Here is a 72,089-nt window from a genome sequence, read left to right on the forward strand (position 1 = left end):
AGTATCTATGTATTGTGGAAGGTATTTCCATGTGTATATTTTTTTGATACATTGATTCCACCACCTTTGTGTATTATGAGAGTATCATAGAATAGAAATTCATTGTAATGATATTGCTATTTCAATGTCTTGAATATGAGTGCATTGATGAGAAGAGTTAAGCACCATTGTAGAATATGCATTCTAAGATAATGGAATTGTATTTGGCTTATAGTCATGATATGAATATTAATCAGAAATTTAAAATACTTGAATGTTCTTGAGATGTATGCATAAGTTTTTCTAGGTTAAAATTGATATCATAAAAGAGTTTGTAATGATAGGGAGATTATCTCGTTTGTATTATCCTACTATTCAGCTCCATTGTATACTAGATATGCATGCATGTTAAATTTAATCCTCTCAAGAGAATGAATTATTAGAGCTTGAGAAAATGGTTTCTAATATCCTAAATTCATAGATAAGAATTTTGTCATGCTTTTCTATATGTGTTTTTTTATTGAGATTATTGTCCAAATGAATCGATAAGTTTATTAATTTAGACTATCATAACATATTTAGTAACCCCTAATGTATCATTCCAATAAATATCACGAATGCCTTAGACAATAGAAGTAGAAAAACAAATAGATGACACATAATATATATAAGTTTTAAAACATAAACTTGCTATTGGAACACATTTTACTCTTTGGATTTTGTATGGAGGAAGTGGAACTAATATCTACGAATATAGGCCAATATAATAATCAAAGAATATGCCAAGGTACCTTCGAAATGGAAAAATAAATAAATATAATTAATAGAATATCTAGGTAACAAGGATGTCATAACATAATAGAATAACCCAAGGAAATCACCCTAAGTATAAATCACTATCATTTCAAATAAGTAGTTAGAAAGGATTAAAGAGGCAATCCCCAAGTAAGGGTTGACTAGGTAGTTGGAGGATACATATAACAATAAAATAATAAAATAATAAATAATTAAATCAAGAAGTTTCTAACTTATTAAAACTAGGTGACGATTACTTGTCTAAACACAATAAGATTGTATGGGGAAGAGGGAGGGAAAGGGTCCCACCTTCCCATCTCCCCCTTCCATTCCTCCCAAAGATCATAAACACTTTAAGCGCTACCCCAAAAACCTAACATAAGTCAGTAATCTCCACTCATTGCATCATAAAAGCCATCCACCTTAGGAAAGGAGCCTTGGTCAGCTGGGGAAAAATGAGCATGGGGGGGAGGGGGGAGGGTGGGGTGGGGGCATATCTTGGGGTAGGTACATAAGGTAAGAAAAGAGTTTTTTTTTTTAAAGGTCATGTCAAGGATTGTACACTTGGTAAAGGGATTTTAAATAAAGGTGAAGACATGTATTTTAATGTATGCTAAGGGGTAGGGGCTAAGGGAGTTAAGTATAGGTTAGTAGATATTAATTAGTTGGATGTTAGCAATGTAGATTTTTATAGGATGTAAAAAGGTAGGTAAGATTGTTAAAAAATAGGGTAGTATAAGTTAGAATGTTAATAAGATCAAGTATGTGATGTTTTCAGGAAATAAGAGACATGGGAAATAACACACTATGGAATTTAGATTGGAATTTATGTATTGGCATGTTATATTAGTTGGTGAGATGATTAGTAGTAACTTAGGTTTAAGATTTGGAATTAAGGGAGATTGGTTGATAAAATTGGAATGTAAGTAAGAATAGGAGATAGGATTAGGAAACTATGGTTAGAAATTAGAAGTAATATTAAGGTAGATAATGTTGTTGATTTGAATGTATTAGGGATTGGGTTAGCAAGTGAACTGATAACTAAATTCGAGTTAGAAATTGAGTATTAACAAATGTGTTTCATTTAATTAGATGTTTAGTAGCTACCTTAGGAATGTGAAAATTAATAAGCTTCTTAGGGATAATTGTTTAGGAGTGGGGCAGGCTAAGAGATAGCTTGGGTAAGAGATAGTAATAGCTAGTAAGTTGCTAGTTAGGAGTCAATGAAATTATCAAAAAAAAAAAACTAGGAGTAGTGTGTTGCAATAAATAAAGTAACTAACTAGGCTAAGGATACTTTAATAAGATATGAGTTAGTTAATAAGTTGGAATAAAAGAAGTATGTTAGGTATAGTGGTTTAAGTAATGATATATGATGGGATTAGAGGATTCATTGAATGGTGTGAAGGTTGGAATAGTAGATGGTTATGATGATAATTACATATGTAAATCTCACATCATAATTGGATTGTACATAGATATATTTGAACAGAGTTCTAGGTGTGTTTCTAATAGAGCCTTAAAAGTATGTCTGAACATTATATGTTTACTTGTAATTTGGGTAAACTAGGTATATCTTCTTCTTAAGTCATTGGGTCTATGTCATTTACATTGGTCTACAATCTAGGACTATAATGTATAATTATAATAGAATAAGGATACAAACTTTATCTGATGAATAATGGAGAATAGAGAAAACAATCAACCATTACCAAGTTATAGATATGGTGAAATTAGTAAGTAGTGACATTATTAACAAATGAATGAACTTATCCTCATTAGGATAGATTCAGAAAGTACCATACAAAATTTACCCTACCATCATAGTCACATTCAAGGAAAGCATTCAATTCTCTAGTGATGTATTGGTAAAGGTTCTTACCACCTTGATTGATATATTACATAATTGTGGTTCTTAGAAGACAGTCGATCATGATTGGTGAGTCTTCGAGAAACTTGATACTTGCATGGTTAGTCATAAAAATCATACCTTTAACATAACCTTAACTTAATGCTAGTATGAACTTCTTAGTTGATTATTATTGTCATTGAAAATCTCTATTGTATAACTTAAATGTTGTCAAAAAAAAATTGTAGTTGTGTTTTTTCCCTGTAAGTTTGGGCATTAAAATTCTCATATAGCTTTATAAATTCCTTCCTACTAGAGGTATGGTTGCTAGCTTCTTGTTTTGAGAGCAATAGCATTTAATCCTTCTAGTTAGAAGGCAATAAATCAATTTGCTAGATTATTTCAGGTGAATGACTCAATGTTCATTTCATAATGGTCTCACATGCAAAGATCATGTTGAAGTGTGGTTGATTAGTAGGCCATAATTAATGCATACATTTTTGGTGCCCACCATGGGGCTACGAAATCAAATTTATGGCCTCATTTTGTTCTATTTTTCTACATTTTTATTATCTTGCCACTATTGTCCATATAGATTTCCAAATTCTCGCATGAGAAACCTCATTTTTACGTGAAGAAACTAATATTTCACCCATTTCATTGCACTTCCTCGCACAAAAAAGTATATAATTATGTGGTTCCTTAGTGGTATACACCATTTTCTCATGTGGGCATGTGTAGGATTTCATGTGAAATTTTGATCAGAAAATGCAAATGCAGTTTTTAGAATTCAGTTTTATCATCATGTTTTAAATAATGAGTTGTTTATGAAGCATTTCATTTTTTATTTTTAATAGCAATAACAGTGGTCTGCATGATGCTCATCAAAGACACCTTATCACAAACACTTGAAACAATACTGACCATCTAATTACACGACATTTGCCAAAGACATGGATTTCAAAAAAATCATTTCAAACCCACTTAGACATTGTGTTTTCTTTTATCGCTTTCTTATACATATTATAAATAGGCCTTTTACACTTCATAGGGTACAAGACAAAGGAATATGGGAGTATGCTTTTTCCTACTTGGAAGTGATGCCCAAGAGAAAATTAGAAACCTAGATGCCTTTGAAAGATGGTACCCAAGGGAGGCAAGCAAGTTAGTGGTTTTTCTATGAGGGCATGCACAGGATCATGGACAACCAAACTATGCTCTTAAGTGTTAATAAAAAATCAGAAAATTAGGGTTATATCAACTTGAGATGCAATTTTCTACTTGTTATTAACTTTATATCAAAAAGTTGAGAGAAAAGAATCTCTAAAAAATTGAGTTGAGCTTCTAAAGTAGTAGGACTTATCTCAAAAAAATAAAAATTGATTGGTCAAAATTTTGAAATTTAAAACAATATTACAAAAATTTTAGAACAAAAATAAGTAGTCATATATCTAACAAACTTAATCAAAATCAAATGATAATAGTTTTTAATAATATTCTAGATATAAATAGTAAATAATTAAATATTAAATAAATAATAAATATTTTAAGTAAATAATAAATAATTAATTTTTGACTTTAGTATTTTTTGAATAAAAAAACTCTCATGTTTGACCACCTTAACTAATTCAAAACTCTACAAAATTTTGTTAGCTTAAAGAATAAATTTGACAACCGAGTGTCAATACACTTAACTATTTTTCCACTAAATAATGCCGAACAAAGAGTAGGTGCCAAGTAATATGAAGTACCGAGCTATATCAAGTGCCGAGTAACAGTAAGTCCCGAGTGCCAACAAGTGCCGAGTGTTAACAGGTGTCGAGTGCCAACAGGTGCCGAGTGTCAACAAGTGTCGAGTGTTAACAGGTGTCGAGTGTTAACAAGTGTCGAGTAATAGTAGGTGCCATGTGATATAGTTTTGTTTAGCTGCCGAGCTATCCAGTACTGAGCATCAGCAATGCTTTAGGAGCTGAGTAACATAGAATATTAGCATAAAAGTTTGAAATTGCACAAACTATGATGCAAACAATTTTTGCAACTGACATAAGCAAAATCTTGAAGGATTTAAAGATGAGATTGAATCTTTTATCTTTCCTATGCAATCTACATGCAACCAATAAGAAAAATGATAAAGGCATGCAACCAATCAGTAAAAGACTAAGTATTGAGCGAGAAATTGTGATTCAATATGGATTGTAGATCCATATCTAACCCTAAGTCTTTGAAGTCTTTATAAGGAAGACAAATTTTCATTGTAAATATATATGAGTGGACATATAGGGGTGCAAAAGGAAAAACTATTTTCAGAAGCAAAGTTTATCAGATCACAAAAGGATCAAGATCAGAGAAAGCAAAAAAGGTGCCTACATTCAGCCATCAAGGATTGTAATCTATCAGGTTCATTATACCTAATACTTTCTAGCAATTATATTAGAATGAAAATCCTATGGTGATAGGTTAGCTTAATAGCTATTTCGTAGATCCTTTAATTAGGTGATTAAAATTCCTTAACAGGGTGACACTTCGTGTTAAGTGTTTGAAATCCTTTAACCAGGTCACTATTGACACAGTGTAAAGCCTTTAATAGGGCAGGCCATTAACAGGGCAGGCCATCAGAAGTGGTTAAAAAATATTGCTGTAGTAATTTTTGTGGGTACCATCCCTACCCCAATTTTACCTTCTTATTCCTGGAGGGTTTCTGGGTTACCAATTTCTAGTGTTATGAGTTGTTGATGCATGTGTTTTGTTTCATATTTTTTTGATGTATTTACATGCATGCAATTTACTCACTTTTAAAAGTTTTATTGGCTAAAGTATGGTACTTATGATTCACCCCCATCTCATAAGTACTCTTTCCATATTTGAATATTCCAACAATTGGTATCAAAGCTAATCCAGGTTCTCACAAGGAAAAGCCTAACAACTTGGAGGAAAAGATCTAAAGATGGAAGCTTTCAAACTTGGAAAGATCATTGAAAATCAGGTGATAGATGTGCAACTTTCTTTGCATAGCTTGGAGGAATTTAGAAACAAGTTGAGACATTCATTAAAAAAAAGGAAGGATCCAGCCATAGCCAAAAATGAGATAAACTACAAAGAGATTGATACCACCAACATATTTTCCAATGGAGACACTAAAGAGTTTGATGTAGCAATAGCAGAACTGATGGAGAAAAACAAAGCTCAAATAGAGGAGATAAGATCTCTCAAGATGGAACATGAATCATAGGCCATAATGATATGTGAAATTATTGAACAAAAGAAAAGAGCAGTTGATGATAAGGTTATGATGGAAAATGACAAAAGAAATCTTGCAAACAAACTTGAAGAAAAATGTGCAGAACTAACAAGGATCTCAAACATGCAGATGGATACACTTGCTCAAATGATGAACCTTCATCATGAACTCAATGTGAAAGATATTGAGATCTCTACTTTGAAGATGCAAAATGAACAAATGTAGAATGAATTGAATAGAGAAAGAGAGGTGATAGAGAATCTCAACAAGTCAAGTGAAGCCATCAAATATTTTGAGCAATTACTGAAATCCCCAAGATCAACCTATGATACATCAGGACTTGGATACAACAACGCTGAAGTTGGAGAATCATCAAAGAGTGCAGAAGAAAGAAGTGATAAAGGTAAAGATGCTAAACCTACATGTCATTTTTATGGAAAGAAAGGACATACATCTAATGTATGTAGAAGCAAGAATGCCCATCAACATGACAAACCTAAAAGTACAAACCATTTTCATAGATGTAAGAAGCAAGGTCATCAAGCATATGAATGTAGAACTAAAACTTCTAAGACATCAAGATTCGATGGACATTGTTATAATTGCAAAAAGTATGGGCATAGAGCTTTTGAATGTAGATCAAAGCCTATGTGGACATTAAATCAACCAACAAAGACATCAAACCATGAATTTTTGGATTATAACACCAAGTACAATTGTCACTATTGTCAAGAATATGGACACATACTACAGAATTCCATAAGAAAATTTTTTAAAGGGAACTACAAAGGATGGTTGAGTCAAACTACATGTTTCAGTTGCTTAAAAATTGGTCATGTCAGCAGGAATCACCCAACAAGGTCAAAGGCATCAAGTTCTGAGTTCAGCAATGGAAAGGCAAAGATAGATGTTGGACATATCAGAAGTGAAATGAATAAGACATGGAGGAAGAAAGATGAGTATAGCACATCAAGTGCAGAGATCACTTCACCTAATAGGTCAAGTGATCACACTTCATCAAATTAAGCAAGAATAAGTGTATGGGATTGATAAACCAAGTCATATTATAAATCAGTCCCAAGACATAGAAGAACTGCAAAGAAGAAATCAGCATAAGCAAAGATGCCAAGTCAAAATTGAGAACTTTGCAAGATCTATCAAAGTTGTCTTCAGGTGCCAAGTTGCTAACAACGATCAAGTTGATAGATGATGTCGAGCTGTGAAATATCAATAGGATCCGAGCAAAGTGAAACACAATGGGTGCCGAGTAAATAGTTGGCAGTGTACTAAGCATTAATTACTCTATTTTGAAGGGTGCATAAATCTAATTTTTGATCATTTTCCCACCATTCAAATGAGAAGCAAAGTCGAGAAGAGTAGAGAAGATCAAGATCAGCTCAGAAGCCATTTGTGAAAATTTCAACAGTGATTCAGGTCAAGTTTTCATCGATTTGAGGTATTGTACTTAAGTGTCGAGCTATGTAGAATTTATAAACTTGTTTAAATCGTAAACTCTAGTTTGGCAAACAATGGCATCTGGGTCAAGAACCACTAAGGGTAGAGAGAGTCATGAGATACAATTGGTTAGCAATGAACTTAAATAACCTAATTTTTAGCCCATTCCAGAAGTAGCATACAAAAGTGATCCCACAGGCGCACTATCAGTTATTCTGGATAAATTTGTTATGGTCCAAGATGTTCACAAATGTTATAACTACAAAATTGGAGCCATAGGAGATTTAGAAATCTATAATGCATATGAAAAACTATGTGAGAACAAAAGACTGAAAGATGAGTTCTCAATAATAGAAAGAAAAGGATTAACCAAAACCCTAGCATTTTTTATTGTTTTCAAAACTGAATGGGTACGGATAATTTTGAGCAGAATATAGGATGGAGCTTTTTGGTTAGAGTCAGGGCTAGTAAAATTCACCAAGAAAACTATTCATAGGGTTACTGGTATTCCAACCCTAGATCGGCCAAAGACCCTGCGAAGTGACAAAAGGGAAGTAATAGAGAAAAATACAGGTGCTAAATGGAACAATAGAGGAATGACTATTGACACAGTCATAGATCCCCTACTATATTTTTCTGTGAGAATCATTTCACACAAATTTTATCAATCAAGTAGGTTAAACAATGTACCTTGTATAGCAGTTGATGTTGCATACAAGATAATAAAAAAGGATCACACTTATGATCTAGCAGAGCTCATGTTTCAAAATATTAATGAAAATCTAGGAGCTATAAGGAAGAGAAAGGGAGCTCAGTGAAAATTTGGATCAATTTTGATGTGCATGTTTTTCTATCTGATGAAAGAATTCCCTTCTATGGGTAAGGTAAGATGGAGTCCAAACAAAACAATTGTTGAACAAATCAATGGATACATTGAACAGATGGGTGAAAATTTTGATGCCCAAATGACTAGTTACTTTGAGGACTTCAAAAAGTCCATGAAACAAAGAATGAGGATTCCAGTCTCATTGACTGAGAAATATGAAAAGGACATTTGTTTTCTTGTAGATATAGATTATACCTACATACAAGCAGTTATACCTAGAGTAAGATGGCTTAGGCCACTAGGTTATGAACTTGATATTGATCAAGATTCTACAACAATAACAACCCTACTTGTAGAAGAAGCTGATAAAAATGTAAAAACTTTTGGAACCTATGATGTTGTTAAATCAAGGGTGATAACAGATTTGAAGACTGCTTCTACAGTAAAGAAGAAAGAAAAAATGGTGAGACAAATCACGAGAAAATTTGGTGTGGAAGAAGAAGGAACAACAGGAGAGGAAGGAGAAGACATTGAAGAAGAGGGAGATAAACCTCAAGGTGTGACTCAAGGATTAGGTGAAGATAAAGAAGAAAGTGTCAAGGAAGAAGAAGTTGAGGAAGCACCAGTTAAAAGAAAAGCCACAACTCCTCCTACTCCTCAATCCAAAGGGAAGAAAGTAGCTACTCCTACACCAAAGAGACCGACCATAAGGGTTACAACACAAAAAGCCCAAGAGGAGGCAAAAGGAAAGAAGAAAGACTCAAAGAAGACTACTGCCGAGTCAAAGAAAAGAAAATTTATTCCCTAGCCTGAAACAGATGAGGAGAAGCTAGAATTAGAGGACACCAGTCAATTTCAAGTGGTAAGACACAAACCTTAGACTGCTTTTGATAAATTTTGTTCAAAAATTAGGAATGATGATTTGAAAGGTTTAAAGAACCTAAATTTTTCTAAGCTCACCAAAGAAGAGAAAAATAAATTAGAGGAATCTGTGTATGCTATGATGGCTGAATATAAGCACACACGTCTAGAATTAGATGAATCTATGCCAAAAGAATTGTATAAAATTGTAGAGGATAAATGACATTTTTGTTTACAAATGGAAAAGGAGCTAAGGGAGTCAACATTAGCCAGATTGTTGCCTAATTTGACTAAAGATTAAGTAATAAATGCAGTAAAAAGGCATAATAATAGATTCACTCCCAAGCATAGAGCATTCAACATATTGTAGAATAAAATTGAAGAGGTAGTTACTAAGTCCACAAGATTGTGGAAAATAGTTTACAAGAAAATAGAAGATGTATATAATGAAGAATATAAGGTTGAGGCAAGTTCCAAGAAAAGGGAAAAGAAGATGTTAGGAACCAAATAAAAAGAGAAGGAACAAGTGGAGAAGAAAAGTGAAGAAGAAAAGGAAGAAAAGGCATATACAGAGGAGAAAGAGGAAGAGAAAGATACAGCTGAGCCACAAGATCAAAGTATGCAAGACACACATGTATCTCCTCCTAGTCCTCCTCGTGGCACCATAACACATGTAGATATTATAAAAATAAAAGATGTTATAGAAACTTCAAATCCAAACATCAATCCATTAATTGTAGAGGATTTAGAAATCCTTGGCCAATCATCACTAGTAGAAAAATTAAGTTCAAATCCTGTATTGGTCAGTGTTGATGAATCACAGAATCCAAAAGTTAAAACAGAGATAGTCAAGGTAAAAGTACAAGTGCCACCCTCAACCATACAAACTACTAGTATTCTATTTCTTCCACCACCACCTCCACCAAGTGTAGTCACTTATACACTTCAAATGCCAAGTACAACAGTAGGGGAAATAAAAGAAACATCTGAACAACCAACAAGTTCAACCCCACCTAGCAGTCATAAAAGGGATACTCAAGCTGAAGAAAAAGATGAGACAAAGAAGAAGGAGGAGAATACAATATGAAAACTGGTTGCATTACCAAAATTTGGTACTCCAACATAGACTCTTCAGTAGCCAAGCACAGATGGGTTACAACTACAAATCAGGACACCAGGCTTGAGCTCATCAAAGGCAGTCAGGAAACTTCACTATGGAGTTCCTGAGCTTGATGAAGAAATAAAGATCCCATATTATGAAACTAGCCCTCTTACTAAAGAAAAGATCAATGAAATTCAGAGTGCATTGGACAGAAGAAGGAGACAAGAAGCACTAAGAAAAGAACACAAGCATAAGCTTACATTGAATGAAATCAAAGACATATTCACAGAAGCTTTTTGCTTACAATCTCCAAATGAGTCAAGACCAATTATAGAGCAACTATCTGATATAGTTAACTAGGTGACCAATGAAGACCAGGAAACAAATGCTAGATTGCTTGAATGGTCAGAAAGGAAGTTCCAAGGCAAGGTAAATAGTAAAATATCTGGTGATATAGCACTGTCACAAGAAGAACTGGCAAAGAAAATCAAAACAGTTAAAACTGTACTAGGAAACATCTTTTCCTTGTACAACAAGTTGTGTGATTTTTCCACATTCACATAGGACACTAGCCAGAAAATACTGAGCTTGGAAAACAATTTGAAAATTTCTAGCATGCAACTCCCCACAAATCTAGCTCAGAGTGAGAAGCATTTTGCTCAATCGCTTCACACACAAAGAGAGTTAGCTGTCTTAGCAGTAGAGGAGGCAACCACAAAAGTAAAATTGATGCAAATTAAATCATCAATAACTCCTCATTTAGAACTACTTGACAAGGAACATATAAATGCAGAGACAGTCCTTAAGAAAGACCCCAATATTTCTTCACCTGATGGACTTGTACACCTAGTATCAGAGATTGCCATTTAGCATAAGACATTGGATGTCATACTAGCAAATTGGGATGTAGCTCTGAAGGTACTCCTTGAAGTAAATAGTACATTTTTGGCCAAGTATGGCATTTCATTGTAAGACCCTTGACATAAGTGTCAAAAAGGGGGAGAATAAGTATGGGGAGTGATAAGAAGAGATTAAGTATGGGGGAGTTAAGTACAGGAATGAAATGATATGAAATGATAAGTATGATAAACAGGGGAGATAGTAGGGTGATAGCAAATTTTGGGCAAAAATTTTGAGATAGCAAATTTTGATCAGTCAGAATGCAGAAATAGGACAGAACTCACTGAGTGTACATACAAGAACAACTAATAAGGAGTCACAAGGATCTTAGTTAAGTGTTTTTGCCACTCATGTCAAAGGGGAAGATTGTTAGCTTAAAGAATAAATTTGACAACTGAGTGTCAATACACTTAACTATTTTTCCACTAAACCATGCCGAACAAAGACTAGGTGCTGAGTAATATGAAGTGTCGAGCTATATCAAGTGCCAAGTAACAGTAAGTGCTGAGTGTTAATAGGTTCCAAGTGCCAACAAGTGTCGAGTGTTAACAGGTGCTGAGTGCCAACAAGTGCCGAGTGTTAACAGGTGCCGAGTGTTAACAAGTGCCGAGTAACAGTAGGTGCCGAGTGATAAAATTTTGTTTAGCTACTGAGCTATCCAAGAAAATACATGTTCTGAGCATCAACAATGCTTTAGGAGCCGAGTAACACAAAATATCAGCATAAAAGTTTGAAATTGCACAAACTATGATGCAAACAATTTTTTTAGCCAACATAAGGAAAATCTTGAAGGATTTAAAGATGAGATTGAATATTTTATCTTTCCTATGCAATCTACATGCAGCAAATAAGAAAAATTGGTTAAAGACTAAGTATTGAGCAAGAAATTGTGATTCAATGTGGATCGTAGATCCATATCTAACCCTAAGTCTTTGAAGTCTTTATAAGGAAGATGAAATTTCATTGTAAATATATATGAGTGGACATACAGGGGTGCAAAAGGAAAAACTATTTTTAGAAGCAAAGGTTATCAGATCACAAAAGGATCAAGATCAGAGAAAGCGGAAAAGGTGCCTACATTCAACAATGAAGGATTGTAATCTATCAGGTTCATTATACCTAATACTTTCTAGCAATTGTATTAGAATGAAAATCCTATGGTGATAGGTTAGCTTAACAGCTATTTTGTAGATCCTTTAATTAGGTGATTAAAATCCCTTAACAGGGTGACACTTCATGTTAAGTGTTTGAAATCCTTTAACCAGGTCACTATTGACATAGTGTAAAGCCTTTAACAGGGTAGGCCTTTAATAGGGTAGACCATTAGAAGTGGTTAAACAATATTGCTGCAGTAATTTTTGTGGGTACCATCCCCACCCCAGTTTTACCTTCTTATTCTTGCAGGGTTTTTGGGTTACCAATTTCCAGTGTTATGAGTTGTTGATGCATGTGTTTTGTTTCATATTTGTTTGATGTATTTACATGCATGCAATTTACTCACTGTTAAAAGTTTTATTGGCTAAAGTATGGTACTTATGATTCACCCCCCCCCCCCCCCCCCCCCCCCCCCCCCCCCCCCGCCCCCCTCTCATAAGTACTCTTTCCATATTTGAATATTCCAACAAATTCAATTTTTCATTTTTTTCCTTATAGTAGAAGAAACATAGAATGTGATGCATCTTTTGGATTTAAAAAATGTTGTACCGTTTGAAAGTTATAGTTGTTTTTCAAGTAGTGTGTCAGTCAACACTTTACACATAACTCCATTAGAAAATAAGTAATAATTACTAACTAAACTCATAATTTGACAAACCTTACATTTATGGAAAGATAAGAACATTCTTAAGAAGCCCTTTTGATTTCATCAAATTTTGGTGAAAAAAAGTTGCCAGCTATATGTTTGAAGTAAAAATCACATAAAAACATGCCAAAAGCACATTTTTAGGATGTTTATAAAGTTGACCATATAGGTTTGGTATCAAAAGATATAGTAGACCTTATAAAGATATTAATTGTTTTGTTTAGTATCAGGATGGGTGGGAAAAAATTTGGAATAGATTTTGAAATGGTTTGAGATATTTTAAAACTATAGATTTTTCAGATCGCCACTTTTTGGAACACCATGATCCTACACATACCCATGAAGGGATGATGATTTCCTTTTAGGGAATCAAAATCATGAGAAAGGACAAGTTTGGATTGATAAGCTAACTTGGTGCTACACATGTCTTGCGTGTTTGGGCAAGGTGACAAGGTAGAGGAGTATTGTCCTTCCCTTTGAGGGTGTAGCAACTAGAAAATGGGTTAAATACATAACATACTATGAGAAATAAAAAAACTCAATCAACATACATTAGCACCCACTAGTCTACCATGAAAGAAAAACTAATAAAGAAAGCAATAAAAACCCCCTCTTTCATTTGTAGCTCCCATGTCCTTCTTTCTTCTCCAAATGATGTAGCTCCAAACTTGCCTATAGTGCACACAAAATTGAAGCAAAATTATATGATGTGGATAATGCCATGAGAATACTAGAAGTTTGCTTTTAGTGTGAGAGCAAGAATGCAAAATGTAAAGAAGCTAGGGACTCAAGAATCAAGACCTAAGGATTTTCAAAACTCAAGCATTAAGATTCGAAATGAGAGAAAGAGTGTCCATTTTATAATCAACACTCAAGGTGAGAGCATTTGATTTGTCACCCATAGATATGCGATGTGGCGAGAGATTCCTTTGATAATCCATGACGCATATGACAAAATATGCCAATTGTGAGATTCTATGATGCATCATAAGACACCTCAACCCACTTAAAGCCAAGAATCTATGACAAATAAGCCAAATAGGAACATGTGTAAGAGAATAGGAATATATGATTATGACATATCTTATCCAGGTATCAAAGAAGAATCCACGAGGTGTCATATCCAAGTGTCACTATGATGCAATATTTTATGGAACATCTAAATTAAAAATCCTTTTATTCCACAAAATAAGAATTAGTAGAAAATGGAATTAATGATGGAAAGTTGAACTTAGGAAATTAAGAATTTCTATAGTTTGCAAAATTAATTGAGGTTGATAATTAGGAAGAATAATTAGAAAGAATAATAGGATTAAATTATGGGTTATTTAATCCTATAGGGAAAATTAGTAGATGATTGGCTAGAAATGATTAAATAAATGTGACAATATCCTTTGATGAAAATGTAATGATAATGGATATCAAATAAGATGATGATAGATAGACCAAAGCCATGGTCAAATTTATTGCTAGATCGAAATTGATAACATGCCAAGGACACATGACATGAATTGGTTGATATGTAACATTTAACCAACATTGTAAATGTTACAGGATTGAAATTGATTGATAAGGTTTGATCATAATAACATCGACAAACACTATCAATATTATTAAAATGGTTGATAATGTCATGATCTAACATTGAAAGCCTCAACAATGTCAAAGATTGGATGACATGAATGATAGTTTGACCTAGCACTGAGAGCCATGATAGTACTAAGGTCATATTGATAAGATTGATAGGTTGATAGGTTTCCAAGGCACTAAAAGCCACAACAATACCTAGGATTGGATAGATGATGATTGATTTGGGATGTTTGATATGCTTTCTGCTAATTAGGACTGATTCTAAGTGATTCTAAGTTGATTTGGGGTGATTTCGAGTGATATGAAATGGTTTTGAAATGATATGAAATTTATGTGAAAAAGGATACAAATGACAAAGTATGATCAATTTTGGCCAAAATATTGAAGTTAGTAGAATGAGAAAATGGGAAAAATTAGTATGAATAAGTGATGAAAGCGTCAATGCGAACCATTTTTGAGCATCTATAGAGGCAAATAAAAAACATGGACCTTTAGATGTGAACCACCAGTACAAATCAACCTTTAGAGGACCTGCTAGACCAATCCAACCTCTAGGAATGAGTTAAGTGAGCACACTCCTTCACTAGAGATTCCAACTCACTATAATAAAGAAGCTTTGTAGAGAAAAAGACTCTAAAGCCATATCAATTTCCTCTTCTTCATTCTAATATTGCATATCAAGAAGAGGCTTTGCAAATTGCACTGGCCAGTGCTGACCCTAGTCTTGCTAGTCAAGTGTGTGTACTTATAGATGCTGGTGCGGGGTGCTAGACTAAAATTCACTTGCAAAGCCATTGGGGATTAAAATTAATGGAAGCCAAGTAAAAAATTCTTAGTTAGTTGCTACATGGTTCACCTCCGAAAGGGGGCATAATCTTTGTGCAAGGTAGGGGAAGAATCTCTCTTATAGATACTCACCATAGGCATGCACCTAGACATTGGAATGTGGTATATGTGCTTGACCCCTGCCACAAGGGTGTTCATTTAGCATATATATTATTGTTTCCTTGGAATAAACCAAAAACATAGGCACCCTCTAGTGGGGTGACATAGCTATGTGAGGTGAATGCATGCACATAAGTTGTGAGACAAAGATTTTTCTTCTTCTACCATTTTTGGTTTTAGGGATAAAGTGTGTTTGTTTTGAGTTGTTAAACTTGTACAAATCTATAAAACAAACAAAAGGTAAAGATTTCCCCATCCCTCCAAGTTTCCTTGTCCTCAATTGGAATGTGTGCGACTAATTCTTGCTTCTCATGTCTATTGGAAAACAACTATCTTTTTAAAAACCAAAATGCTATCCAAAACTTGAAAACTATCTTACTATCTATCTGAAATCTATAAACACAACCAAACATCTATTCAAAACTATCAAAAACCATTAAAAATCTCTCCAAAATCTAGTCAAAGTTGTCAATCTGTCAAGATTCTCATGGCTAGTTGTATGAATTTTTGTGTGAGAAAATACCTTGCTAGCGCTTTTTTGTGTGACTCTATGCAAATCCCCACACAACCCTCCACAAATCTCCATGTGAGATTTCACAAAAAAATGTCTTTTATGCCAAAATCCTAGCTTTTTTTCAACCTAGCACATCCTCATGCAAAGTTTTACAAGTCCTCACATTAGAAAGCTATCCAAAATTTCCTATTCTAAATCTTTGCCTAGTTATCTTAGCTTTCTCACATGGTTCCCTTGGAATCTTATTGTGAAATGTTGTCCTCAACATTGTCAAATTGTTTATCAGAGCTATCTATTCTCTAATACTAATCTATATTTGTGACATTTTACCACTTCTCTCTCTACAATAGTATCAAACAATGACCTCTTTCTTAGTCAACAACTTGTGATCTACACATGAACTAGTCTCTTCTCTCCATTATCTTGTCCTTGTCCTTTCATGTTTTTCATAATTTGTGTCATGATAGTCATAATCTTTGGCTATTCTAGCCATCACTCAGATGACTCTTTGAGGCTATGTTCTAGTGTGGTCCTAGTTTAGGCTTTTTCCTTTTTGCATTGTCTATGACTGTGGCAACAAGTTTTATCCCTACAGACTTAGACAAGGTAGAGTTAGGGGTTTTAATTGTTGCAGAGGTTGCTTCTCATCTTATACATAATCTGTTTCCAATTCATCTAGTGGGGAGTCTTCACAATCTCCTTCACCTATTAGAACAACTCATGTTTAGAGAATGCTTTCCATAAACTTACAACAAGCTAGGAGCCCCTTGTATCAAGAGCAACTTGGAACTATCAAAGGTCATATGTCTCCAAAAAACATAGCTAAATTCTTATTCAAGGGACCTTTTGAAACAACATACACTAAAACTTATCACATTCCTAAAATGGATGATCAAGAACCAGAACATGAAGAACATAGTAGAGAACAAGATCACCCAAAGAAATGAAAGAGATGAGGAACCTTTTACTGATGAGAATGAGGAAGTAGAAATACTTCCTAAACATATCAAAAAATTTTGTAAAGAAAAAAATTCAAAAAATCATGGAAATCTTTCTTAATGAAGAGAAAGAGAAATACTTTCTCAAACTTGCTCAAGAGGGAGCCAAGCTACCTCATCATTTTAATGTTGTAGCTACCATTACACATGAAGAGGAAACTAAAATATTTAAATTGCAAAAACTAATTGAATATCATGCAAGAATAATTATCCCAAATGATGCATTGCAAGGACAAACCTACACAATCATACACCTTAGACACTCTTTGTCCATTTCCTTTTGACAAGAGTATAAACATGCCTCCTTTTCCAAGAGGAGTTGAGTTACCTAAGTAATATAAATACTTTTTTCAATATCAAAGATCATTTGTATGAATTGGGTACCTTGTGTATGGAATTTATGCATAATCAAATATATCTCATGTGTCTATTCCCAAGAGTTCTAGGTGGTTAGGCTATGGAGTGGTTTTCACGCTTGCCTATTGGTATCAAAACATTTGATAATATTTTGAACTTGTTTGTCCAATAGTACTCAAACAACATACAACACCCAGTTAACATACAAGACTTATGCAACCATAAAAAAAAAGTTGGGGAACCTTTCCTCATATTCCTTTAAACATGGACACACCTTTACATCAAATATTCATGAATGATTCCTGAAATGGAAAAGCTTGACATCTTCAATGATAATATTTTACCTGATTTTGGGTATAAAGTTCACACACAAGGCATCCAGATAGAGGAATTCATGGTAAAAAAGGGTTAACTAACCCTTGAAAAGGATACTAAAAAAAGATTCACTTCTAATAAGGACAAATCCAAGTATGTGAAAAAAAACCAAGAGGTTGTGCATGATGGAGTTGTTAACAACATTACTCCTAAAATTACTAAGGTAGCTTTAAATCTTATAGACAATCTCAAAGCATTGAAGAATGCTGAGAAACCTCCTTCTAAAAAAAAGATGTTTGGAAACAAACTGAAGAGCTCATCTTGGGTCACATGCCCAAAATGAGAATATACACCTCTTGGTGAACTTTTGGATGTGGTCTACAAGACCTTACTACAAAAAATGAACATTTCTCCATTGGAAAACTCTCATCCTTATGATGCACAACTACAACCACCATGGTGGAATGAAACCACATTTTTCAAATATCACTAGAACAAAGGTCACAAAACTAGTAATTGCATCAACTTGCATCACAAAGTCCAAGACCTAATCGATGATGGTGACATTGTTGTGGATGGACATAACAAGAACACAAATCATAAGGATTTCAAGGAGCCATTCCATTCTTATGAAAAAGGAGAAAGGTCAAAAAAAAATTCTCATAACAAGATCAACTATACATATATTTAATGATGATGATGAGATAGTCCACATGGTTGAACCGATGGATGTTCAGTATTGTGAAGTTATCACCATCAAGGACAAACAAGATAAAACTAAACCTAAGACACAATTTGTCTTAAGAGGTCCTACATCTAATACATTTGACAAAAAACTCTCACAATCTTGTTTCAATGCTATTACATGTTCCTGGGCCAAGTTAGTACTCAAAGGGCCTACGCCTTCTACTCTTGAGTCACAAAAACATAGAGACAAACTTCTTGTTGGTCTATCTAGTGAAGGAAGTAAAATTGCAACATCTTCTATAACTGCTAGCTATAGTATCCTTGATCAATTACAAAAAAAAAATTCTCAAATCATGATCTTTGAACTACTCAAAATATCACCTACCCATAGGAAAATTCTAAACAAAGCCCTCACTAAGGAAAATGTACCTCAAGATCTTGATCTTGAGGTGTTCCAATCTATGGTAGGTCATCTGAGGTTATGATACACTAGAAACATGGATGTCATGTGGTAATTGATAATGGAGCTAGTTTAAACATTGTCTCTACTACTCTACTCAAAAAATTGGACTATTCAGAAGAGGCCATTGATCCCTATCACAATATAAGTATCAAAGCATATGAAAAAGTTGAGAAAAAATCTTTAGGTCTTGTGGTGTCACCTCTCTACATTGGTCTTATAGAATGGGCTACAACTTATCAAGTCCTCAATAGTCCCTTAGGTTAAAAAATATTACTAGGAAGACCATGGATACATGAGATGCGAGTTGTAGCTTCTACTTACCATCAATGCATAAAGTTCCCATTTCATGGCTTTGAAGTCACCATAATTGCAAGTACTAGCTATACCTGTAACATAATAAAATATAATAAAATATTTATACCTAATAATAGGGAATTTTTAGACCATCATGATAACAAGCTAAAGAAAATGGAGTAGTCACCAAAGCTAAAAGAAACTAGAATGGGTGAATATCACATAGAACTAGTTCTATCTTTAACATCTCTTTCTGACTTGCCACATCATTATGGGAGACCATCTTAAGGAAAGAGAACTTGTGTGTTGACATCTCAAACTAATTATAATGGTACCTTTCTCAAAGCCACTATACCTCTCAAGGATGAAAATGAAAATAGAGCCATTGCTAAATATATACATAAAGAGGAAACTCTAGGTGACCTCGTAGAATAGTCTCATGAAATTAGTCTTGAAAAATATGGTCAAATTCTTAAACTCATGAAATAATTTGGTAACAAGGGGAATGGTCCTATTAGATGCAACAAAAATGGCTTGGTTGATCTTGTCAAAGAGATAGCTAGGAGGAATCAAGATACATCCTGTTTAGGCTTCAAGAAGGTTCCCTTCCATCTAGGGATTAACAAATTTATACAATAACCTAAGAATTCATCTAAAAGTGAGTCACAAGATTAGTCCAATGAACATGAAGACAATACTAATGATGAGGATCCTTCCCCTTATCTAATTCGTGATGATCTTGCTAAATTCTTTGTAGAATGAAATGACTTTGTACTACATGTCACCACTATGGTGGTGATAGTGATTCTTCTAATGAAACTACTAATTCTGCCTATATCCAACAAGAGCAAGTGGAGTCTAGTCATGCTTTACTCATTGAGTACCATTGTAAAAATCTAGATGATGATTTAGAAATTGTTCCTATCACTAATGGGGAATTCTACAGACTGTCTCCATGCAATAAATATTCTTGAGAGTATGAATTTGACTATCTCTTAGATGCAACTACAAACAAAGATATATATCAAGTTCATGTCTATGAAAATCAACTAAAATTAGGTGAATCATCTAGGGTTAGGTTGGATGAGTCCCATCCAGCTAGTATCCTTGAATCTTCTATTAATGACATTAGTACTTAAAGGTATTCGAACACACCTGTTGATGAAGTCTCTCTAGGTATCAATTTGCTTGTCCATGCATTTGATGATTATATTATGAATGTTATTGAACCCACCACATCTCTTTAACTCACCTATCCCAAGCTCATAGAATTGAATTCCAATGCATCTAGTGAAGTCCCTACATTCTAGAATGACTATGCTCTTGCCTGCTACTTAAATGTTGTTGAACCTATAACATCTTCCACTAGCCAAAAAAGTGTGAACATGACTAAAGATGATATCAAATATCTCAGTCATACAATCAAAAGGAAAAGAAACAAAAGGTTTGATGGTGAAAACCACATTGTGGTAGTATCAAAACCTAAAATAGTAAAAATAAAAGATGTATCCAAGGGTGAAAACCTCTCCAAGGCACCTACGAATGAGATATTTGATACACTTCCTAGTCATTTTTTAGGAAAGATTAGCAGTTTTGACAGAACAAACATAGCCAATAAACTTGGGAATATAAGAACATCCTCACATGATACATCTTGCACAGTCATTATTTCCAAAAGAAAACGAGAAATTTATTGCCTTCTTCCAAGAAAAAAAGATAAATTTTGCATGGACATACTTAGACATGCCAGGCTTGGATCCTAATCTCATAATGCATCATCTATCTATTATGCTAGGATTTAAACCAGTCAAACATAAACTTAGGAGAATGCATCCTCAAGTTGTATTACTTGTCAAAGCTGAATTGGAAAAGCTTCTAAAAGTTGGTTTCATTCGTGCTATTGATTATGCTCAATGGATTTCCAACATTGTTCTAGTCTCCAAGCATGACAAATCTATTATAGTCTATATAGATTTCCAAGATCTGAACTTACCATGTTAGAAGGATGATTTTCTACTCCTTAACATTGATCTAATAATGGAAATGGCAATAGGATATGAGATGTACTCACTCATGGATGGATTTTTTGGTCATAATTAGATCAAAATTGCAATAGAAGATCATGAAAAGACTACTTTCACTTGTGCAAGGGGAACTTTTAGTTGGAACATGATGTCATTTGGTCTTAAAAATGTTGGTGCCATGTATTAGAAGGAAGTCACTACAATGTTTTATGACATGATGCATAAAACAATGGAAGACTATGTGGATGATACTTTGGTTAAGAGAACAAAATGCAACACACACCTTCAAGATTTGGAACCTATCCTAGATCGCATGGAGAAATTTAGTTTGAGACTCAACCCCAAGAAATGTGCATTAGGCATAACATCTGGAAAACTACTTGGCTACATTATGTCTACAAAAGGAATTGAGGTTGATCTAGAGAAAGTTCAATCAATCATGGACATGTCTTGACCCTGTAATATCAATCAAATCAGGGGCTTAGAAGGAAGACTTCAATCCATTTGTAGATTCATCTCACAACTAGTGGATAGGTGAAAAATGGTGTGAAATACAACTAGAGCCAAGATTATATCAAAGTCTAACATAGATAAAACAATACATTGCTAATCCACCAATCTTGATGCCTCCTATCTATAAGAAACCTCTTATTTTTTAAATTTTAGCAACAGAGACATCTTTGGGTATCTTGTTAGCTCAAGAAGAAAATGATAAAAAGAGAAGATCTATTTACTATTTGAGTCACACCTTGATCTCCTATGAAATAAATTATAGCATCATTGAGAAGGATTTTTGGTAGTCATCTTTATTTCCAAAAATTTGAGACACTACATGTTCACCCATACTGCATGATTGGTTGCTAAAATTGATTGAATGAAATACTTGCTCATCAAGGTAGCTCTAGTAGGAGGGTTAGCTAAGTGAGTTTGAAATTCAGTATGACGAAGGGAAGGCTATCAAAGGACAAGTGATTACTGATCAATTAGAAAAAAAACCAATGCAAAGTCTTCTTCTACTAAATATTGACTTTCTTGATGAATCAATTCTAATGCTTACACAGAAAACTTGGGTAATGTTCTTTGATAGATCCTTCACACAAAAAGGATTCGTTACTGGGCTACTATTCATAGCACCATAGAGGTATTCACTACCTAATGCATACAAGATTCTATTTTCTTGTACAAACAATAATGTAGAATATGAAGCTCTAATTAATGCCATGAAGATTACAGTTGAATGGAGAGTGGATCAATTGAACATCTTTGGTTATTCCTAGCTCATAATCAACTAGGTCAATGATGTATATCAAAAAGGGGATGAGAAATTGATCCCTTATGAATGCATTGTGGGTGACCTAAAGAAATACTTTTATCATATAATTTTCCAACAAGTTCCTTGGGTAAACAACATAGCAGCTAATGCCATGGCTACACTTGCTTCCTTGTTACATATGCCATAGAATGATCTTTAACATGAGTTCTTGGTGGAAATGTTACTCTACACTACCTATAATTCGCTTGAATTTTGGATGATCTATTATATTATAGAACATGATTCATTGTATTACCACCATATATACTCCTATCTGCATGACCAAACAATTATGGGTAGTGTAACCTAAAATGAAAAACATCACCTTATTCACAAAGCTTCATGGTATGTTATTATTATTGATGACTTGTTTGGGAGAGGTCTTGATGCAAGACTCCTTAGGTGTCTAGAACCTAATGAGTCCAAATGTGTATTAATCAATGTACAAAAGGGAATTTGTGGATCTCACTCTAATAGATTGACACTAGCTCATAAACTTATTAGAGTTGGTTACTATTGGCTGAATATAGGGAAAGACACAATCAAATATGTCGAGTCATACAAACAATGCCAGCTCCATAGGAATCTAATTGATGCTCTAGCTAGGCAGATATATCCATGTCTCACACTATGTCCATTTCAATAATAGGCCTTTGATCTTGCGGGTCAGATTCACCCATCCTCTTCAAATGGACACAAGTTCATCATTACAACTATAGACTACTTCACTAGGTAGGTTGAGACTGTCCCTCTCTCTATAGAAAATTATAAAACTGTAGCTATGTTCATCATGAATTAAATCATATGTAGGTATGGTGTACCTTCCTTTTTTATTACTGATAATGGAAAAAAATTTTAAAAAACAAATCTTAAGGAGTTATGCAAAAAGTTCAAAATCACGCAACATTGGTCTTCTATTTATTACCCTAGGGTAATGGTCAATCAAAGGCATACAACAAGGAGATCCTTAAGATCTTGCATCACATAATTAAAAAATCTAGAAGGGACTAGCACCTTTAGATTAATCCAGCTTTATGGGCTTATATAACAATTATCAAAACTCCAACAGGTACATTGCCCTTTGCTTTAGTATATGGAGCAGATGTTATGCTTCCCATTGAGGTTGACATTCCTACTTTGAGAATATCCATGAATTGCCTCATTACTAATGATGACTACAAACTATCTTTTCTTCAAGAGCTAGACTTATTAGATGAATGTTAGTAAGTGGTGTGTGATCATCTTCAAGCTTAGTAGCAGTGTATGTCTAGAAGCTACAATAAGAAAGTTAAGACATGTGACTTCCAACTGGGTGATCTTAATCTAAGAGAAAATCCTAAGAATCAGCAACAATAGGTAAAAAAGGGAAGTTCAGACCCAACTATCTTGGTCCATATATAGTCACTACAGTGTTCGAATCTAATTCTTACCAACTTTCTATAGTTGAGGGAGAGGCACTCAAGGAGCCCACCAACACTCTGCATCTGAAGCAATTTGACAACTGATTTGATTTCAAGAGTTCTCTTTATATACTTAAATATCTTAAAAAAAAGTTCTAAAAATTGCAAAAATTCCTAAAAATAATCATTATCTTGGTGAAAACCTAGCAATAGGTGCCTTGGTAATACCAAAAAAATGAAAAAAGAGAAAAATACAAAAACAATGAACAATAAAAATGTGTCATTGATGAGAACCTAACAAATAGGCATCATGGTAGCAAAAAAAAAGAATCTCTACCAAGAAGGTGAAAACTTGGTAAACAAGCACCTCTTGTTTCAAATGCTATATCTTGTAGTGCATCTTATGGCTTCCTCTACAGTTGCTTTCCTACTTAAGTTTGCTACTTTTTCTCATGTATCCATGGATTGAATCTCATCATAACAAAGGGGCAACACCCTACAATATAATAGGAGTATATCTCATGATAGTCACCAGTTGTTCTATGTCTACCTACTATCACTCATGTCACTTTAAAGATTCCTTTCAAAGAGTATCTCTTGCAATAGTTGCTAGTTTCTCTAATGATGTCTATCTACTATTGCTTATTTCACTTTAGAGATTCCTTTCATAGAAAATCTCTCGCAATAGTCACAAGTTGTTCTAACTACATTTTCCTACAATTGCTCGTGTCACTTTAGAGATTCCTTTCATGGAACATCTCTCGCAATAGTCACTATTTGTTCTAACTATGTCTACCTACTATTTCTCATGTCACTTTAGAGATTCCTTTCATGGAGCATCTCTCATGATAGTCACCAATTTTTCTAACCCTATCTACCTACTATTGTTCATGTCACTTTAAAGATTCCTTTCATAGAACATCTCCTGCAATAGTCACTAGTTGTTCTAACTATGTCTGCGTACTATCTCTCATGTCACTTTAGAGATTCCTTTCATGGAACATCTCTCGCAATAGTCACTAGTTATTCTAATTGTATCTACATACTATCACTCATGTCACTTTATAGATTCCTTTCATGGAACATCTCTTGTGATAGTTAGCAATTGATCTAACTGCATCTACCTACTATCGCTTGTGTCACTTTAGAGATACCTTTCACAAAACATATCATGTGAAAATCAATAGTTTTTCTAACTACATCTGCCTATTGTCACTTGTGTCATTTCAAAGATTCCTTTCATGGAACATCTCTCACAATAGTCACCAGTTATTCTAACTGCCTATTGTTACTTGTGTCACTTTAGAGATTTCTTTCACAGAACATCTCTCATGATAGTTTCTAGTTGTTCTAACTACATCTGCCTACTGTTGCTTGTGTCACTTTAGAGATTCATTTCATAGAACATCTCTCATAATAGTCTACAGTTGTTCCAACTACATCTGCCTACTATCATTTGTGTCACTTAAGAGATTCCTTTCACAAAACATCTCTCACGACAGTCACTAGTTATTCTAATTGTGTATGGCTATTATCACTCATGTCACTTTGGAGATTTTTTTATGGAGCATCTCTCACGATAGTCACTTGTTGTTCTAATTACATCTTCCTATTGTTTCTTGTGTCACTTTAGAGATTCCTTTCACACAACATCTCTCACATCAATCACCATTTGTTCTAATTGCATCTGCCTACTATCACTCATGTCACTTTAAAGATTCATTTCATGGAACATCTCTCACATTAGTCACTAGTTGTTCTGACTATGTCTCTCTACTATTGCTTAGTTTCCTACCAAGGTTCTTCTTACTAAATACTTCTTTTGGCTAAATAGTCACTAGTTGTCCTAACTATATCTATCTACTATTGTCACCCTACTAAAGAGATTTTTTTCATGCATTTTCTAAACATTGACACTTGACATCAAACTTAGAACACAAAAGTTGAACTCAAAATGATGAACATGTTTGGATATGTTGTGCTTTTCTTTTCTTTTTTCTTTTTCTTTATCATGTCTCTTTGAGTGACTCAATGATTTCATTTTCAACTAGAGAAGTGAGGATTGGGGGCACAATCTTTTCTTTTCTTTCTATTTGTGGGTTTAGTTCCAATAATTTGAAGCTTGCACATAAAAGAGGTGTCTACTATAAGAACCTCTATCTCGTATTGGATGCTTGTGTGTACCTCAATTCCTTTTATATGGACCCTTCCTTAAGGTTGGTTCTTTTCCTTGCTTGTGTAAGTGAATTCTATATGCTATAGTAAATACTGATACTCATCCTGCTAAGTGAACATATAGGTCACTATAAGTATGCCTAGCACACTTCTATCCCAGGTTATGAATGCAAGGGTCATAATAGATAGAATACTTATTGATTACTTGGCATAAGGAGGACCTCTCATGTGTTTGGTGTGTTTGCACATAAGAAACATTCTATTCATGCTAGCATTTATGCTATGATGCTTATGTTTGCTTGCTACACTAAAAGGGATCAATGTTCTTGTCATTCTAGCTTCTTTTGGATTGAATGCTTACGATTAATCCTTACAAAACTAGAACATGTGTCATATTCATATTTTTATGATTTTAATGTCAATGGGATTTGTATGACATGTGGGATTTAGCTAAATGCTCAATGATGGTAATTATCGAAGCTTGGTAGCCTAAGGTTGCATCTAGCCTAGGATTGCATCTAGCATAGGATTGTATTGCATAAGAAAATGGTTTGATCATTGATCTACTTACATCCATTGTAATGAGGGATTGTTGGCTTCTTCAAAGTATCATGCTTTTTCATGGTTGCACAAGTGTTTGGTTCTTTGGTTCATGCTCTCGATCTTCATGGAATACCTGTTACTATTAACAAAAATGGAACACTACATGAGATGTTAGTTCATTCACATTTTGTATTTCATACATAATTTCTTTGTCCATCTCATCTATACTACATTCATACATCACATCAAATTTGAGTTCATAATCATAAGCATAAACATCTCCTATCTAACAAACTAAAATGATAGAAAGATGACACATGTAAATGGTACTCAAACCAAAAAATATCACATATATATCAAATGAAAAGTGTACACCAATGAAAAAATGGATGCTACTCAAGCACTGTCGATCTCAAAACTGGTAAAAAATAGTTTCTGCACACCAATTGATACATAGAATGACCAAAATTAGAACAAATAAAGCTAACTCTCTCCTTCCCCCTCACCTCCTATTGGTAGTAGAGGAGGAGGAGGAGGCATGTTTGGTCTCACTAGAGGCTACACTCCCCCTGACTCTCATACATACTCGGAAAATTGAGGCAACTACTCTACCTCATATGGCACTACCACTACATATATTACAAAATAGTATGCTACTCTAGCTAACTACAGCCAGATCTCATTCTATTATTGCTTTGATCTCCATGCCTCTCACTCTAGTTGCTCTCATAAATCATAGATCTCATGATCATGCTTTGCAATCTACGTATCCCTCACCACAACCTATATATGAAGCTCACCTAATTTCCACTATGTTACTTGCACTCTATCTCTCAATCTCCTAAGGGCCTCCTAGGTCTATGCCATGATATTGCTGCCCTATGGTCCTATGGGCTGATCTTGCATCTCCTCATTTCCCTCACCCTACTTGGCTAACTACTCTACCTCTATCCATGGCCTTTGGGTGTCTCCTCCAATGGCTCCTAGGGAACCCATCTCACCTCAAGGATGTCTTTATCGTATACCATTCCCACTAGCACTTGTGTCTACTCCCATCTATTAAGGAGGAATAGCTACCTAGTGAATCTTATGCCTAACTCTCTCCTGATGTTTCTATTGTGGTGGTGCCCATACTAGCTAAATAAGTACAACCATTCCCACTAGATCTTTGAACTAAGGGAGTAGATAACTCACAATATATGCTTGATGTGTAGGAGTAATCCCCAATCTACTACTATTGTTAGGTAATCCCACTCTGTCACAACTAAGTTATGCACATCAATCATCAACCAATCCAGGTCTAACCTTGAGGACCATGCATGGTCTAGATCTATAGCCACCCACCTATATGAACAATACTCTTATGATATATCCTATGGTCGACCATACTATAACCACATGCAAGTCATTAGGAATCTCTCTACACTCTATAGAGAGTGACCTATCAGTGGTCAAGAGGTGAAAATGTATCCTAGCTCTTGGGGTCCATCATTCAAGGCCTTTGTCTCCCTCCATAGTTGCCATACTATTGCTACCAGGTCATCTAGTTGACCTCTTCATTGCTCAGTCTTCCCTAGAGCTTCCTAGATCAACTAGCCTCTATACCTACATATGTGGGGCTCCATGTGATTGCCTCTCATCTACAAAAATGGGTCTCGTCACTAGCAAGTCCTCCCATGCCCATATCTAAAGAACATAGACCCTAGCAAGCATGCTCTTGCTTTCATAATAGATGATCTTATGCATCTTGTAAAACATGTGGGCAAGCATGAAGTGACCCCTTTTTTATCTCTCAGGTGTCTCTAGCATCATCTATAGCATCTGGCCCCATCCATAGTCTAACCCATGCTATTTGGCATTAAGGAGCAACTGATAAATATAACAAACACTTTTGGAAATCTATGTGTTTCTCTATATGTGTGAACTAACTCATTCCATGTGATGGCTCTACCCATGATCAACTCCTAAAAAATGGCTCTTAGTACCTCTATACCTATTTATGACATTGTGTCATACAACACATGGCCCATGGAATATGATGTGCAGTATCTTATAGATACCCATGGGTGTGATAGTCATCTCTCCTTGAGGCAGATGGGAGGTGCTTATCTCTAAATGGAAGTACTCCACTAGTGCAGTCAAAAGGCTATGATTCACTAGCAATAATGGGATCCAACAAAGATATGATAGTCAAAAAGCATTGATATGTTCCATGTCAACATCATTTATCTTTCATAGAAAATCTCCATAAGGCAGATAATGGGACCTAAATCTAACATCAGGAAAGGTAACCTGCATGAACAAAAACAATAGGCAAATAGTCAATCTTAAATAGGAAAAATGATGAAAGAAACTACAAAATACAATGAAAAAAATCCAATTCCAAATATTTATACTATCATTATACATTAGAATTTCACATGACACTTCTTCATGTTCTAGTGCAAGATTGTACACCTTTGCCGAAGTACACACTTCATCGTGTGAAAAGAGATCAAACAATAAGCAATAAAATCAACATTTTAAGGGTTTCTCGCATGAAACATGGGCATCTTTTGTGTGAGGAAACCCATAGGAACTAGGCAAAGAAGTACTAGCCTGGTACTTCTTCACACAAAGGGAAATTAGGCTTGAATAAGAAGAGACATCCTCGAACAAAGACTGACACAAAATAATTCAAAAATACCCTTAAAATGACCTAAAAAATGTCAAAATGTGAAGTAAGATTGTTGATGACTCATCAGATGTCCATACTCCATGGGCTGATTATGTCATCTAGAAAGCTCCAATCAATGCCTATGTATGAGGACCACCATCTTTCTCCTCCATGCACTATTCTCCACAAAAGAGATTGATTGGCATGAAAATGACCCCCTGGCTGATTTTCTGAACCCATTTTTAGGACCAAATTCAAAATCTAACACACTTAACAACTCAAAATTGCATTTGAAAATTTTTGGACCAATCTGATCAAACATTTGTAGAGTTCATCTTTCTAATACTTGGTGGATTTTTGAATCTTTTTAAAATCAGAGTTTCTTAAAAAAAAAATTCAAAATTTCTAGAAGAAGTCAATTTTGGTCAAATTTGGTCAACTTCGATCAAACTTGGTCTTCTAAACCTCAAAATTTCTCTAAATTGACACCAAAATTTCTTCAGATTCTTCTTATCTCTTCTATATTCTTTTGAATCCCGTATTTCTTTAGTATCTTTTGATATAGTACTCTACATCACTATTCTAGTGTGTCATCTTTTGATTTTGCTCCTGAGGGGGTTAGATGATTACATCATTGAATCTTTCAAAATTGGCTTCAACTCAAATCCAAATCTTATGTCCTCATCACTTGGGGCATCTTGTTCCTCTCTATTTGGTATCTATGTCATCTATCTTGCCTTCTAATTAGATGATTAATCTTATAACAATTCTTGTTAAAGTTTGATGGATAGGGATCAAGATAGTCTAACACTTACTCCTATGGATCAAGCCTCATACTGGTGATGGTTCTATGACTCATGATAGGTCTTGTTACCTCTTTTTCTTGGACTAGTATTTAGGTGTTCTATCTATACTCTAGGGGATTAAGTTCTTTTCTATAGATAATTCCAAATTCTTGCTAAGTATTAAGCTTCATTCTAGAGATAATCCTAAGTCTTCTTACAAATTAACCCTCATTTTGGGGACAATTCTAAGCTCTTTCTTTCAATCACTATTGAATGGACAAGTATCAGGATAGTCTAAACCTAGCTCTTGAGGATTAAGCCTTGTTCTGGGGATAATTCTATGGATCATGATTAATCTTGTCATCTTCTAATGGATAGGTATTGGGATAGTCTAAACCTTGACTCCTGAGAGTTGAAGTCTCATTTTGGGAAAAATTATGTGAAGCTTGAAATATTTTTCTTATCAATGTCGACATCTAGGTGTTCTATATAAATTCCTCAAGGTTAAGCTTCATTCCAGAGATACTCTTAAAAGGATTATTAATCTCAATATCTAGGTGTTCTACCTAGATCCCCTAAGGTTAAGCTTTGTTTTGGAGATAACCTTTAAAATCTTATCAATTCTCATATCTAGGTGTTCTATTTGGATTCCCTAAGGTCAAGCTTCATTCTAGAGATAACCTTTAAAAGTTTATCAATTGGTCTCTATATCATCAATTTTAGAACCAATCTCATTTCTTGATTTATGCTTCATACTTTTGATTTCTTTGAGTTGAACGTGTTGCTAGCACATTCATTCAAAAAGGGGCAAACATAATACCCCAAAATTGGCACATTGGCATGATAAACCAATTCTGGTCTAGTTAATCAATTCAAGTCCTATTTTATTAGGCAATTATAATTCTAATACTCGCTACTTGACCTAAGAGTCAAATGCAAAAAACCCTAATCTACATTAATTATACTCTTTATCTAATTCCTAAGTATTGTCTCAAATTAGTTATATTAAATATATTAATTAAGTTCAATTTAATTATAAGTCTTTATACTTTCATTAAATTAAAATTACCTCTTTAGCTAATGTACAAAGCAATTAAATGTATTTAATTTAATAAGACAATATCCTTATTTTAATTTATTGAATTTAATTATTTAATTAATTAAGATTATGCATTTATGAGGTCATATTCTATTTTATTAAATTAAATATCCTCTCCAAATTCTTCTCTTCAATTAGAAATAGAAATTCTGAGTGAACTAGAGGTCAAAATGGATTTAATTCAATTAACTCTTTCTCACACTCATAAGAGACTCAGTTAACTCTCCATCACACTCAGATCTGAAACAATTAACATTATCTGCACAAGGAAGTTTCCACTCTAATTGAATCTTATTTCCAATCTTGACTGTTGATTGATTCTAGAATCCTATTTAAGAAGCCTTCAATTTCTCGTTACAAAGGTTGAATTGATTTGATATCAAATTTATGCTAAAATATTCACTTGCTCATACCTCCATAACTTTTAAAATTTCTTGCATGATAATATCATCTTAGCTTAATATGCATACATATAGTATGATTTGCTTTCTTTCATTCTTAAATTAATTGCATCTCATCTAGTATAATGTTTCATTCTCATATAGCTTTATAAAATCCTTCTTACTAGAGGTTTGGTTGTAGCTTGTTGTTCTAAGAGCAATAGCATAATCCTTCTAGTTTGAAAGCAACAAATCAATTTTCGATATTATTTCTGGTGAATGACTCAATGTTCATTCCATGATGGTTTTGCATGTAAAGATCATGCTGAATTATGGTTGATTAATAGGCCATAATTAATGCATACTATATATATTAGAAACCTTGTTTAATTTGATGATAATGTGCCAATGGTTTCTAAAGATTTCTGTGTTCTACTTCATGAGATCTCTTCCTTGCATATTTTCTTTATCTTCTTTTCTTTTTTCCTATAAAAAATTATTAAAATAAAAAAATTTCCATTGCCTTCAAAAATTCATAGTAACTTTATAAAATTCAGTTTCACTTTCAAAATTTTGTCCTCACTATGTAGATGACCTCAACATTTGTTTTTTTTAACATGTTTGGAAAAACATAAGCTTTTTTATATGTTCACAGAAACCCATTAAATTAATTTTTAGGCTACCATAATTTTTTGGTTTGTGTTCGTGTGAACACATGTTCTCATGAACACATTAAATATGTTTGCACAAACATAGTGTTCACATGAACACATGATTTTCAAAATTTTGGGTTATTTTTTTAAAAAATAAATTGAAATTGGTTGTTTTGACCCTTGAATTTGAGATCAAATGATCTCCTACTATTAAATAAAAGCCAATTTATTCTACTTGGAGCAAGCTTTCCAATCACTATAATTGTAATATATATTATAATCAAAATATGAGTTTAACTCATTGTAGGTTGATTAATCATTTATCATAAACTAACATCAGCACTTTGGGAAAAATTGTAAATTAGGTCAAAGTTTTTTGAAAAATAACTAGGAAATAGGTTACTAAGATACTTTCTATTGGAAAAATAAATTTGTATTTATGATAAATTATGTTCAAGTTATCATTGTCAAAATGAAAATATATCTAAATTATGATTGATGTCACTTCAAAACTTCATATACTATATCATATTCAACTAGATTGAATCAAACCAAATGTGTCCTCTAGATATTGATGTTACAAATCCAACATCAAATGAATTACTTCATTATCATTTCTAGATAAAAGTTTATGCTTGTCAAGTGCACTATCACTCTTTAAAGTTTGTGATTTTTTATATGTACCAATTTTCAAAGTAGAAGAAAAAATTGAGTTAAATAAATTTATTTTTAAAGTTTAAAAATATGGTTAGAAAGTAGGAATAGAGTACTCAAAATCACTATTTTAAGTGATCTTTAAATTATTCATAGTTTTAGATATATAGTCACTTAAATGTGAGGTTTGTTTTAAAGATATTGATTTCAGTGTCAAAATTGGTCAAAAGGTGGCACCAACTATTGTGGGATCACCCATCACTAACTTAGGATCAACATCTAGGATATTGTCCCCAATTTGTTAAGTAATTATTTTAACCAAAAATAATTCCTTTACCCAAAAGATCCATTTCTCTATTATAATCTATTCTAGCTGTATATTGCCATAGTTGGTAAATTGCTCATAACTCTGTCTTTACTTACTTGTGCTCTAGCATATTCTATGATAGTAGTCTTCTATACCTTCCCTTAGGTACACATTCCAATATAGATTTTGTAAAGTTTTGCAAATGAAACTCGATCTATCCTATTAGATAACCTATATGATACTTAGACAATTTTCTATGTATGAGGGTCATAACTTAATCAACAAAGTCTTCCATATTCATAATAAATATATGTTTCCATAAATAAATAACATAAAATGCCTTCCTTACCCAAATTTCCAACATATCAATGATGTAGAAGATGTTGTAAAGAACAATATTTTTTTATACAAAAGGTTGTGTGATGCTGAATTCTTTACAAAGGAGAGTCATGATTATATTGATAGGAAAAAAAGTAGATTTAAGAGCACCAACACATTCATTAAACATGGACCAAGATTCTAGTTTAAATTATATCAATAAATTAACAAGTAGAGTAATTGAGCTATTGGTTAATGATGGAAGAATAAGGGACAAACTTTTCTTTCTTTAGACAATTTTATTACCTGATTTAAAGGTTGTATTGAGATATCCTATATTAGCCAGGGAGTTAGCACAAAGAGAGCCGAGTCTCTTAATATATGGAAATTTAAATGATATAGCTTCTACATTAGTGATAAATATTGAATTATTAGAATTGGCAATATGGTCAATTAGATCTCTAGAGTTTCAACATTTATGACAACATATATTTATTATTTCATTTATGTGTTTAGAGTTAGAAAATTGTCCAAGTGTTAGATAGTTTGTAATAGTATAGAGACAAATGTGATGTGTATGGATAGCAGACTTCGAGTTAGCTCATGTGCAGTTGAGGATAGCCATATGATAATGTCATCATGATGTAGGTTAGTGTAAACATGTGCACAAATACTATGGATAAAGTTATAGTTGATTTACTAGTTCAGGTATTTAACAAGAAAAAACATAGCATATTTAGAAATTTGAGTTGTAGAACTTAACAAATTATTTTGGTGAAAAAATAATTACTAAGTTATGATGGGCCAAAATTATTGATATTAATCCCTAAGTGATTTTATATCAGGTCAAGTGTGTGAAGACATGAAGGCTGATTGAGAAAAGATTTATTAATTTGCAAGATATATGTAAAGATCTTATCTTGTTTACATAAAGTGTAAAATGAAGTGACATTTAAACTATTGTAAAGATAACTTGAAAGATATGAAATCCTTATGTGATACAAAATGTGATGTATGATAATATCAAGTATGAGTTTGAGTAGTGAGAAAGTAATGTATGTATACCTATACTTCTAAAGAACTTTATTGTTTATTGCATGCTACAAAAGTGGGCTCTTCTTGAATACATTTTATTTGATATGCCAATTCCTAATAGGGTTGAGGCTTTTAATAGGGCCTAGTCCTCTAACAATGAATCAAGACACTATATGTACTTCATAGACTCCTAACAAGGTCAATATCCTTAAGAAAATTCTTTTTGTTAATGAATTATCTTGTGAGTACCATCTCCATAGGGGTTTCTCCTTGGCCAAGATTTCCCTAGTTAACAAATAGTGGTGTTGTGAGTTTTCTTTATTTATGGTTATATTTACTATTCAACATTGGGTGCTTACTATTGGAATAATGATACATTTGTCATTAGTTACAACACTTATTTGATTCTGAATGCTTACCGAGTTCATCACTCAGTTTATAGTTCATACCGAGCATTCGTTGGTAACCAAGTATGTTCAACAGTGTTTACCGAGTCAGGAAGGTAAACAAAGGTTTTAGTGTTTATCGAGTTAGAAAGGTAAACAAAGGTTTTGGTGTTTACTGAGTCAAGAAGGTAAATGAAGGTTTTAATGTTTACCAAGTCAGAAAGGTAAATGAAGGATTTAGTGTTTACCGAGTCAGGAAGGTAAACAAAGGATTTAGTATTTACCGAGTCAAGAAGGTAAATGAAGGTTTGAGTGATTACCAAGATAGAAAGGTAAAAGAAGTATTTAGTGCTTACCAAGTGAATCTAAGGAGTTAGTTTCTACCGAGTGACACAATGTTTACCGAGTCACCAGTGCTTACCAAGTTCCAAGCTACTCAGAGTGATTAGTATGGACCGAGCCCCTACCTCTACCGAGTGCATGACAATGTCGTGTAATGTAGTGGATGTCGAGTGTCAGAAGGTCACTGAGTGAGTATGAGGAACCTAAGTTTTCTACTATCTGGCTGACTCAGTAATGTTTTGTCCACTTGTGTTTGGCCGACCTTGTTGCTGTAAATATTGGAATTGTATATATGTAATGTATTGTGCCATTTGCAATATAGAAATAATGAAGTGAAGTAACAGTGAAGTAAGAGCGAATTGAAAGAGAATCAGCAGTGGAGTATTCAACAAGGTTTTTAAGGAGCAGCAAAGATATAAACATCACATCAAGTGATCAGTACATAAGATCTAATCAGCAAAGCAGTTGCAAGTAGATCCACTACTTCATCCTAATAGGTGAATCAGTTTTGTAAATCCTTTAACAGGGTAGACTTAACAGTCTTTTGTAAATCTCCTAACAGAGTGGATACTTCATTGTATGTTTGTAAATCCTTTAACAAGGTGGATCTAGTAGTCCTACTTGCTCCTAACAGGGCAGATCACCAGAAGTGATCACTGTAAGCCTTAATCGACCAACTTTATACTGCAGTATTGAAGTTTCATGGGCATCATCCCCACCCCAATTTTACTTTCAATTTGAAAGGTTTCTGGGTCACCAAATCAGTGTGTTAATCTTTTCATGCATACAGTAAAGTAGATGAATGAATGGTGAATTTGTTATTATGCTGAATTGGTTTAAATTTTAAAGCTTACTGATTCACCCCTCCCCTCTCGGTAACCTTGTTAGTCCTAAATATTTCCAACAATTGGTATCAGAGCTTTGTGGTTCTCAGGATAGAGCTTGACAGCTTGAGCAAAGATCAAGGACAATGGAGATATTCAGACTTGACAAAACTATTGAGAATGAGAAGCTAGATTTGGAGATGGCCATGGTTCAACTCAAAGAAGCAAAGGAACATCTTTCTCAATCCCTAAAAAGAAGAAAGGAACTTGCAAGACAAATAAATGACCATTTTTATGTTGAAGAAAGGATTGAAGATTTGTTACCATCAAGTAATTCAGAAGAAGCTGACAAAGCAATCAAAGAACTTTTAGAAAAGAATGGATCTCTACAAGAAGAGGTAAGAAAGCTTAAAAGAGAGCAAGAAATACAATCAATCAGGCTATGTGAAGTTTTGGAACAAAGAAACAAAGCACAAGAAGAATTGGAAGATAGAAGTCATGAAACTCAAAATCAATCCCTTGAACATGAAGATCTAGCAGATCAACTATCCAATGCAAATAAAGAAATTAGGATTCTCAGAGCACAAAATGAAAGTCTATAGAATGAATTAAAAACTAAAAGACAAACCAATGAAAGCTTGGAAAATGATCTAAAAATTGAAAAACAAGTCAATGAAAGGATGATGAAATCTCAAGCAGACATGAATCAATTAAATCAGCAAAATGAGCAGAATTTCTATAAGCAAAAGGGTAAAGCTGGTCTTGGATACAAGGAAGAAGGTGAATCGTCTGAACAAGGTACTCAAAGGAATCAAAGACCCACTTGTAATCATTGTGGCAAGATAGGTCATACATCTAACAAATGTTGGAGTAATGGCAAAAGTAAATTCAATGGAAAGTGTTTCAATTGCAATCAGCATGGTCACAAAGCCAATGAATGCAAGGAGAAACCAAAGTTTGAAGGCAAGTGTCACAAATGCAAGAAACAAGGACATAAGGCATCTGAATGTAGATCAAAATCACTCAATCCAGCAGAGCAAATTGTCAAAGCAATATTTGGTTGAGATTACAATACTTGGTGTAGATGTCACTATTGTGGAGAATATGGGCACATAGGAACAAATTGTAGAAGGCATCACCTAAGGAAGAAAGATAAAACCATAAGATGCTATACTTGTACTGAACTTGGTCATATAGCCAAGAATTGCATGAATATGGGAAAGGTTGAAGATGAAAAGAAAACTAGAGCTGATAATATTCAAGAGCAAATGAAACAACAACGGATTCCTAAGTCTACTGAGCAAGAAAATTCAAATTATAAAAATGTCACTCTAGAAATGGGTGACTCCACCATATCTAATTAAGACTTATCAAGAAGGATAAGGGATTGCATCTTCAAGCCATATCCTAAGCAGTTCCAGAAAGAAGGAGTGGAAATGATAAATCAGTATTGTAGATACAAGTCATAATTCACAGTGTTGCATGTACCGAGTAAGGTTGATTTTCAGACTTTACCGAGCTTGGTCGGGAAGATAAGAAAGGTTTTGTGTGTTCACCGAACTGCAAGGTTTATCGAGTAAGTCAGTGACTATTTATAAAACCCTAATTCTCAGCTACCTTCATACCCGAGCATTAATGACAAGATTTCGATCAAAATGGCAGAATTTGATCTCATTTTTCACTGTGAATTCAGAGTTCACAGAGAAAATATATTTTCAAGTGCATCCAAGCGAGTTCAAGTGATTTGAAGTGATTTTATAGCAAAGAAATTGTGTTACAAAATTGTTCTCTCACCGAGTAGCAATGGTATCCGCAAGCACCAGTGGCAGCAAGGCGAAGAAAGGTTCTAAAATGCTTGTGAAGGGAGTCGAATGGAAGGCGCCCAATTTCAAAATTGTTCCTGCCATCACTGAATCACTCGACCCGCATGGAGCTCAATCTTAAATCTCTCAAAAGGTACTTCTAATCAATGATATTCGTACTCATTTCAAGTGTACTATGTAAGAAATAAGGACACTAGATATGGATAGTACCCTAGCTGAGTTATGCATGGATGGAACCCTAAAACCTGAGTTCAAACATTTGGAAACCAAAGGCTTAACCCATATCCCACATCTACCAAGGAGTTTCCAAGTGAAATGGGTGAGGTATATCTTAAGCCATGTGCATAATGGACAATTGTGGTTAGAAAAACCCATCCTCATAACAAAGAAGATGATCCACAAGATCATGGGCTTACCAATGTTGACCAAAGCCAAAACCACCAAAACCCTAGGTCGAGATGACCTCCAGAAATTAACCCAAGCTGAATGGGATGGCAGAGGTTTAAAGCTCAACAATGTTTCAGATATAGAACTAAAATTTGGTATTTGTGTTATTGCATACAAACTGTATAGTTCTAGCAGGCTGAATAGTGTACCTTGTGAGGCTGTAGATTTGGCATATAAAATTGTAAAGAAAAATATGGAGTTTGACCTAGCTGATGTGCTATTAAAACAATTGAATAAAAACATGGATAGCATAAGGACTGCAAAGACAAACCCTTGTAAATTTGGTTCTTTGCTAGTTTGTTTATTTTTCTATGTACAGAAATTATTTCCATCTAAGGGTGCAGTTGTATGGAGGAAAGATACTCCAATTTTGTATCAAATAAATGAATTCATAGCAGAAATGGGTATGAATTTTGATAAGGTAATGGATAATTATTTTGAAGATTTCAAGGAAAGGATGAACAATAGGTTCAGGATACCTCCAAAACTTGTTGAAGAGTATAAGGATGATGTCTGTTTCATGGTTGACTGTGATAGAGTCTACATCCAAGTAGTCAAACCCTGAGTGGCATGGGTAAAACCATTGCCCTATGAGCTAAATATTGATGATGCCAGAGATATCATTGAGGCACTGGTAAATGAACTAGTGGATCCAAAGTTTCCTGCATTTGGAACCTATGAAGAGGCAAAGATCAGAATAGAGCTTGAAATCAAGCTTCCTCAAGCAATCTCTAAAGGCAGGAGAAAGATAGAAAAGATAAAAGCTGATACTGGACCTCTAATGATAACATAAGGGAGAGGAGAAGATGAAGAAAAGGAAGAAGAAGAAGAAGAGCCTCAATGAAAGAAAGGTAAGGTGACTATCACCAAACCTACAAAAAAAACCACTGCAATATTCTCTAGGAGAACAAGATAGGGAAAGAAGGAACATTTATTTGTTAACCCTCCACTCACCTTTGAAGCAAGACTAAAGAAATTCGATGAAGGAGGTAGCTTCACAAACTTCAAAGCATTAAAGTTTGAAATCAGAACAGAACAGGAGAAAATGCAGATTGAGGATCTGGTACTGAACAAAATGGGAAAATGGAATACTCCCCAGACCAGATAGCCTCTCAGATCTCCAAAGAACTATTGGAAAGATTGCAACCAAGATGGGAAGTTGCAACCAATACTATCAAAGACATTTATGAGTAGACCCTGAAGAATCTCCTGCCAAATCTCTCTAATGCTGAAGTGAAGAAATCACTGAAAGATCACAAAGGTAATATGATGATTATATTCCACACTTGTTTGATACTTGTCAAAGACATTGAGCATGTAGTAAATGATGCTACAAACATGTGGAAAAACATCTATCATCTACACAAATCCAGTGAGGATACTATTGAAATCACGGACAATGACAGCAGTGATGATGATAATGATGATGATGATATTGAAGATATTCCAGGGGATCTCCATTCAATAATGTTAGAAGTGGAAGAAGAAGCTAGAAAAGAAAGTGAGGAAGAAGAGGATGAAATAGAAATGGAGGAAGAAGAAGAAGATGAACAAGACAAAGAGGAAGAAGATCTAGTAAAAATTGCAGCTGATGTCATTGCCTCCCTTCCTCACTCTCCACCAAAGACTGTAAAATCTACTATGGAGATAGGATCTTCAAGCAATATTGTGAGCACAAAAAAGACATCCATTGCTCAAATTCCTCTAGTCTCCTCTCAGCTCTAGGTTTCTACAATACAAGTTCCAAGCACTTCATCTACCGAGCTGGCAGTCACTTCTTCAGTTATCGAGCTTCCAAGCACATCATCAGCCACCGAGTCATCCACTGTAGCAGCTACTTCACCAAGTGTATCTCTTCCACTTGCAACTTGTACAGTAAGTCTTCCAAGTTTCATATCAATTTTATCTTCCTCAGCCACATTGGCCCCAATTTTTGCTCCATTCAGTTCTCTAACTGTAAATATACTAGTATGTACATCATTTTTTACTAGCACATCATTTTTGGGAAGTATATCAAGTTTTGATATAGCCAACACTTCTCTTAGTTTGCCTTTAGTTGGTCCCATTCTAGTTTTGACAGCCAGTCTAGCATCATCAACTATTGTTTCAATTTCAAAGGGCAAAGGTGCAGTCACTGTAGAAAAACCAAAGAGATACATGTTTTCTAGTAAGGCACTAGATGAAGAAATAGATCTGGATAAGGACATTGTCATTCCTAAGATAGATCTAGATACTGCATCAGTTGATGAAATGAGAATGATCAGTCAGCTATTAGAGCGAAAGGCATGGCAAAAATAGCTCAGGCATGAAAGAGACCAGGAATATAGCATTATTGAAAGTGCTAAAAATATAATAATAGAGGCTATAGGTGTTGAAGTAGATTCTACTCAACACATTTTGATTTAGTTGGAAGACGCTATATATAAATTCAATGAGGATACCTTTGGCTAAGAAAAATTGATTGAAAAGGTAGAGAAGAAATTTGACAATAAGGTGCTTGAGCACATTGCTCAGCATATTGCATTAAAACAGGTTGAATTAACCTCAATTTTGTCTGACATTGAAAATTCTTTTAATAATGTAACCTCACTTTTTGCAAAACTTTGTGATGTTACCGAGTATACAAAGGAAGTAAAAGAAAAGTTGAATAAAATTGATGAGGACATGAAGGTCAGTGCCCAAATGCTGCAATTTGACCACAATGCAAGTTCATCCCATCATCATAAAATAAAATTTTTGTCAGAGAAATAGGAAGAATTATTGAGAAAGGAAGCAAGGATCAGGTCTACTCTGATTGACATCCAGAATATGATCCTTCCTGTCATGAACACAATGCAGAAGCACATTGCATATTCAAAAACATTGATCCATGACAATAATTTCTCTGTTGCAGACCATATGATTGAACTTTCTACAAAAGTTCAAGTAGTTCTCTCCACATGTAAAATCCTGCAAGATAATTGGGATAAAATTCTACAACTAATTCTTCAGGTACATTCTGAGTTTATCACACATTTTGGTGTCTCCATGTAAATACATTCTTTATTCTTTGGCATTATTGTCAAAAAGGGGGAGAAAGTAATATATAGAGAAAAATCAGACACAAAAGGGGAGAAGGTAATAAAGTAATAAAGAATAAAGTCATATAACTCATGTAAAAACCTTGTGTATATTGTATGGGGGAGTTATATGTAAGGTAGCACATGTATATTCAGCACATTAGAATCAAATCAGTCTTGTCAGATCTTGTATATAAATTTTGGCTCATAAGTGTTTTTGTCACTAATGCCAAAGGGGTATATTGTTGGAATAATGATACATTTTTCATTAGTTACAACACTTATTTGATTCTGAATGCTTACCAAGTTCATCACTCTGTTTACAGTTCATACCGAGCATTCGTTGGTTACCAAGTATGTACAACAGTGTTACCAAGTCAGGAAGGTAAACAAAGGTTTTAGTGTTTACCGAGTAAGAAAGGTAAACAAAGGTTTTGGTGTTTATTGAGTCAAGAAGATAAACAAAGGTTTTAATGTTTATCAAGTCAGAAAGGTAAATGAAGGATTTAGTGTTTACTGAGTCAGGAAGGTAAACGAAGGATTTAGTATTTACCGAGTCAGGACAGAAAGGTAAAAGAAGTATTCAGTGCTTACTAAGTGAATCTAAGGAATTAGTTTCTACCGAGTGACACAATTTTTACCAAGTCACCAGTGGTTACCAAGTTCCAAGCTACTCGAAGTGATTAGTATGGACCGAGCCCCTACCTCTACCGAGTGCATGACGATGCCATGTAATGTAGTGGATGCTAAGTGTCAGAAGGTCACCAAGTGAGTTTGAGGAACTTGAGTTTTCTACGATCTGGCCGACTCAGTAATGTTTTGTCCACTTGTGTTTGGCCGACCTTATTGCTGTAAATATTGTAATGGTATATATGTAATGTATTGTGCCATTTGCAATATAGAAATAATGAAGTGAAGTAACAGTGAAGTAAGAGCGAATTGAAAGAGAATCAACAGCAGAGTATTCAACAAGGTTGTCAAGGAGCAGAAAAGATATATCCATCACATCAAGTGATCAGTACATAAGATCTAATCAGCAAACTAGTTGCAAGAAGATCCACTGCTTCATCCTAACAGGTGAATCAGTTTTGTAAATCCTTTAACAGGGTAGACTTAATAGTCTTTTGTAAATCTCCTAACAGAGTGCATACTTCATTGTATGTTTGTAAATCCTCTAACAAGGTGGATCTAGTAGTCCTACTTGCTCCTAATAGGGAAGATCACCAGAAGTGATCACTGTAAGCCTTAACCGGCCAACTTTATACTGCAGTATTGAAGTTTTGTGGGCATCATCCCCACCCCAGTTTTACTTTCAATTTGAAAGGTTTCTGGGTCACCAAATTAGTGTGTTAATCTTTTCATGCATACAGTAAAGTAGATGAATGAATGGTGAATTTTTTATTATGTTGAATTGGTTGAAATTTTAAAGCTTACTAATTCACCCCTCCCCTCTCAGTAACCTTGTTAGTCCTGAATATTTCCAACACTTACTTTGGCATGCGAGTTATAAAGTAATTGATAATATTCAATTGTGGGCAAAAGTTTTTAGAATATTGATTCACCCCTCTCAGTATTATCTATTTCTAATAATTGGTATGAGAGAGAAATTACTCTAGATATTCTTAACAACTTGAGTAAGATCCCAATGGATATGGAATAGTTAAAAAGAAATCTTGAAGAATCTCTTGAGTAGATTGACCTTCTTATAGAAGAAAGACAACCTAAAAAATGGATACAAAGATGCAAAATTTTACATCGGCAAATTGAAAGACAAGATTGATGATTTGAAATTTGTTAATGAAACAAATATGCAAACTAGTGACAATGATGAAGTCGGAAATTTCAAGAAAGAAAATGATATCTTGAAGTATGAGTTGAAAATTGTCAACTTAAGTTGAGCCTTAAGAAAAATTATAGTAAGAAGGAACCTGATTTGAAATTTAAGAATGCACATTTTAGATCCCAATTGAATCAAGAAACATATGAATTAGATTATATCAAGAGAGAACATGCTAAATTAGAAAAATAAAACACTATTTTGAAAGGAGGGTTGAAATAGGCTAAACAATAGTTAAATTATTTTTTATACAAGTAGTGAGAAAATATAGGTCTTGGATATCTTATTGAGGAAAAGTCATCCAAGAAATTTGAAATTAGGAAGGAACTAGATCCAATCGTAGAAACCCTTAAAGAAATTGATTAGAATAAGATCAAGTCATATAAAGGAGTTGAACTAGTTGATTTGTTTGAGAAATCTAATGAACATATGATAATAGAGCAAGTTGATCAACCTAAGAAAGTTGAATCATCCAAGGAAGTTAGACATAAATTCAAAGTAAATGTTTCATATGCAATGAAGTCATTCATATGAAAAGAGAATGCACAGGTAAGTCTTTCAAACCTATTACTAATTTTTATTATTATAATTGTCATTGTTATGTACATAAAGTACTAGATTGTAAGAAACCTAATTTTGATAGTAATAATGCAAATAATTGAGTGTTTAAAAATATAACCCTATAAGTAATGAAAGAGAAAGATCACATAGCAGATTAAATGATGCTGAAAGATCTAATGGTGAAATAAAATTGATTGAATGCTACAAGTTATTAGTTTTCCAAGTTTTTGCTAAGTTGCAATGTCTTGCATTGTAGAGTTCTCAGTGCATGCCAAGCATTTAGTAGATGTCAAGCTTCCTATTTATTGCCAAATTCAAGTTTCTATCAAGTGTTCTTTGGATGCTGAGTTTGGTGGTTTCCAAGTTGGTTTAGTTCTCAAGTTTGTTTTGGTGCTGAGTGTTAGTATTTTGTGGAGCCTTCATTTATTGAGTTTTTTATGTGTAATTTCCTATTGAGGCCACCCTTTGCATTTAATTTAGTGTTATATATCTATTGCAAGCCAACTTGTGTTTTAGATTAGCATTTAATATGAGATTTTTTTTAGTTGTATTTGCAATAGGGTGACTTGTGGCTATGCATGCATTTAAGAAACCTTGGATAGAGTCTTTGAGATAGAATAGAGAGAGAACTTAGAGTAGGAACAAAATGTGGAATTGGATCATCAAAGATTTTGATTAAATGGATGCATGGCCTTAACACAAAAGGCCTTATAGCTAGACATGTAATAGATCTTTGAATGAAAATATGAATGAAGGCATTTTCTTCCTCTATCTCTTGAGTTGTTTGTTTTGTTGTTATTTTCATTGGTGGTTTCTGTGTAGGTGGGTTGAATAAGTTGTGTGTGCATTTGGCCCTATTTATTCATCTCCTCCATGCATTAGGTGGTATTAGAGTAGAGTTTTTTCCTTGTAGAGATTGGATTTTGTGGAACCCTAAGTGCATTTTAGTTATGGTTTAGTAGACCTAACAAATTGACCTACAACTTGCAAAGGGTTCTAATCTTATAAGAACCTGATTTGTAAAGATGGTTTAAGGTAGAGGAAATATTGATAATGTAATATTAGATACATTCAAAAATATTGCAGCCAAATTAGATGTTGTAGAGACAACCTAGAGGAGAGGAGCATAGCTTGATGATGTAAGTGATGATGAAGTAGTAGCACCAAACCCTAATCTAGAACCTAAAGAAGATCAAGATGGAGCAAGATTATTGAGATTATTGTCTAGAGAAAATTCAAAGCTTGTTATAGAAGTTGGTCCTTATGATGGGAAATTGGATACCAATTTTGTGTTAGATTGGATTTCTAAAATGGAATAGTTATTTGAGTGTGAAAATACTCCTAATAATAATATAGTGAAGACTAAAATCACAAGGTTGAAAGGAAATGCCTTACTATGGTGGCAGAATTCACAAACTAATAGACAAAGGAGAGGAAAGGAGAAGATATAAACTTAGGTGAAAATAATGAATAAGGTAAAGAAAAAATTCCTTCCTATTGATTACCAAGTTATCTTGTTGAGAAAGATGCAAAATTTAAGACAAAGAGACATTACTATGAAGGAGTATATAGAGGAATTATATAGATTCAACATTAGACCTGGACATGTGGATGATGACCTTGAGAAAGTTATAAGATATCTACATGGATTGAGATATTGAATTCAAGATGAAATAAGCTATGTGTAATTGGAAGGTGTGAAAGAAGCATACCAATATGCCTTCAAAGATGAGGAGATATTGACAAAGAAGCATGAACAAAGACAAAGAGATAGAGGTGGTAGATTCTAGAGAGGCAAACACAGATCTTATGGAGAGAGTGGCAGATCTGATAGTTCTGTGTAAGATATAGAAAAATATGAATGGAAGAATGAGGCTAAAAGCAACACTAAGTGGAAAGGTGGTAATTCTTACCAAGGAGGTACTGGTTCTTACCAAGTAAAAGGTAATTCTTATTCTAGAGGTGGTTTTCATGGTAATTGTTTTAGATGTGGTAAAGAAGGGAATAGATTCTTCTAGTGTAGATCTTATGAAAGTGGGAAAGGTAACAAAAATGTTGTGATTCAAGGAGACACTAAGGGTTCACCTAGTGGACCTGAGGCTAGAGAGAATCTGATGGTGAGAAGAACCTTATGTAATAAGGGAAGCAATAATTAACCTATTTTAAGGAGGAGTCTTTTCAAAACCAAATGTAAGATGGCTGGAAAATGTTGCAAGGTAATAATTGAAAGTGGAATTTATACAAATTTTACATTAGAAGAGCTAGTTACAAAGTTGCAGTTGCAGAGGCTGAAGCTTCCTAAACCCTATCATTTTTCATGGATCAAGGATGGGCATAAGATATTGGTAAGTGAGCAATGTATTCTGAAGTTCAAGATTAGATATTATTTTGATGAAGTTTTTTGTGATATAATGCCTATGGACTATTGCCATATTCTATTGGGTAGACCTTGGCAATATGATAGATATGCTATACATGATGGGAGCTTGAATAAATATACTCTTTGGGTGAATGGGAAGAAGCAAATATTGCTTGCTTTGATTAAAATTCTAGATGAGGTTAATTGTACTACTATGAGAATTTTCATGGTTAATGGGAAATAATTTGAAAGGGAAATGAAAAAGAATCAAGTATGTTTTGCTATAATTCTTAGAAAGTTGAGTTATGCTAGTAGCAACTGACTAACATAAAACAATGGTGACTAAGAAACAAAAACTAATAGAATTTGAGCACCACAAGAAATTGATTTTTTTAAAAATAAACACAAGAATATTTTTTTCGAAGATATACCTAATTGTTTACTTCCAATGAGAAGTATAAGTCATTGTATGGATTTGATTCCTAGAGCTAATTTGCTGAGTAAAGAACCATATAGATTAACACCTCCAAAAAATGAAGAACTTAACATACAAGTACATGAGTTGTTGTAGAAAGTTTGATTAGAGAAAATTTGAGTCCATGTGTTATACCTAACATAGTAGCACCTAAAAAGAATGGAGAATGGATAATGTGTACCAATTCTAGAGCTATTAACAAGATCACAATGAAATATAGTTTTACTATGCCAAGGATGGATGACATAATGGATTGTTTAAGTGGAGCAAAGTATTTTACCAAGATTTATTTAAAGAGTGTCTATCATTAGATCAGAATCAAAGAAGGTGATGAGTGGTAGATTTCTTTTTAAAAAAAGATGGTTTGTATGAATGGTTGGTTATGCCTTTTAGTTTGAATAATCCACCTAGTACTTTCATGAGGTTAATGAATGAAGTTCTGAAATTTTTTTTTGGGTAAATTTGTGATTGTCTATTTGGATGGTATTATGATATTTAGTAAGACTAAGGAAGAATATCTTGAGCATGTTAGACAAGTATTACAAAGATTTAAAGACGAGAAGTTGATGATCAATTTAAAAAAGTGTTCTTTTATGCAAGAACAAATTGTGTATTTGGGATTTGTGATTTCAATTGTTGGTTTGAAGATGGATCTTATGAAGGTAAAAGAAATTTTGGAATTGCCTACACCCATGAATATGGACGAGGTTAGATCATTTCATGGTTTGGCTAGTTTTTATTGGAAATTTATACAAAATTTTAGTTCTATTTGTAATGCTATGACTGAGATAATGAGAGGAGATAAAAAAAATTCAAGTGGACACATGGAGCTGATAAGAGTTTTGAGACTTTGAAACAAAAGGTTATTGAATTGACTATACTAGAATTTCCTGATTTTAATAAGGTATTTCAAATTGAATGTGATGCAAGTGGTGGTGCAATAGGAGCTATATTGAGTGAAGAAAGTAAAATTGTTGCTTTCTTTAGAGAAAAGATGAATGATGCAAAAAGAAAATATTTTGTATATGATCAAGAATTTTATGCTATTGTTCAAGCCATGAAGAAGTGGAGACATTATTTGATTCCTAAGGAGTTTGTATTGTATTCTGATCACAAAGCTTTATAGTATTTGGGAAGTCAACATAAATTAAATTAGAGAGATATGAAGTGGGTTGAGTTTTAATAGAATTTTAATTTTTTGACTAAGCATAAGAGTGGAATTACTATTAGAGTTGCTAATACATTGAGTAGAAGATGTTCTTTGTTGACTGAAATGAAGGTTGAAGTTCTTGGTTTTGATTACATGAAAGATTTGTATGATATTGACCCTAATTTTTCTAATGTGTGGAGAGGGTGCAAAACACCAAATCTAATAGATCACATAAGTAAGTATGATGAATATTTCATCCAAGAAAGTATGTTCTTCAAAGGTATTTAGTTGTGTATTCCTAAGAGTTCTATGACAGTTAATTTGATTAAGGAGAAGCATAGTGGTGGATTGGATAGATGCTTTGGAATTGATAAGATACTATGTTTGCTAAAAGATAAGTATTACTGGCAAAAAATCTGAGGATGTTTAGAAATTTGTAAGGAGTTGTGGAGTTTGTCAAGTTGCAAAAGGAAGAAGTTAGAACACTAGTTTTTATGTACACCTATTACTATTCTTGAGAAACTTTGGAGTGACATTAGTATGATTTTTGTTCTAGGATTGCCTAAAATAGTGGAAGGGTATGATTCTATATTTGTTGTTGTGGATAGATTTTCTAAAATGGCTCATTTTATACCTTGTAAGAAGACATCAGATGTTGAGCATGTTGCCAAAATTTTCTTCAAAGACATTGTGAGGTTGCATGGATTACCATGAAGTATTATTTATGATAGAGATAGTAAGTTTGTTGGTTATTTTCAAAGGACTTTGTGGAGGAAGATGGGTACTGAGTTGGAGTTTAGTTCTACATTCTGTCCATAGAAAAATAGATAGACAAAGCTTGTGAATAGAAGCTTTGGTAACTTATTAAGATGTTTAGTTGGAGATAAGCCAAGTAAGTGGGAAATAGTGTTGGCACAAGATGAGTTTGCATATAACAATTTTGTGAATAGGAGCATAGGAAGGACATCTTTTGAGATTGTTATAGGAATGTAGCCTAGAGGAGTATCAGATTTGAGGGATGTTGTTGGTGAAGAGAAGAGAGTGCTACAAGAGAAGAATTTTCTAATTTTATGGAGTCTTTGCATAAGGAAGTAAAATTGAGAAAGGAACAAAGTAATTAGAAGTAAAAGGAGAATATTAATAAGTCTAGAAGACATTAGTTTTTTAACATTGGTGATGAGGTGATTATTCATTTGAAGAAAGGAAGATTTCCTATTGGAAGATAGAGTAAGCTAAAAATGAAGTTTGGACCTTGTATGATTTTGGAGAAGTTTGACAGTGGTAATGCATATGAATTTGAGATACCTGTTGACATGGATATATCTTCTAGATTCAATGTTGCTAATTTATACAAATATCATGAGTTAGAAGATGAAGTGGATGTGTGAGATGATTATCCTAAGAAGAATATTGACAAAGTTGAATAGATACTTGAGTAGAGAGTTAGTAAGATCACGAGAGGAAAAGACTACTATGAGTATTTGGTAAAATGGAAAAATAGACCTAGTGAAGATGTTGCATGGGTTTCTCAATCTAAGTTGGATTTAGGTCAAGTTGTGACACTTGCATGATTCAGGAGAATCATTTCCTTCTACCCTAGTTATTTGATGTAGGAGCATCCTGGGTTTCATTGCTATCTTGTATGTCTTCATTTTTCCTAGTTTCTATGGAGTTGCAATGTCTTGCATTTATTAGTTCTCAGTGGGTGCTAAGCATTTAGTGGATTTCAAGCTTCCTCGTTATTGCCAAGTTCATAGTTTCTACTGAGTGTTACTTGGATGCTGAATTCATGTGGTTGCCAAGTTGGTTTGGTTGCCGAGCTCATTTGGATGCCAAGTGCTAGTATTTCATGGAGCCTTCATTTGCCAAGTTGTCTGTGTGTCATTTCCTATTGAGGTTGACCTTTGAATTTAATTTATTGTTATATATCTATTATGAGCCAACTTGTGGCCTATTGTAGCATTTAATATGAGATTTTATTTAGTTTTATTTGCAATAGGCTGACTTGCGGCCATGCATGTATTTATGAAACCTTGGTTAGAGTCTTTGAGATAGAATAGAGAGAGAACTTAGAATAGGAACAAAATGTGAAATTTTTTCATCTAAGATTGTAATTTAATTGATAAATGGTCATAACCTAGAAGGCCTTATAGCTAGGCATGTAATATATCTTTGAATTCATATATGAATGAAGGCATTTTCTTCCTCTGTCTCTTTAGTTTTTTGTTTTATTGTTATTTTCACTATCGTCTTTGAGTAGATGAGTTGAATAAGCTAGGTTTGCCTTTGGCCCTAGTTATTTGTCTCCTCCCTACATCACCTAGACAAATTGCAAGGAATTACAAAGCACCTGATAGTCAGAATGGAACCAATCAAAGGAGGAATGCACTCGTATGTCAGTTATGCAATAACTTTGGAAACACATCAAGATTTTGCAAAATGGACAAAAGGAACTTCGACATGAATCCTAATCATATAAGGAACAATAAAAGAAATGATTAAAGAAATTATAATGGCATAGGCATTAGTTAGTAGGAAGTAATCAAGGAACATATTGATGAATTAAAGGAAGCATTTGTGAAAGCTTGTAATTGAGAGAGTTCTTATACAATGTCAAAAGAACAATATTTTGATGTACCTAAAGGCAAATTGAAGTCAAAAATTGTTTGTGACTCAACCTATCTAAATTAAGAAGTTCTAGTAGAAACAGAGCATCAATTAGTCAAAACTTATGTTAAAGAGAAAATTAGAGGTTGCATGGTCAACAATAAGTAAAAGACATAGAGGGGAAGCTATGGTTGAGTGTGTAAGCTTAGATATGATCATAGGAAATTTTAAGGCACATAAAAAGTTTACTAGTGATCAGTGATAGTTTTTGAAGTTTTTAGTAGGTGTACATTTAATGTGGAGTCTAATTTGAAGTGATTTAAAGAATATGAACAAAATTGTGAGTACCATTTGATAATGTGAAGATTTTAATGTGGTTTAAGAGATATTTGATAGTGATTTAAAATGTGAAGAAAGGCATTCGAAGTGCAAAGTTATAGAAGCCCTAAATACAATATTTAAGGTATTTTATGAAGCTTGAATTAAATTTCTAGTCTATATAGTAAAGAATTATGACAAGTTGGATAATATATGATGTAAGTGATAGGCAAAGGTATAAGTTCAAGAAACACCCATTTGTTTCTTTAGTGTGTGACCTATTAGGAGCATTTTCACAAATCCCTTGGAATTTGCTTCACATAAAGGATGTTTATGTTGGAAATAATCAAGACTAGCTAGGTTACTAAGAGGGGAGTGGTGTACCAGTAACATCAAAACTTTTAACAAATTCAGCACTTATCAACTTAATCCATTCATCATTAACTAATCCAATCTACTGCATTTAATTGATCTAATCTATTGCATGCATGAGAAATTGAAAGATAAACATTCATAGAAAATAACACAATATTTGATGACCTAGAAACCTTCCAAATAGAAAGTAAATCTGGGGTGGGGATGGTACCCAGAAAACTTCAATATTGTAGTATAGAGCTGGCCTGTTAAGGCTTACAATGATCACTTTAGATGATCTTCCCTATTAGGACAAGTTAGGTTTGCTAGGTCAACCTTGTTAGAGGTTTTACAAACATACAATGAAGTATGCACTCTGTTAAGAGATTTAAAGAAAAAGACTATTAGGTCTACAATGTTAAAGGATTTGAATATGATTCACCTGTTAGGATGAAATAGTAGATCTGACTTACAACTTGATTGCTAATTAGATCCTTGAAATGCTGATCACCTATTTGTGATAGATAAAACTTTACTGCGCCCTATAAACCTTACTAAATACTCTGCTCTACTACTAATTTACATCCACTCTTCTCAAAACATTACTTATTCATCATACTTGGGAATGATACAATACAATACATATATACCATTCCAATTATCATATTCACAAAGTTAGCCAAAACACAATTTAACACAAATATTACTAAGTTGGCCCAAATATGGAAACTTAAGTTCTGAATAGCTAACTTGGTGACCTTTTGATGCTCAATTTCTACTACATTACTTGGCATTGTCATGCATTCAGTACAAGTAGAGGCTCAGTGCATACTAATCACTCAACTTAGCTTTGAACTCAATGAACATTGGAGACTCGGTAGATATAGTGTAACTCGGTAAGAACTTAATACTATGTTTACCTTGCCTTCACTTAGTAAAAATTTCTCATCCATTAGTTAGTAGACACTAGCTTCACATCACATGAACTAATGACTCAGAAGACACTACAAAGCTTGGTGAAAAATGGACTGCTCGGTGATAACTGTTTGACTTCACACTACCTATTTTCACTTGGTAACCTCTGGAATGCTCGATGTGAACTATGAAACCTAGTAACCACTGAATTGCTCAGCAAATACTAGAGACTGAGTGATGAGCTCAGTAATCATGTAGAATTATGAATAAGTCTTGTTATTAATGACAAACATAACTTAATGCCAACAATCTCCCCCTTTTGCATTAGTGACAAAAACACTTATTGACCAAAACTTATGTACAATGACATATTGATTTTTTGATTTTCAAAATTTATCTTTGTAATTCTATTGTATATACATTTGCACATATCTCCCCCATACTATGTACATATGTTTCTCCACAAATATCTCATTCTCTCCTCCTTTTTGACAATAATGACAAACATTTATACACACCATACTTTATACAGAGACACTAACATGTGAGAGAAACTCATAGTGTACATTGAAAATAAGAGTTAATATCTTATCCCAATTCTCTTGCAAAATTTTGAAGGTATGAAGTGCCACTTGAACTTGTACTGAAAGTTCAATCATATGATCTGCAATAGAAAATTTGTTATCACGGATCAATGTTTTTGAATATGCAATATGTGTCTACATTGTGTCCATGATTGGAAGGATCATGTTTTGGATGTCTATTAATGTGGACCTGATCCTTGCTTCCTCTCTCAACAATTCTACCTGCATATTAGATAAAAATATGACCTTTATGTGATGTGAAAAACTTGAACTGGGGTCAATCTATAACTTTTGGGCACTAGCCTTTAGATCCTTGTCTATGTTAGTCAATTTATATTTTATTTCCTTAGTGTACTCGATAACATCACAAAGCTTGGAAAAAAGAGATGTTGCATTTGTAAAATAATTTTCAGGATTACCCAAAATAGAGGAAATCTCTACTTGATTAATAGCAATGTGCTAAGAAATGTGCTCAAGCACCTTATTGTCAAACTTTTTCTCTACCTTTTAACTTTTCTTGACTAGTAGAGTCCTCATTGAACTTATTCACTACTTCCTCTAATTGTAACAAAATATGTTTAGATGAATCAACATCCATGCATATGGCCTCTATAAGGATATTCTTTGCACTTTCAATTATCCTAAATTCTCTGTCCCTTTCCTCTCTTAGCTACTTCTATCTAGCCTTGTATTCTAGAATTTGGCTAACCAATCTCATTTGTTCCACAATAGCATTATCAAGATCCAACTTAAGAATTATAATCTCTTTGTCAAAGTTTATATCTTCATCAATTTCTTTTCCAGTAATCAGAAGTTTAAGAGGTGTCCTTGGTTCTACTTTAGATATTACTACCTTGGACTTAGAAATAGAAACAATGGTAGAGATAGTAGGGCTTGTTGAGAAAATTTGAATAGGACCTACTGATGAAATATTGATAGGAGTTCTAACAGAATCCAAAACTTAAGTGCTACAAAAAATTGAAGTAGACAAAATTGTAGAACTTGATGTTGTACATGCTACAGATGTCCCTAACTCAAGAGTTGAAGAAGAGAAGGTTTACAGCTTGATGAGTGAAGTGGTAGCCACTTCCATTACTGATACTTGGAGCTAAGAGGTAGAAAATAGTGATTGAGTAGATGATGTATCTATTGAAGTTGCAATCACACTTACTGAAGCTATCTCCATGCCAGATGATGTAGTAGTCTTTGGTGGAGAGTGAGGAAGGGAGGCTATAAATTTTGCAACTATCCTTACTAGATCATTCTTTTCTTCTTCTCCTTCCTTATCTTCCTCTTCAGCTTCTTCCTCTTTCTCTTCTTCACCATCCTTCATCACTTCCTAATAAACCTCAACATCAATAGTGACACAAGGAGTGTTATCTTTTTCATTTTCACTATCATCCTCATCATCTTTGATATCCACTAGATCCTCACTTGGCTTGTGTAAATGATAAACATTGCTCCACATATTTGTAACATCTTTAACTACATTTTCAATTTCTTTGAAAAAAATCAAACAAGTATGAAATCTCATCATCATTTTCTCTTCATTTTTGTTCATTGCTTCCTTAACCTTAGCATTGGTAAGATTTGGTAGCAACTGTCTCAATGATTGCTCAAATATATCCTTCGCAGTTTGCATAGTTGATTCCCATCGAACCTTGACCTTGTGTAACAAAACTATAGGGATTTGTGAAGAAAATAGATCAAGAGAGAATTTACATCTTCCTAACTTGTCCATGATTAGATCTTCAACCTCTTTCTATTCTACTAGAGTCTTGGTTTCATATTTGAGTGCTTTGAAGTTATTGATTCTAGCACCCACTCATAATTGATTGAATCTTTCTTCAAAAATGGGAGGAGGCTAATTAAACACAATTTCAGTTTCTCCTTTCTTCTTAGATCTCCTCATAAACACAGGCATTAAGGCCTTAGGTGGCTTGGTGATAATCACCCTACCTTTTTTTCTCACAGGCTCTTCTTTTTCTAATTCCTCTTCTTCTTCATTCTCATATTCTTCATTATCTTCTCCTTTTCCCTAGGTAAGAATAAGAGGAGGATTTTCTATTTTTAACTTTTCTATATTCATGTTACCTTTACTTACTACCTATGGTAGCTTGATCTCAAGCTCTATTCTAGCTTTTGCTTAATCATAAGCTCCAAAGATAGGTAACTTTGGATCTACTGGCTCATTCACTAGGGCTTCAATTATCTCTTTGGTTTCATCAATATTAACCTCATAGGGAAGAGGTTTTGCCCATACAATTCTAGGCCTAATTTCTTGAATATATATCTTGTTACAGTCAACCATTAAAAAACATCATCCTTATAGTCTTCAACTAGTTTTGGTGGAATCTAGAATCTATTATTCATATTCTCCTTAAAAGCTTCAAAATAGTTGTCCATTATACTATCAAAATTCTCACCCATTTTTACAAGAAACTCATTGATTTGATACAAAACTGGGGTATCCTTTCTCCATACCACTGATCCTTTGGATGGGAAAAAATTTTGTACATAAAATAACAAACAAGTTAACAAAGAACCAAATTTGTATGGATTATTCTTTGAAATCCTGATACTTTCCATGTTCTTGTTTAACTATTTCAACATCAAATCTACCAAATCATACTCTAAATTCTTCCTCACAACTTTGTAAGCTAAGTCCATAGCCTCACATAACACACTATTCAATCCACTAAAGCTATATATCTTATGTGCAATGATATGAATACCAAACCTAAGTTCCACATTTGATACATTACTAATCTTTAGTTCTCTACCATCCCATTTAGCTAGGATTTTCTTTTGTAGCTCATCCTGACCTAGGATGTAACCTTAACCTTGCTAAGCATGGGGAGAGTAGTAATATCTTCTTTGTTTTCAAGATAGGCTATTCTAACCATAGCTGACCATTATGCACATAGCTCAAAATATACCTAATCCATTTGATTTGGAAGTTCCTTGGTAGGTGTGGAATGTGTGTCAAGCCTTTCTCCTCTAAATGTTTATGCTCGAGTTAGAGGGTTCCATCCACACACAATTCTGCTAGGGCATTATCCATTTCTAGGGTTCCAATTTCTTGTACAACATATTTGAAATGATTAAGAATATCATTTATAAGTACCTTCAATGTAATTTGAGACTGAGCTCCATTAGGGTTGAGTTGTTCCACAATTGTTGGCACTGGCTTGATGTTTGGAGCTTTCCATTCAACACCACACACCAACATCTCAGAACCTTTCTTCGCCTTGCTACTACTGCTAGTGGATGGCATGCTCACTCAGTAGATTGATTAAATTGCCTTCAAAAACTCCACTACAAATTATGCTCAAGATCATCAGGATGCTTTGAAAATCACTTTACTCTAGATATGCTGAATTTGTAGTGAAAATGAACTCAAAATTCTACCCTTTTGATGAAAAATTTCCCATTAATACTTGGTACGATGAGAGCCATAATGACATAGTGCTTGATAGGTTGTCATCAACTATCTATCTAGATAACTTGGTAGAACCTTGTAACTTAGTAACCAATCAAAACTTGTTACTCTTGACCTCACTCAATATGAACTAGCCTCACCCGGTGAACATTGATGCTAAAGTTTTTGTGATCCCTCCATATCTACAATACTAATTTAGGTCTTTTACTTTCATTCATTGGAATTGCTTGATATATGACCATGAAAATGTTGTTCTAGTTCTTCCTTTAGAGCTTAATTGGAAATGGTGGAGTCACCCACTTCTTGAGTGAGATGGCCATCATTTGAACTAGCTTGCTCGATAGACTTGGGAATCCATTGCTATCTCATATGCTTCCTGATGTTATCAACTTTAGCTTTTTTTTCATCTTCAACTCTACCTATATTCATGTAGTTCTTACCTATATGACCAAGTTCAATGCATGTGTAACATCTTACTATATATGAGCAATGTTAGTATGCTAATAAAAACCAAATTTAAGTAAAGCTTCTACAAACTAAACAAAATTCATAAACTTCAAGATAGACTAAGATGAACTCTCAATTGAGAATATGAGCCATTAATGGGCTCTCTCAATGAGAAGCTCTCTTGTTTAGTAGCTTTGTCTAAATAGATAGGATGTATGCTCAAGCTTATGCTTCAAAAAGGGCTTCAAATGGAGTTGGAATTTGGGTGTGAGTGTATGGTTTTGATGTAAAATGGCTTCTCAAAATGGCATTATGACTTTACTTCATGGATTGTGTTATTTTGCAAAGGGGAAGGATCCAATTTATAGGCAAGAGGCTTGAGGGATTGAGGGCTAAGATGCAAGGATGGGAAAAAGCTCATGGAGGGCTTAGATTGCATGAGAGGAGAGCACATGGATTGTGCCTCCTTACAACCAATCAAAGAGTGACACATGTCACATGGTGAGAGGATGGAGGAAAGGGGAAGGATGAGTCAACAAAGGAGGCTCAAGGGATAAAATCTTCATAAAGACCCTTCATAAGTGCTTTGTAAGAACATTTATGACTTTGTGGGCTTTATAAAGTTTTGTGGTTGAAGATATTTGTGAGAGATACCATCAAATTCGAATTTGAGTGTTTAGGGAGGTTTTAAGCTTGCTTAGGGTTGTAAAAATGATTAGAGGAAGGGTTAGAGATGGCTTAGGACTAGGCAAGTGGATGGCAAGTGGATTGCAATTAATGAGGGTGGGTGAAGGAGGAGATATTTGTTAACTTTGGCTTGAGTTAGCAAGTCTTAACCCATGTTTAGGGAATGTGACAAGGTTAGGAGGGGATTAGGATTAGGGTTAAAGACATCTTCTAGAAGAGTCTAGGCTTTGGGTGAGGATGAAGACTTTCTAGAAGAGTCTAGAACTTCCTAGGATAAGATTTTATGAAATAAATAAAGTTTTATTTATTTCAAGGGTTTGGGTTGAGGAGATATTTATTAAAATATTTTTAATAAACATGAGGATTAATATTTAATCTTGATTAAATATTTTGAGTTGGGATTAGGGGTAGGAAATGATGAGAGTAGCCTTTAATCGAAATTAAAGGAGGATTAGAAGATTTTGGAAGAGGTTATTGGTCTTAAGGAAATTGGCCAACTTTTGGGAAAAAAAAGAAATAAATTATTTATTTTGGGTTTAAATAAGATTTAAACATTTTTGGGAGGGATTTCTTAATTAAATATTTTTAATTAAGATAAAGGGATTTAATGGCATAAAAATAAATAAATAAATTAAATAATTAATTAATTAATAAATGATGATGTCATCAGGAATTTTTTAGAAAATAAAAATACTTTATTTTCTTAAAGGTTTTTTTAGGTGTCTACACTTACTATAGTATCATTCTTTCTCAAGTGATGCCTTGCATAGTTTATGCCAATGTGTCCATATTCTCCATAGTAACGACATCTACACCAAGTATTGTAGTCTCAACCAAATATTGCCTTTACAAATTGTTCAACTAGAACTAGATTGAATGGTTTAGATCTACATTTAGATGCCTTGTGACCTTGTTTCTTGCATTTGTGACATTTACCTTCAAACTTTGGTCTCTCTTTACATTCATTAGCTTTATGACCATGCTAACTACAATTACAGCAATTTCCATTCAATTTTTCCTTTCCATTGCTCAAACATATGTTTGATGTATAACATATCTTAGCACAATGATTGCAAGTAGGTATTTGATTCTTTTGAGCACGTTGTTTGGAGGATTCACCTTCTTCTTTGTATCCAAGTCCTATTTTTACCTTTTTTCTGTAAAGATTTTGCTCATTTTGTACATTTAATTGATCCATGTTTGCTTGGGATTTCATTAATCTTTCATTGGGTTGATTTTTAGAGTTTAGATCAACTTTCAATCTTTCATTGATTTGTATTTTAGTGCTTAAGTGATTTCTTAACCTTTCATTTTCATATCTCAGACTCATGATTTTCTCATTTGCATAAGAGAGCTGATTGATAATATTTTCTTGCTGAAAGGATTGATTTTGAGTTTCATTGTTCCTTGCCTCCAAGTCTTCACTTGCCTTATTTCTTTGTTCCAAAATTTCACACAGTTTTATTGATTGAATTTCTTGTTCTCTTTTCAATTTTCTTACCTCTTCTTTTAGGGAGCCATTCTTTTCTAGGAGTTCTTTAATTGCCTCATTTGCTTCATCTAAAATGCTTGAAGGAAAAAAGTCTTCAATATTTTCTTCAACATACTAGTGATCATTCATCTACTTTGCAAGTTCCTTCCTCCTTTTTAGGGATTGGGAAAGATGCTCTTTTGCTTCCTTGAGTTGAGCTATAACCATCTCTAGATCTAGCTTCTTATTGTCAATAGCTTTTTCAAGTCTGAATATCTCCATTGTCCTTGATCTTTGCTCAAGCTGTCAAAATTTATTTTAAAAACCACAAAGCTTTGATACCAATTTTTGGAAACAATCAAGATTATCTAGGTTATTGAGAGGGGAGGGGTGAATTAGTAACCTCAAAAATTTTAACAAGTTGAGCACTTATCAACTTAATCCTTTCACCATTAGCTGATCTAATCTACTACATGCATGAGAAATTGAAAGATAAACATTCATATCACATGAACACAATATTTGATGACCTAGAAACCTTCCAAATATAAAGTAAAATTGGGGTGGGGATGATACCCACAAAACTTTAATACTGCAATATAATGTTGGCCCATTAAGGCTTACAATGACCACTTCATATGATTTGCCCTATTAAGAGTGATTAGGACTACTAGGTCCACCTTGTTAGAGGTTTTACAAACATACAATGAAGTATGCACTTTGTTAAGATATTTAAAGAAAAAGACTATTAAGTCTATCGTATTAAAGGATTTGAATGTAATTCACCTGTTAGGATGAAACAATAGATCTAATTTACAACTTGATTGTTGATTAGATCCTTGAAATGTTGATCAAATCTTTGTCATAAATAAAACTTTACTGCTCCTTATAGACCTTGTTGAATACTTTTCTCTACTACTGATTCACATTCACTCTTCTCAAAACATTACTTATCCATTATACTTTGGAATGATACAATACATTACATATGTACCATTCCAATTCTCATATTTACAAAGTCGACCAAAACACAAGTTAACACAAATATTATTGAGTTGGCCCAAATGTGGAAACTTTGGTTCTGAATAGCTAACTTGGTGAGCTTCTGATACTCAACATCCACTACATTACTTGACATCATCATGCATTTGGTAGAAGTAGAAGCTCGGTCCATACTAATCACTCAATGTAGCTTCGAACTTGGTGAACATTGGAGACTCAGTAGATATATTGTAACTCAGTAAGAACTGAATACTATGTTTACCTTTCCTTCACCTAGTAAACATTTCTTATCCATTACTCAGTATATATTGGCTTCACATCATAGGAAATAATGACTCGGTAGATACTACAAAGCTCAGTGAGAACTGAACTACTCAGTGATAACTGTTGGACTTTACACTACCTATTTTCACTTGGTAAGCTTTGGAATGCTCGATGTGAAATATGAAACTTGGTAACCACTAAATTTCTTGAAAAGAACTAGAGACTGAGTGATTAACTTAGTAATCATGTAGAATTATGAATAAGTGTTGTCACTAATGACAAGCATAACTTAATGCCAATAGTTTAAAGTTACATTCATTGTAAGTTTGAAATCATTGGAAATGAGGACATACATAAGGATTTAGGAGTCCTATGTAATATTTTACTAGCCCTTCAATCTAAGTATGTGCACCTAATTGAGTTGAATTTGATCAAGTATCTGCTCTACATGGAGTTTGACAATCATGTCTGGACCAGAATTATTATGAGTAGAATTTATGATGAGATGTTCTGGATAGGTGATTCACTAGTCACAATTTATAATGACCTAATTCACAAGGTCATAGGACTGAGAAATCAAGGATGCAACCTAGTAAATCATAGATCCATGAGAAAGATAATTGAGGAAAACTTGTACACTAGATTTGATGGGAGAAATATGAAACTTGACATGATTTAGGATAATGGAGTTAAAGAACTAAGCAAAATTCCTGGATATTAACTAAATCATAGTTCTAGAGTGAACTTAGTTCTAGTAGCATTTATGCATATAACATATGTGATGGTTGTAGATAAAAAAAGGTAAAATTGTGTGAGATTGTTAGAAGACAACTATTGGACAATATTGAAAAGATAAGTAAGGCCAAGAATATAGTCTTTATATTTGAGTTTTGTTAATAGATGTCTTCTTATATAAAACCAAGAAATTCTCTAGAATGACAAATTGGGATAGTGATGAATTTACTATGAAGATGGTAACACAATGTTACAAGGAAAGATTGAAAAATGTCAGCGATAGTGACATTGATAGAATGATGAAGAAATTTCAATCTGAGATGAAATAAAGATAGAGAATCCCTCCCTTTATGGTTGGAATGTATAAAGATGAGATATGTTTCATGGTGGGAACAACTAATACTTGTGTGGAAGTAGTAGAACTAAGGGTAAAATTCATTAAACCTATGAGAAATGAGATGAGTGGAGAACTCATAGAAGGGTATGCATAGATCATATTATAGTTAGAGAAGGACACTGAATTCCCTACATGGGGTACCTATGAGGAGAAGGTAAGGGAAGTTCATTTTGAACTTAACAACAAAGAAATTAAGAAGAAATTGGAGGGTAAAAGCACAAAGCTCTGTCACCATTTGTGATATCTTGTACCGTTTCGGCCGGAACCCTTTCGGTCGTAACAGTTTTGGCCATAATAGATTTGGACATACACACGTGGTGGTAACACACGCCTACATGGTGCATACCATTTTAGCTGAAACCAGTTCGGCTAAAAGGGTTTCAGCCAAAACCCCAAACCACAATAAAACCTGACGCAAACCTCTAGCAGCTATCATTGTTACTGTTGCGATTCCTAAATGTTTGTAGAGCGGGTTAAGGGTTTTGGCCGTAAATGGTTGGTGGTTTTTTCCTCCCTATTTTTTAATAGTTTTTAAATGTATTTTTTGATTAATAGATGTTAATTGTACTTAAAATAGTTGTTTTTGGCATATTTTGTGAGTGAAATGCTTTAAATTTTTTATTTTTTAATATGTTTAAATTATTTTAATTATTTTAGATTATTTTGGAATGGTATTTAAATTAATTTGTTAGCAAAAATGTAGTTAAACATGAGATAAAAACGTAGAAAAACATTAATTAAAAGTGTAGAAAAATATTAGGAAAAACATTATTGTAAAATATAGAAAAACATTAGGAAAAAAATTAGGTTAAAATATAGAAAAATATTAGGTTATGAGGTAAACATGTAAAAAAATATTAGTAAAAAATGTAGCAAACTTTTAGGGAACATTATTCAGTTTCTAACATAACCTGATGGATCTAGAGGTGAAACAATAATATCTTATGGTGAAATTAATTTTGACATTAAATAAACCTTCTAACATAACCTTATATTAACTACAATCATAACCCATACCACATTCTAACCATAACATAGGCCCTCTACTAACCGAATGAACCACACTTAGATATTGATGATGTTCATTTTAACAACTAGTTATTGTTAGGTAACAATGATTCTTACATTACGAAATGACACATAACGACCTCCTGATACATTTCTAGGTATTTTTATCCATATATATGTTAAGGGGACCTAGGGACTCCTACTAGGTCATTACGTCTGTTATAGGTTGTAATAGGTATTCATATGTTTACTAGCACATAATAGGTATTGTCAGGTAATAATGAGTCTTACATTACCAAACAACACATTACTCAAGATCACTTATGTCAACTGCATTTTTCAATATGTTATCCATACATGTGTGTCTTAAGGGGAAATAGGAGTCGTAATAGGTCATACTATTTTTTATAGGTTCTAATAAATCTTAATATGTATTATTAGCATATAATAGGTCTTATTAGGTAATGATGATTCTTACATTACCATATGACACATAACAACCTCATGATACATTTTTAGACCTATTTTTATCCATATATATGTTAAGGGGACCTAGGGACTCCTACTAGGTCATTACGTCTGTTATAGGTTGTAATAGGTATTCATATGTTTACTAGCACATAATAGGTATTGTCAGGTAATAATGAGTCTTACATTACCAAACAAAATATTACTTGAGCACTTATGTAAACTGCATTTTTCAATACATTATCCATACACATGTGTCTTAAGGGGACATAAGAGTCGTAATAGGTCATACTATTTTTTATAGGTTCTAATAAATCTTAATATGTATTATTAGGATATACGAGGTCTTATTAGGTAATGATTATTCTTACATTACCAAATGACACATAACGACCTCATGATACATTTTTAGGTATTTTTATCCATATATATGTTAAGGGGACCTAGGGACTCCTACTAGGTCATTACGTCTGTTATAGGTTGTAATAGGTATTCACATGTTTACTAGCACATAATAGGTATTGTCAGGTAATAATGAGTCTTACATTACCAAACAACACATTACTTGATCACTTATGTCAACTGCATTTTTCAATACGTTATCCATACATGTGTGTCTTAAGGGGACATAGGAGTCGTAATAGGTCATATTATTATTTTTAGGTTCTAATAACTCTTAATATGTATGATTAGTATATAATAGGTCTTATTAGGTAATGATGATTCTTACATTATGAAATGACACATAATAACCTCATGATACATTTTAAGGTATTTTTATCCATATATATGTTAAGGGGACCTAGGGACTCCTACTAGGTCATTACGTTTGTTATAGGTTGTAATAGGTATTCATATGTTTAAACTAGCACATAATAGACTGACCTTACTATCAACCTTAATAAAACTATATCCCATTTACTTTATTAATATTCTTAACTCTAATTCAAACTACTAAATTAAGTCATGAGTTCTAAATTGTAAATTAACATTTGCTAACTAAACTCATTTACTTATCTAGTAACAATTTTTTCTATCCCTATGTCCTAACTCTCATCTACACTCCCCATAATCATCAAAGCATTTACATCAAAATTTAGATTTTAGTCAAGAATTATATTATTTTATTACATGTATGTACATGTGTGCACTTAGTTATCATGTAATCAAGAATTTTTATTTTACTTTTTTTGCATATACATGTACATGTATGAATATTTATTTTTCACATTTGCATGAGCACATTACAATGTACATTAGATATGGTCTCTAAGATAATTTGTTTTAAAATACATATGTATGTTACATGATTGTTCATTTAGCACCATACATTTAATGTTGTGTATTTATATGTACATGTTTTTCAAATTAAATTTAACTTTTAATTATTTTAATTCAAATACACTTGTATGTTTATATTTGTATATATATGCATGTGCAGATCTCTAGATATTTATAACTCAGATTGTAGCTTTACATTCATATTCTCATATTTATTTTCATATATACATTATGGCATCCAATTCTAGGGATCGTGCTCTTGCATCCTTAGGGGATGCTAGTGTTCGTGGTGGGGGTTAGAGTGTTGAGTCTCGTACAAAACGTAGATCAACCTCAACACATGATAGACAACAGTTATTTAGAGGTACAGTGGCTAGATTATCTTGTGCTATGCAAGTTTTGGATACCTCACTTTCCTCTTCTACCACCCTCCCTAATAGGGAGAAGGTCATAGCAATGCAAGAGGAGTTATTTTGTATGATTCAGATAGTTGAATCATACAACCCTTTTGATGATATGAGCATTGAGCCATTTTATTCTTCTTTATATCATAGTGTCACTGGCACTGTGAAGTACACACAGATTGATACTGAGGTTTCTACCGGCATGGTGAAAACCATGTTTCCATCTTATGCAGATCATCATAGAGTTAGAGGCTACTCTGTGACAAAGTGTACTGATCCACTCATCGCACCATTGATGTATCCTTGTTGGTTGGCTACTCATCATAGATGGCCACAGAAGGATGAGTTCCCCCTATATTTCTGCAAACAATTGTTTGCAGAATTTCATTTACACTATGATGTTGACTATACAGATTATCTAGGGCATGTTGGGCAGGGTTACGGGAGACTTTCTAATAGATTTAGACCTGTGGACACTCCTGCACCTGTTAACAAATGGGCAATGGTGGGTCCAAACCTTTTGGTTATGCCGAGAGGTCCACAGATGGCTACTGTAGGTGAGAGTGTTCCTGATGACTGAATTAGGACATAGATTTTTTTGAGCATCACCACCGTCGCCACACAGTTACACAAGATTTCTTCTTATCGATGTAGTCGATATATGCTACGATCTTGAGGTACTGCTCCCATAGCTGCATCATCTAGCACACTTGTTGATGATGATTATGGAGTTGCAGACATACCTTCTCCTATAGATATTTCTGCAGTCTTAGAGGTGGATGCATTGCATCGTTTGGCATCATATTTAGCATTTGATCTTTTAGATGCATATCGAGCATTATCTACACTCTCAAGGATTCCACTTCATGACATGAGCTCTCAGATTAGACATATTTTGTCACGCTCAATAGTCCCAGAGGATTCACAGAGGCAGGAAGACATTCCTGCACCTTCTACTACTCCTACTGCTACATAGGCCCAGGCTATAGCACCAGCCCTAGCTACTCAGGATGTTACAACACCCCCCCCTACTTAGGATCTCAGTGGCACCATACAGCCTGGTCTATTTACTTCCATGATTTTAGATCAGGGCTGCACTATTGACTTGGATGCTGATACTATTTTTTCATTACATGATTCAGATATCAGTCAGATCAGCAGAGCATTACATAATGCTACAGTAAATATCTCTATATGTTTAGATTTATTTTTATTATAGTAAATAATATGTCTATATCTTTAAATTAATGTATATGTGTGTGTTTGTGTATGTGTTATAGGGTTTGAGTGATAGCATGTTACGTTTTGCTGATCTGCAGACATCGACAGATCCTACACATTGTGAGTCCCAGGTATGTTACAATATATATATATATATATTTGATTTATATACATGTAGATCTTGATATAATTTGTCTGTACACATAATTAAATGGCTCACTTGTTGTCATTTGACAAAGGGTTCAGATGCAGCTGATAGACCCTTTTGGGGACAAGGCCCAGGATCAGGAGGGGGGATGTAGCTGATTAGATCATATGTGGCCTTTTATTTTATTACACACATGTTATGTCTATATACATATTTATATGGACAATTTGATGTTTTATATGTTATTTCCATATGCATACATTTTATATCCAGACACGTTGATGTCTTATATGTTATTTTCAGATACATGGTTTATATGGACACTTTGATGTTTTATATGTTATTTCTAGATACATATTTATATCATGGACACTAAATGATGTTTTATATGTTATTTCCAGATACATGTTTATATGGAGATTTTGATGTTTTATATATGTTATTCCCAGACATTTGATCTACATGATCTATTTTTATACATTTAATATGGGTACATTATATTCTCCAGATATATGCACATGTATGTTATTGATATTTTAATGTAGATGTCTATTTTATTGATCTTTTGATGTCTTCATCTTTTATGTAACTTATGTATGTGTTATGCACATGTTTCTATATGTTATTCATATTTTCAATATTCAAGTTTACATGTATATGTATAGTTATTCATCTTAATGCCTTAATCTAAGTGTAAGTAACTATATAATTTTAATGGTCGATGTACATAACAATATAACATATATTTAATGACATGTCTTAATTAACTATATAATTAACTATATTTAGTCTAATTATATTTAATGTAGATCATGTATTAACTATATTTAATGACATGCCTTAATTAACTATATTTAACCTAATTAACTATAACTAACTATATTTAATCTAATTATATTTAATGTCTTAATAATTAACTCTATTTAATGACTTAATTAACTGTATTTAATGGCATGCCTTAATTAACTATATTTAACCTTTAAATTAACTATATTTAATCTAATTATATTTAATGTCTTAATAATTAACTCTATTTAATGACTTAATTAATTGTATTTAATGACATACATTCTTAATTAACTATAATTAACAACATTTAATTAATAAAATATAATGAACATGTAATATGTAACATAGTTCATATAACATATACATGTAAGAACATAACGATTATATACAAACATAAAGAATGTATCATATAAGAACATATAAAGATTATATGTACATACAAATACTAAAAATTTTGTCTTAAGGGGAGGTCCTAGGAGACCTGGTCTTAAATGAGATATCCATGTCGAATTTAAATAAAAATAACAATACATGTCTAGTTTTGCATATGCAAAATAAATGATCCAATGTACAAAAATTTATATAAAAAAAATATCCTATCAATATTAAATATGAATGCATAAGAGTTATGTTAGAAGTTGTAATCTTTCCTTGGTGTATTTATAAACCAAGGTTAGAACTTCTTTCTTTATTGTTGTAATATATTAGGATATAAGCCAAGGTATCCTAATATATTTCTTTTTTGTCCTTTTTCCACTACATCTTATTTTGTCATCTAGTGGAATATGTGAGAACAAATATATATTGTAATTTCTAATTTTAGATTATTCCTCCTTAAGAGGAATCTCACACTTGGCCTCACACACATATGAATGGTGGCATTCATAGACATGGGAGTTACATTCTAACTCCTCTCTCTCATCTCTATTTAAGAGATGACCCTCTTCTCTCATTCAACAACAATGAGGTTTCTTCCTCTTCTCAATTATTGTATGAGCATTGCTCTCTATCTCTCTCTCTCTCTTCCTTCTTAGGCTTTTCATGCCTCGTTCATAATGTCACAAGGGGTTTTCTTTGCTTTCCCCTTTCCAAATATCTTGTCTCATGGTGTTGGAGCTTGAAGCTTTCTCTCTCCTATTTTATGGTAATATATTTTTATGCATTTACTCACTTAGATTCTTTCCTGGTATTGTTTATTTATAGATTTCTTTTTCCATTTCTAACATGGTATCAGAGCAGTTTAATCTTTGTTTTGAGTGTTTGCATGAAGGTACGATTCGAAGGAGACTCCTCTCTCTCATCTCTATTTAAGAGATGACCCTCTTCTCTCATTCAACAACAATGAGGTTTCTTCCTCTTCTCAATTATTGTATGAGCATTGCTCTCTATCTCTCTCTCTCTTCCTTCTTAGGCTTTTCATGCCTCATTCATAATGTCACAAGGGGTTTTCTTTGCTTTCCCCTTTCCAAATATCTTGTCTCATGGTGTTGGAGCTTGAAGCTTTCTCTCTCCTATTTTATGGTAATATCTTTTCATGCATTTACTCACTTAGATTCTTTCCTGGTATTGTTTATTTACAAATTTCTTTTTCCATTTCTAATAAGTTATACAGGCATAACTCAACTAGAGATCCACAATAAGTACATAGGTAAACTAGAGCTCCACAAACAATGTATTGTTAGGATCTTCTCTACTTTTTATTATCTCTAGAAGTTTTTCATGTTCTTCAATAGGCAATTTCCACTTTTGATTTCCACGACGTCCTTTTCTTTGTACTGCTTTAAATTGTAATTTGGTTGCTATAACACGGTTACTATAGTGTAAAACCCTTTCTCCAGCCTTGTATTCAATAAATTCAATACCACTACCAATTAACCTTGTTTGTTGATAATATGTTCCTTCAATAACAACTGATCCAATTGGATATGACTATTCATCAGCATCTATAGTTCCTTCTAGCAACCTGTCTTTTGCTTTTGTGCATATTAAAAGATAATAGTCCACATTTTTTGCATTATCTGGTAAGGCTTGAACTGCAAAAATATCTCCTGCATGTATATAAAAAGAGAAATATAAATTAATTTTAAAAAAAATATACATGTATATTAATCTATATATATGTATACATGCACACAAACCTGCCACAACTAAATCAGAAATGCGCTCATAATCAGCTGAATATATAGGATCATGAATGTCAATGCCAATGACAACATCTTCAAAAGGAGTCTTTCTAACTATCTCCTTCAAATCTCAATGTGAAACATATCCATTCTCAATATTTTCACATGCACTCACTACGTTGTCCTTAATCCAGTCATCACAAAAACATGTTTTCTCTCTTAATTTAAGTATTGGAGGTTTATGGTTTCCTATAGTCATCACTTGATGTAAACATCTAATTCCAGTAATCGTTCAACAATTGTAAGGATTAGATCGATCTATATCGGTTACAAATACAAAAACTAATTGTCATATTTCAAAATAGATATTTAATTAAAAACTCAACTTGATTTGAAAAAGACATTAAAAATAAATATAACTTAGTTCACCTTTCACCTCCCAAAAGTAACGCTTATTGTATTCAGTATCTCGAGTAGCAAAATGAACTTTGCACCATTCAACAATTTGATTTGTGCTCTCTATCCTATTCCCTGTATGTACATAAAATATGCATGTATATATAAAATTTAAAATATATGCTATTAGAGTATTAAACATGTACATTTAAAAAATGCATATATTTACCTACAAGTTCATGTTGTCGAAGCACACGTTTTATACATGCTCCTACTCCATCATGCTCCCCTTTTCCATGTCCACTTTCAAAGAAATTCCATAAAAACTTAACATTGGTTCTAGCATGTTGCATTGCTAACCAATTAAATGCTTTTGCAGATTTGAATTGTCCTGTGAAGGTGAAACATGATAAGTATCTACAATTATCCAAGTACATATATTAAATAGAAATAGACATGTCCAAATAAATACAAGTTAAAATAAAGTTAAATAAATGTGTAACTATTTTGTGTATACTAACCTGCACATCCATCAGACCAAATCCAGTGCTTTGAAACATTTATTCCATGATTTCTGTGATCTTCAAAGAACATTACAAAACAATGAGCCACAAAACAATGATGCATTCATTTTCATCCAATCTTTCTATTTGATCAACCTCAAATTGTGCATGTCTATAGGTCACTTCCACAAATATTGCAACTTGTTCAGAATGATAATATTGGCTTTGGAGCTCTGCATGAGGTGCAAATGTATAATTCTCAGAAAAATCTACAATTGAAAGTATACAACCAGGTGGAAAACAATTTTTGGAATCATGAAACTGTTTAGCTTGCCATCGTGCACCATGACAATGTTGGATATGTGGATATATCAATGGACGAAACTTGGCCATGAACTCAACAAAATGCAATTCACTCTCCTTCAATACAATTTTTCTGGATTCATCCCCTCTATTATTTTGGTATGTCTCATATTCATATCTCATCCATGAAACTGGTGTGGATTCATTAATATTCTCAACTTGCATAATTTGAGAAAAATTGTGTAAATCTGCAGAAACTTCACACTGATTTTTGATGCATTGCACTTTGAATTCATCTGAATCTTCTAATTTATCACATAATATGGACCTCACAAATTGTGTTGTATAGCTAGGGATGACCAAATTAGGATCAACTATTTCCATAACTTTTTTAAATGATTGCAAGTGTAGACCAAATTCAACATGATTTCTACAACAACAAGTTTCTCGCATCTTATTTATGCATACAAAGGAAGGACGTAAACTCTCAAAAATTCTCTGACATATTTTGACATTTGAAAATTCTTTTTTGAAAGCTTCAAAAAGTTCACTTTGAGTTATATCTATAAAATGTTTTGGATGTTCAATTTTGGCCCCTGTTTCTTGATCTTTAATTTGTATAGTATCACGCCTGTTAGAAGAAACACGAGAATGTGTGGTCCGAAATTCAATAACTTGTCTTTTTACTTCTTCAGAAATCTTATCTTTTAGAGGAACTCTACAAATATTCACCCAGTTATTCTCATTGTTATCATCTAGCATATTTCTCCTCTTGATGTATCTCTGGACAGTTCTTCTAGATATATGTAGTAAATCAAAAATTGCACTTACCTATTTTCTATGTGTCAATTTTCTACTAGATATAGTAGTCATCAATTCTCTACGTGCATTACTCAAATCACCTCCTCGAGTTGTGTTGTCAATTCTGTTATAAGCATTTTGCAAATTTTCAACTATTGTTTTATTAATATTATGAGCATGGCTTTTCCTGTTATCAACACCCAACAACTCTAAGACAGGTCTCATATCTCTTCTCCTAAATAACTTGATAAATAATTGTGCCTGTCCAAATATACTTTTATCCTTGAAATATTCATCCCACATGTTCTGACAATGCTTTTTGATAGTGTTATCATTTATCATATCTTTAGATGGAATTTGGTTAAAAAGTAGTTCTCCATCCAAATCCATCAAATTTTTTATGCTTTCTAATTTGTCTCTATCAATAGAACTGCCAATTTCTTCTTCTTCATTACTTTCATTTTCTTAATGAATCTCATCATGTTCAATAATTTCAGTAGGTTGGTTTTGAGCATGTTTTGTATGGCCTTTCATTTTGCCATCTCTTTTTCTATCATATTTCCTTGATCTTTTCCTTTTACTACCCATTAAATAATTCAACCTATAGAAAAAAAAAATTAAAAAATTTAGATTTCACTAAATATCAGCTAATGGTTCAATATATAATACATAAAAATAAAAATAATTAGAAGAGTAAAAAATCACCTTCAAAATATTTGATCCTTTGCAATATTGATTAAATCCGCAAAACAGTTGTTGAAAATTGCTTCAAAATTAATTGTTTTTTGCAAATCTTCTTCCTATTTTCGTTGTCCCTGTATATTTAATTATTTAAAAAAGATAAAGTAATATTTTTTTACATCAAAATGTCACACTAACCGCTAGCAGTTTCTCAAGCCGATAGGGGCTTTCGGCCGAAACTGTTTCGGCCGAAATGGTTATGGCCGAAAGGGTTTCGGCTGTAACTATCTATGTGGTAGCCAAACAAGCAAAAATCAAAACTTCTGTAATCATCTCACTTTGAAGGCCAATTTGACCTACTAAATTGAAGTATTTTTTAAAACTAAAAATATACTTTTGTAGTTCTCGGAGTCCCGATTATGATTGTATAATTTTTTTAAAGCTTTGATTATGAATAATATGTTATAATTTAAAAATATTACAAGTAGGTATCTTAAGATTCAGGAAGATGTCTATTCAAAAATAAAATAAAAATAGTAAATCATGTTAAATTTTTTTATTTATTTTTATGGTGCACTAGAGGAGAGAGTCTTCTTCAAGAATATGTAATTTGAAAAATAAAATATGTAGATTTGATGGAAAAAGTTTGACGGGAGAAAAAAATGTCTATTTCTGATAACTTTGACTTTGACCAGTTATAAATTCAAAAATATTAGTCAAATTTCAATTTTTCCTTTCCAATGCACCAGGTATACATGTTAACTCTAACATATTCCAAAATAAAACCAAAATATGAACATTTACATATATTTGTTTGACGGGAAAAAAACTCTATATTTTTAGTATTTAAAAAAAATTAAAAATACACTTAAAAAATACAAAAATAAATAAAATTTTCACTCATTTAAAAAAAAAAAAAAATCGACATAAACTTCATCCAATTTTACACATTTCATTAGTTTACATCATCTTCAAATTCTAAGCATAAATGCCACTTTTATTTTTTTAAAGTTGAAGACTTTAAATTCTGATATCACTTCTCCTTTATAAAAGGTGACACAAGTTTGTGCTTTTACCCTGGGGAAGAAGATAGATTCCATCCTCAAGGAATCATGTGTGACTTGAGAGGAGTTTAATGAGATCAAAGGTATTGTGCTAGAAATGAAA

Source organism: Cupressus sempervirens, chromosome 7 (genome assembly GCF_028749045.1).
Source record: "Cupressus sempervirens isolate cs-2001-9-10 chromosome 7, ASM2874904v1, whole genome shotgun sequence".
Taxonomy (NCBI): Eukaryota; Viridiplantae; Streptophyta; class Pinopsida; order Cupressales; family Cupressaceae; genus Cupressus; species Cupressus sempervirens.